Source organism: Ovis canadensis, chromosome 7 (assembly GCF_042477335.2).
Source record: "Ovis canadensis isolate MfBH-ARS-UI-01 breed Bighorn chromosome 7, ARS-UI_OviCan_v2, whole genome shotgun sequence".
NCBI lineage: Eukaryota > Metazoa > Chordata > Mammalia > Artiodactyla > Bovidae > Ovis > Ovis canadensis.
Genome location: NC_091251.1, coordinates 96,907,944 through 96,980,032, shown reverse-complemented (window position 1 = coordinate 96,980,032; position 72,089 = coordinate 96,907,944). Strand labels below are relative to the sequence as shown.

Here is a 72,089-nt window from a genome sequence, read left to right as displayed (position 1 = left end):
GAAATCAACTCTTTAAAAAGATTCAAAATTTTAATAGTAGCTAATATTATTTGAGCAATGAATTAATTAACAATCACTGTGCTAAATGATTTAGAATTTATTAATTCTTTAAATCATCATACACACACACACAAATATGAAGTAGGCATATTATTATCCCCATGTTACAGATGAGGAAACAAAAGCACAGAATGTTCAGCTAATTTGCTATAGATCACAGCTAGTTAGGGGGCAAAGCTACAACTCAAACACAGTCTGGCTCCAAGGCACATGTCCTTAACCATATACATTATGGTGTTTTATTTGTTTCTGCTTTTTAATAGACTTTATTTTCTAGAGCGTTTTTAGGTTTATAGCAAAACTGAGCAGAAAGTATAGAGATTTCCCATATCCTTCCTGTCCCCTGTGCAAGCACAGCCTTCAGCACTATCAACATCCTCACCAGAGTGGTACACTGTAATTGATGAACCCTCATTGACACATCTTTACCCAAAGTCCATCATTTACTTTAGGATTCAGTCTTAACGTTGTACATTCTATGGATCTAGACAAATGTATGATGGCATATATCCATCATTATAGCACCATACAGAGTAATTTCACTACCCTAAAAAGTCTCTGTGCTGCACCTATTCATTCCTTCCTCCCCACTAACCACCAGAAACCACTAATCTGCTAACTGCATCCATAATTTTGCTTCTTCTAGAATGTCATATAGTTGAATTACACTGTCTGTAGCCTTTTCAGACTGGCTTCTTTCCCTTAGAAATATGCATTTAAGTTTCCTTCATGTCATTTCATGACTTGATAGCTCATTTCTTTTGAATGCTGAATAACAGTCCAATGTCTGGATATACCACAGTTTATCCATTCACCTGCTGAGGGACATCTTGGTTGCTTCCTAATTTTGACAATTAGGAATAAAGCTGCTGTAGTAGGCATTTGCTTGCAGGCTTTTAAAACATGTATTGATTTATTTATTTATTTATTGGCTGTGCTGGGTCTTTGTTGCTGCACAGGCATTTCTCTCGTTGGGTCAAGCAAGTGTTACTCTCTAGTTGCAGTGTGTGGGCTTCACGTTGCGGTGCCTTCTCTTACTGTGGAGCACGGGCTCTGGGGCAAGCAGGCTTCAGTAGTTGCAGCACGTGGGCTCAGTATTGTGGCTTCTGGCACGAGTTCAATAGTCGTGGTGCACGGGCTTCGTTGTTCCGTAGCTTGTGGGATCTTCCCAGATTAGGGATCGAACTGTGTCTTCTGCATTGGCAGGCAGATTCTTTGCCACTAAGCCACCAGGGAAGCCCCTCCTTGCAGGATTTTATGCAAACATGTTTTCAACTCATTTGGGTAAATACCAAGGAGCATGTCGCTGCATCATACAGTAAAAGTAGGTTTACCTTTGTAAGAAATCACCAAACTGTACCATTGTGATTTCCACCAGCCATGAATGGGAGTTCCTATTTCTCCATGTCCTCACCAGCATTTGAGTTCATCAGTATTTTGGATTTTGGCCATTCTAATAAGTGTGTCCTGGTGGCTCAGACAGTAATCAATCCACCTGCAATGCAGGAGACCTGTGTTTGATCCCTGGGTCAGGAAGATCCCCCGGAGAAGGGAATGGCTACCCATGCCAAGATTCTTGCCTGGAGATTTCCATGGACCGAGGAGCCTGGTGGACTACGTACAGTTCAGGGGGTCACAAAGAGTCAGACACGACTGAGCGGCTAACACACACACAATAAATGTGTAGTGTTATTTTGTTGATTGTGATATATTTTCTTTGGTGAAGTGTCTGTTCAGAGCTTTTGGCTATTCTATAATCAAGTTTTTTTTTATTGTTGAGTTTTATCGTATAGCATTATTAAGGATGAAAGTGTGGATTCATAGAATGTCAAGGATGGAAAGACCTCAAAAATCAATCAGTCCATCCTCCTCACTTTACAGACATAACAAATGAGTCCCAGAGGCACTCAGATGGGGCAAAGCTGGAGCCAGAGCCCAAGAGTTCAGTGTCTCTTCACCGAAAGTGTGTGTCATCAGACAATTTCCTCTATGAGCAGGTAGCTCCCTAAGGACAGGAGTCATGCCTGGGCTTCTGTCTATCTTTCCCTCATACCTCACCTGACACACAGTCAGTGACTATCTGTAGGAGAGAGAAAGAAATTACTTTCTTCTGACATCACTGCGCCGTTTCCAAAGGGCAGGCCCCTCTGCCCTCTGCTCTAGTCTCTAAAAGGAGTTCAGTTCAGTTCAGTCCCTCAGTCGTGTCTGACTCTTTGCAACCCCATGGACTGCAGCATGCCAGGCCTCCCTGTCCATCACCAACTCCCAGAGTCCACCCAAACCCATGTCCATTGAGTTGGTGATGCCATCCAACCATCTCTTCCTCTATCGTCCCCTTCTCCTCCCGCCTTCAGTCTTTCCCAGCATCAGGGTCTTTTCAAATGAGTCAGCTCTCTGCATCAGGTGGCCAAAGTATTGGAGTTTCAGCTTCAATATCAGTCCTTCCAATGAACACCCAGGATTGATCTCCTTTAGGATGGACAGGCTGGATCTCCTTGCAGTCCAAGGGACTCTCAAGAGTCTCCTCCAACATCACAGTTCAAAAGCATCAATTTTTTGGTGCTCAGTTTTCTTTATAGTCCAACTCTCACATCCGTACATGACCACTGGAAAAACCATAGCTTTGACTAGATGAACCTTTGTGGACAAAGTAATGTCTCTGCTTTTTAATATGCTGTCTAGGTTGGTCATAACTTTCCTTCCAAGGAGTAAGCGTATTTTAATTTCAGGGCTGCAGTCACCATCTGCAGTGATTTTGAAGCCAGTGAAGAGAATTAATGTTTTGGATCTTCCGTGGTGCGACAGGTGAGGGCAGAGGCTGTGTCAGAGTATAATTCTTCACCTTGACTGTGCAGCAACATCACCTGCAGAGTTAAAAAAAAAACAAACTGGATGCCTGAGCCTCATCCCCAGATGTATGGATTCCCTACATGGTGTTAGTTAATTGTACACCAGGCTAAGCCCTTCACGTGCAGCATCCTATTTAATCTTTCCTTATGCAGTCCTTACTCCTTGGAAAGAAAGTTATGACCAACCTAGATAACATATCAGAAAGCAGAGCCATTACTTTGCCAACAAAGGTCCGTCTAGTCAAGGCTATCGTTTTTCCAGTGGTCATGTATGGATGTGAGAGTTGGACCATGAAGAAAGCTGAGCACTGAAGAATTGATGCTTTTGAACTGTGGTATTGGAGAAGACTCTTGAGAGTCCCTTGGACTGCAAGGAGATCCAGCCAGTCCATTCTGAAGGAGATCAGCCCTGGGATTTCTTTGGAAGGAATGATGCTAAAGCTGAAACTCCAATACTTTGGCCACCTCATGCAAAGAGTTGATTCATTGGAAAAGACTCTGATGCTGGGAGGGATTGGGGGCAGGAGGAGAAGGGGACGACAGAGAATGAGATGGCTGGATGGCATCACCTACTCAATGGACATGAGTTTGAGTGAACTCCGGGAGTTGGTGATGGACAGGGAGGCCTGGCGTGCTACGATTTATGGGGTCACAAAGAGTCGGACACAACAGAGTGACTGAACTGAACTGAACTGAACTATGCAGTCCTACAATGTAGACAGTATTCTTCTCCTCCATCTGTAAATGATGAAACTAGGGGCTTCCCTGGTGGTTCAGTAGTAAAGAATCTGCCTGCAATGTAGAAGCAGGAGACACGGGTTTGATCCCTGGGTAGGGAAGATCCCCTAGAGGGGGAAACGGCAACCCACTCCAGTATTCTTGCCTAGAAAATCCCACAGACCGAGGAACCTGGTGGGCTACAGTCCATAGCATTGCAAAGAGTCAGATAACGACTGAACGACTGAGCATGCTCCCACATGGTTCAGAAAGGTTAAGAAACTCACCCAGGGTCACACAGCTAGTATATACTGGAACCACTATGCAAATAAAAACCACCTAACTGCATGCACACAGGCACTGAGGTCTCTACGCTCGACCCTGTGCAAACCCTACGTTTTGAGCCCCCAGAAGCCAAAGGCAGAGACATGGGGACCCCCAGAAAAAGGCTGCTAAGAGAAAGCTCTTCACAGGATGTGACGGTGGCATGGCCCATATAGGGGTCCTGAGAGCTATATATGAGGCCCCAAATTAGAACCCATCAGCTCTACCAAAAACCAGAGCTCACAGACGCCCACACACTTGTTCTAATTTGCACACCATTCAGACAGAGCCCTCACTCTTATTTTTCTGATACGGAAGGGAATTTTTTATTGAACTGTAACACACAGCTCTGGAGCAGGAACTGGCAACCCACTCCAGTATTCTTGCCTGGAGAATTTCATGGACAGAGGAGCCTGGCGGGCTCTCCATGGGGTCACAAAGAGTAGGACACGACTGAGCGACTCACACACATAACACACAAACAATAAAGGCACACAAATATTAAGTACAGCTTGATGAATGGTCACAAAGCAGACACATGGGGTAATCTGCTCCGCTTATTTTAGGTAACATCTGTAGGCATCTCCAGTTATCTTAAGGGTTTCATTGAAGACTCCAAAGCAAACTTTTTAAAACTGAATCTCATATACAGATAAATGCCATTTTGCTGTTGTTGTTCAGTCACTAAGTCTTTTGCCAGCCTGTGGACTATAACCCACCAGGCTCTTCTGTCCATAGGATTTTCCAGGCAAGAATACTGGAATGGGTTACCATTTCCTTCTCCAGGGAATCTTCCCAGACCAGAGATCAAACCCACGTCTACTGCATTGGCAGGCAGATTCTTTACCACTGAGCCACTGGTAAAAATGCCCTTTTACAAAAGGAATATTTACAATAATAAAGTGGACAGCAGCATTGACTGTGGAGGTAGGGGGGCACAGACTTTAGGGACAGAGAGCTGGGTTCTCCAGGGACCTCGGCAGGCACTCTGCAATGAGACAGTAAATGCATCCTCTGGTAAGACTCAAGGCTCACTCAGGTCTTCCTTTTTCTCCAGCCGTATGCACATTGCATGAATTTCTCATGTCTTTTCCTTCCCCTCCACAAAAGGAAACTATGGATAGTTTTTCCCTTCTTTTTCATCTTGTGAGTGATGCCAAAGCAGAAAGAAAGAAAAAAAAAAACTTCAAAGCTCCCAGATTTGATGTTCTAAGAGGGCTTTTGCAAGAAACTAAAAATAAAATTTTTTAAAAATTTAGATAATAAAATAAGTAAACAAAAGCAACAGAGCACTGCAAGTCTAAAAACCTGAAAATCACTGTGTTGCTATTTTAAACAACATGTGAACTTTTAATTCAGGAGTCAGTTTGATATTTCTTCTCGATCATTAAATCCTAGGAGGGATTCTTTTTCCCTTAGACATGATGATTTTCAATGGCAGTGACAGGGAGGGACCCTCTATCCTGGGTCACATTTTTATTTTTTGCGGCTCCCGGGCTTCCCTGGTGGCCCTGATGATAAAGAATTTGAGAGACCTGGATTTGATCCCTGGGTCAGAAAGGTCCCCTAGAGAAAGGAATGGCAACCTACTCCAGTATTCTTTCCTGGAGAATTCCATGGACAGAGGAACCTGGCAGGCTACAGTCCAGGGGGTCACAAAGAATCAGACACGACTGAGCAACTAACACTTTCACTGTGTATACCTCTCACGGTAGACCGTACTTCCCCGCTGTATGCTCTCAGGACTGAGACTGGGAGGCAGCGTGCTAGCGGTTCCAGCACAGGCTTGACAATCAGACAACTTGGGCTCCGATCCAGCCTCTGTTACAGCCTGGCTCCATGACCCCAGGCAAGCCACTTACTCTCCTCCCACATCAGTGCCCTCGAGTGTAAAATGAGTCCTCGTCTGCACCTTCTGTGACCGTCGTGAAGGTAAATGAGGCGTGTAAAGTATGATCTCCATGCCTGGCATGCTGATGAACTATTCCTCAGTCCTTATTAGGATAACCTGCCTCCTATTTTCTGAAAATATGCAGAAAGAGAGAGCAGTGGGTCCAGTATCACAGCAGCAAGGGGAGGGAGACAGTGGAGTCCAGGGGATGTTCCCAGTTCAAGGGACATTTGTCATTTGGCTTCAGGTCCTGACTCAGAATGCAGAGGGGCAGGTTAATTTCTGCAGGTCAGCGAAGAGACTTCCGTGCCAAGCCAGAAATAAAAATATTGATTCTTGAGGCTCAGTCCTGGAAGCCTGAGGTGTCAAAGCCAGAAATGCAATGGTCCTTTCATCTGCAGGGGCTCTCAGCCCAGCCTGGATCAGCGCTGTCAGCCAGGAAGACTTGCCTTCAGAAACACCCAGACCAATGCAAGATTGGTTGCCATGACAACGCAGGGGCCAAGTGAACTGGTAACATTTGATCCCCTCCCCACATGCCTGTTGACACACCACAGGCTCACATCCACCTTGCAGGAACCTTGGCTCTCTGAGCTGCAGAAGTTGGGTCTCATAGTTGGGAGAGAGAGTGTGGCCCTTCAGCTCCGCCTCTCTACGCAGCACTCCAAGCTCAGGCCTCCTGGAAACCATAGAGACTACTAGAAGGCAATGAAAGTGTTCAGCATAACTGGTCTCACTAAGTAGCTCAGTGGAATTGACCACCTTTGGGGCCCCTGGGACTCAGGGGAGAAGGAAGCTAACCTTGGGCTCACCAAGGCCCAGGGGAAAGGGGCCCTGAGCCAATTAGACACTTGGATCCTGCCCCCTCCTCCCCATCCGCAGGCCCTCCTTTTCTTGTCCTCCCATAGGGCCTGTCCATGAAACGCTCCCTACTCCAGTGATGTAAAATAAAGGCTTAGGGAACTATACTTTCCAGGGGCTTTTGCATTTTAATGCAGACTACGGACTCCATTTAATGGAGCCTGGTGGACTACCATCTATAACGTTACAATAACTTGGACATGACTGAAGCAACTTAGCATGCATTCATTGAAAATCAAAATGCTTTCAGGCTTAACAAATAAATCTCTTAATGAGGAATCTTCAAGCTCCCTGAGAGTGGTGGTGGGAAGTAAGAAGGCGATGGTTGAGGGACCAGGTGAGAAACACCCTTACCAAGAAGATTACACTTAGGTTTTAATGTCCAACAGGCTTGAATTTGAGTCCTCCCTGTATGACCCTGGAACTTCCCTGTGGCTCAGCTGTTAAAGAATCCAGTTGCAAAAAGTCTGACTTGATCCCTGGGTTGGGAAGATCCCCTGTAGAAGGGAAAGGCTACCCACTCCAGTATTCTGGCCTGAAGAATTCCATGGACTATATGGAGTCACCAAGAGTCAGACACGACTGAGTGACTTTCACTTTCGCTTATATGACCTTGGGTAGGAGCCTCAGTTCCCAGGTCTGTAAAATGGGGTCATAATCTTAAGTCATATGGCTGTTAGTACAGAGCCTGGCACAGTGTCTCAAACCCTGAAGTAGGACCAGACAAGGAGACTGTTGTGTAGCACAGCCAAAGCCCAGCATCGGCTCTGACAGTCTAAGCCTGGGCTGGGGTGTTTATTTGTAACACTATGTCCAGCTACCAGGGATAGGCAATGGGGGGAAGGGGGACCTGAGAGAAGGAACAAGTTAAATAGACAACATTTTGATGCTGTTATGCTTTTAAGTTTGTTTTTCTCAGGAGGAGTGACTGGGAAAACACGAGCCCTTAGAGTAGGGGAGAAAGAAGAGGTACTTGTGAGGACAGAGAAGGGGGAGCAGTAAGGACCACCTGCCCAGGCACTGAGGACCTCCAAGACCCAAGGCCTGCTGAGGAAAACACTGGAGCTGTACACAAAGGACCTGGTTCTGGCAGTGGCAGTGACTGTTTTAAAATTAGTGAGGTATGACCATCTCTACCATAAATGGACTGACATTCATAAAGCTAGGGATGCTGCTGGACACAGAGGATGTTGAGCTAGAAGAATCCTAGTCAACTGGAGGGGAGGTAGAGATTTGAGACAAACCCCCAGGTCCCCCCAGTCCCTGTAGCAGTTGCCTGACTTTCTTAAGGCCATCACCTTCCTCCCCAGGGCAGCAGCAGGATGAAACAGAGAGATCCTGGCCCCACCCCAGACCTACCACTGTCAACCGAGGGGATTCATGGGTCTTGAGCCTTCACTGCCTTATCTCTGTAATGAGAGGATACTTCTACTTGGATGAACTGTGAGGTTAAATGTCACAGATGTGAAGCAACTAGTATAATAACCAGAGACAGATCACTGGTTATTTGTTGACAGGCACTCAACAAATGTTAACTTCCTTCTTTGACAAATTAAAGAGTACGCTCTTCCCACTGTGGTTTTGTTTTACAAAATCCACACATATTTATTCACTTTTCAGTAAATTTAAATCCTCGAAGGGTACAGCATCACGCAGATTCTGTCTCCAAAGACCTTAACCAGGAAGGTTGCTTCAAAATTTGGCACCAGCCATGCCACTGCTTCTATGAGCTCAAGTATCTTTCCCCAGATTACTCTGGTTTTGCTAGGTTTTCCACCAGGAGTTACTAGTTGTTCTTTGCTTTGTATACATAAGCACATCTCTTGCCTAGAAAGAATTCAGTTTCATCTCAAGCATATACACCCTTCAATTTTCAGGAGAGCCCTGTGCTCCCTCTTGTTCCATGAACCCTGCTTCAGTTCAGTTCAGTCACTCAGTCATGTCCAACTCTTTGAGACCCCATGAGCCGCAGCACGCCAGGCCTCCCTGTTCATCACCAACTCCCGGACTCCACCCAAACCCATGTCCATTGAGTCGGTGATGCCATCCAACCATCTCTTCCTCTGTCATCCCCTTCTCCTCCCACCTTCTATCTTTCCCAGCATCAGGGTCTTTTCCAATGAGTCAACTCTTCGCATCAGGTGGCCAAAGTATTGGAGTTTCAGCTTCAACATCAGTCCTTCCAATGAACACCCAGGACTGATCTCCTTTAGAATGGACTGGTTGGATCTCCTTGCAGTCCAAGGGACTCTCAAGAGTCTTCTCCAACACCACAGTTCAAAAGCATCAATTCTTCAGCGCTCAGCTTTCTTCACAGTCCAACTCTCACATCCATACATGACCACAGGAAAAACCATAGCCTTGACTAGACAGACCTTTGTTGACAAAGGTATGTCTGCTTTTTTAATATGCTGTCTAGGTTGGTCATAACTTTTCTTCCAAGGAGTAAGCGTCTTTTAATTTCATGGCTGCAATCACCACCTGCAGTGATTTTGGAGCCCTGAAAAATAAAGTCAGCCACTGTTTCCACTGTTTCCTCGCCTATTTCCCATGAAGTGATGGGACCAGATGCCATGATCTTAGTTTTCTGAATGTTTATCTTTAAGTCAACTTTTTCACCCTCCTCTTTCACTTTCATCAAGAGGCTCTTTAGTTCTTCTTCACTTTCTGCCATAAGGGTGGTGTCATTTGCATATCTGAGGTTATTGATATTTCTCCTGGCAATCTTGATTGCAGCCTGTGCTCCTTCCAGCCCAGCGTTTCTCATTATATACTCTGCATATAAGGTAAATAAGCAGGGTGACAATATAGAGAATTGACAAACCTGCTTATAGCCAGCAAAAATGGACTTGGACCACACCCTTCCAGACATATTTGTTGATTTAGAAGTCCTGTTCCCAGCAAGCCTCCACAGGGTCCAAGATGGCTGAAAGAGTTCTCCCCACTGGTTTTTTCTTCTCCCTACATCCCTGCTGGCAGCCATCAAGACAACTTTTATCAGGCATGCTATCAGCTATCAGAAAATCCATCTAACAATGGACAAAATAGGCACTCATTTTCCTCAAATAAGGAGAAATCTAGAGACAAGCAGCCACTGTTCTGATACTGTGGCTCAGCAATTTCCAGACTATTGTCTCTTTGAGTATTAGCCTTTGCCTCATAGTTAAAACATGGCTGCTGCAGCTCTAAGCATCACAGCTCAATTCCAGGCAGGAAGAAGGAGCCAGCACCAGCTGGGAGTTCCTTTCACAAACAAGGGAAAAAATTCCCAGAAATCCCCATCAGGTATCTTATTGGCATGACTGTGTCCCGTGGTCATTTCTATGTGCTAGAGAAGATGGGAAAGCAAACCAGTCTCTAGAGTAGAGGCAGGCAAGGGAGAAAGAACTGAAGAAATGACAGTTGAGGAAGCCAACCCACAGGCCACAGCTGTACATCAGATTAAATACAATGTTTCCATTTATTCATTCAACAAGTGAACGCTGAGCACCTACTATGCCCTGAGCTAGGTGCTGGAGAGGATTGATGAGTCATATCAGACTTGATGCTGGGTGTGAGGAGCCGTTGACACACATCTATGTGCAGGGCTTTGTGGGAATAGCACCAGGTTTAGGGGGGAGGGGTGAAGAAGACTTCCTGGGTGGTGCTGACAATAACTGGAAGTAAGCCAGGTATTTGGAGTGGAGGGAGGCAGGGCGGCTGCTCTTGCAGTGTTCCAGGCAGAGGGAACAGCACGTGCAAAGTCCTGGCAGCAAGACAGATCATCGCCGGCATTCAGGGAACTGAAAGAAGTTCCCCGAGGCCACCAAAGATTATTCAAACAAGAAGGATCAAAAGCAGCCCACACAGATGTGAGTGAGTAAATTTGACTAGCAAGACCATTAAAGCGTGGTCCACCAGTCCTTTCCCACGGGGGAGAGAAAGCACTGGCAGGTTCTTTAAACACAGAGGCTGCAGGAGGCTGAAAGCCTGGGGAGCTACTGTGGACGAACTCCACTACCTTGCTGGCAAGATCACTTAGAAGAGGAGAGACTAGCCCTGGCCAGCTGGGTCCTGCTGGCAGGGGAGACTACCTTCCACTGCTTCATTTACAGAAGGCCTTTGGTCCTGCTGTGTCTCAGGCCTGGAATCATCTTCCCTGAGTCTGCATGCTCCTCATTTTCATCCCCTCCTCACCCTTCAGATTTCACTTCCAGCCACACCTCCCCAGAGGGACCTCTTCTGACCACCCCCTCCCTGAAATACATCAACTTATGACAGTGCATGCACCGGGGACCTCAACTGTGTAACGATTACAAGGTGATAATGATTTTCCATCTATTCAAGTGGATTGCTTTTACATTAAAGACCACCTCTCCCAGTGGACTGTAAGCTCTATGAGGGCAGCGACCAAGGCTAGTTTTGCCAGAAGATATTAATATTTCCACCTGATGCAAAGAACTGACTCATTAAAAAAGACCCTGATGCTGGGAAAGATTGAAGGCAGGAGGAGAAGGGGACAACAGAGGATGAGATGGTTGGATGGCATCACCGACTCAATGGACATGAGTTTAAGCAAGCTCCAGGAGTTGATGGACAGGGAAGCCTGGAGTGCTGCTTGGGGTCACAGAGAGTCGGACACGATTGAGCAACTAAACTGATGCTGACTAACTGATTAACGTTTCCCCAGTAACTAGCTTTGTGCCTGGCACAAAATAGAAGCTTAATAAATATTAAGAGCTAGACCGTATCAAACTGACAATAGTCACCCATTTTTGAATAGCAATTTTATATGGCTCATCCTAATATTAATGGAATGAACGAATTCGAATTTTTCTGAACACTATTTACTGCAGCACGAAATTCAGTACAGGGAGGGTCCATGCTGGGACTGTTTAAAGAGCAGACTTTTCTAAAATTATGAAGAGCTGAGTATCTGGTCCCTGGTCACGGTCTTGACCTGAACAGTGCTTCTCATACTTCAACATGCATTTGGAGCCCCTGGGGATCTTGTTCATGTGAAGATTCTGCGTCAGCAGGTCTAGGGTGGGGCCTGAGATTCTGTATTTGTAACAAGCTCCCAGGTGAAGCCATGGGGAGGTGGCCAGAGGGAAGGAGGCCAAAATGCAGCCTTACAGCAGGTTGCTAAAGGGCCTTTGTTCCACTAAAGAGCCCCCACTAAGGCTGTCCTCTCTTTTCTTCCTCAGCCAATAGGAAATCAGAAAGTCATCTGAAAAGAGATGGGACTCCAGGTCATTATTGGAGTACCTCATTGTATGGAAAAGAAGCCGATCAGTAGTCACGCATAAATGAACTTTCCAGATCACTGAAATGTAGCCCTCCAAAGGCCCCGAACTGTTTTCCTTTTAATAGTTATTGGTGGAAATGTTTCTAATCTTAGTAAATGTTATCTTGCCTTCTTCAACAGAACAAATTGGACATAACCTAATTCTTGCTTTTTTTCTTGCTTCTTTTAAAAAAATATTGGTGAAATATATCACATACGTGAATAAAGCACACATGTACAGTTTAAAGAATTTAAATTGAGTGAATACCAATGGACCCATCATGATAAGAAAAAGAATACACTGCTGTTGAGCTTCCTCTTTCCCCATCAGAGCAACCGCTACACCAAGCTATGTGTTGATCATGTTCTTGCTTTTCTTTATTGTTTTATCACATATGAATGTAGCCTCAAACAATATAATCGATTTTGCCTGTGCTTGAACTTCATATTAATTGAACTCTACTTATGTATTATCTCGTGGTTATTTCTTTTGTTGAACACTGTGTTTTTCAGATTCGTCCATATCACCATCTGCAGTTTGTGTTCCCTCCTGTATAATATTCCATTTCAGACAATGCATTTACTCACTCTACTTTTGGGCATGTGAGCGATTTTGAATACTATTACAAACAATGCTGCCTTGAATTTTCTGGCATATGTCTCCCACGACTGTGCCAGGGTTCTGTTTGTACCTACTTGGGAGAACTGCTGAGTCAAGGGTTCTCCCTGCGCTTGGCTTTGCAAGGTGCCGCCAAACCAGTTTCCAAAGTGGTCATTCTCCCACCACCAGTGGGGGAATTCCTGTTGCTCCACATGTTCGCCAACACTGGATACTGGCCCACTTTGTACCTTTCCCTGACTTTTCACAATGTCCAGTGTTTTCATGAATCACGCTGGGTCAGTCCACTCAAGTTGCCTAACAAAATGCCACGGACTGGATGGTTTATAAACAACAGAAAGTTACTTCTCTGTTCTGGAGACTGGAAGTCCAAGATCAGGGTGCCCACATGATTGGGTGAGGGCACTCTTCCTGGTTGCAGACCCGTTCATAGTATCCTCACGTGGTGGAAGTTTCAGGGATCTCCCCGGAGCCTCTCTCATAAGGGCATTAATCTCATCCTTGAGGGCTCTGCCCTCATGACCCAATCACCTCCTAATACCATCGCCTTGGGGGTTAAGATTTAGTATATGAATTTTGAGGGGATACAAACAGTCAATCCATAGCACCCACTACCCCCCACCCCATACTTGGGCTGGACTGTAACACAGAGCTGTTCCTGTTATACTAAATGGGCTCAGGGGGCCATCCTGTGCGCTCCTGTCTACTTTTTCTTACAGGTGTGTCTCTGCCTTAAACACAAGATAACAACCATCTTGTCATTTCTATCAGAGTGTGAAGTCTCCAGCAGCCTTCCCCCTGCTCCCCTTCTAAGGTCTTCTCAAGTCCGCTGTGGACAGGGAAATTCTTCACCCAGATTTTCCCTTGAATTGTCTGCACAAAGAGGAATGGACTCTGGAGAAGGGTCTGCGTGGCTAGGGTGAATAAGTATGTAAACTGTAGGGGAGGAATCCTCTGACATTTCTTTTGACTGTGAGTGGTCTTTTTTGTTTATTTGAGAGTGGTTGGTGGTTTCCTTACCTGTTTTTTGGGTTTTGTTTATTTTTGCCTATTTCCTGGTTCCTGACAGTGTTCCAAATAACTGAGATTGCTGTGTAATCTGCCTCTGGATAAATGAAGTGTTGCTGCTCTTTGAATATAATTTAACTTTGTATTAAATTTAATTAAATTCCTGTTTAATTTTGGTTGCTGGTATCCTCCCAAAATACCAGAGCTTCAACTAGCAGATGGCACGTGTCCCTATAACAAGAGACAGCAAACATTCCAAGGAGCCTGATTCAGCCCCTACCAGAAGCATCTTTAGAAACAAGGGCATTGGAAAATTCTGATTCTTTTTAGATGAGGTTGTGCCTTATGTTGAGTCTGAGTTAAACTTATTTGATGGCAAAAAACAACCATCTTGGTGAATTCTTATTGTTGAAAAGTATTTTGACTATGGGTTACTGACCAACTCTAGCAGATGTGAGCAGAAAGGGCATTGATTGACAGTTCAGTTCAGTTCAGTCGCTCAGTCATGTCCAACTCTTTGCGACCCCATGAATCGCAGCACGCCAGGCCTCCCTGTTCACCACCAACTTCCGGAGTTCACTCAAACCATTCAATATCACAGTTATCCAAGTCTATGCCCCAACCAGTAACACTGAAGAAGCTGAAGTTGAACAGTTTTATGAAGACCTGCAGACCTTTTAGAACTAACACCCCAAAAAGATGTCCTTTTCATTATAGGGGACTGGAATGCAAAAGTAGGAAGTCAAGAAACACCTGGAGTAACAGGCAAATTTGGCCTTGGAATGTGGAATGAAGCAGGGCAAAGACTAATAGAGTTTTGCCAAGAAAATGCACTGGTCATAGCAAACACCCTCTTCCAACAACACAAGAGAAGACTCTACACATGGACATCACTAGATGGTCAACACCGAAATCAGATTGATTATATTCTTTGCAGCCAAAGATGGAGAAGCTCTATACATTCAACAAAAACAAGACCAGGAGCTGACTGTGGCTCAGATCATGAACTCCTTATTACCAAATTCAGATTCAAATTGAAGAAAGTAGGGAAAACTGCTAGACCATTCAGGTATGACCTAAATCAAATCTCTTATGATTATACAGTGGAAGTGAGAAATAGATTTAAGGGCCTAGATCTGATAGATAGAGTGCCTGAGGAACTATGGACTGAGCTTCGTGACATTGTACAGGAGACAGGGATCAAGACCATCCCCATGGAAAAGAAATGCAACAAAGCAAAATGGCTGTCTGGGGAGGCCTTGCAAATTGATTGACAAGGTATTGAAAACCTTATAGAATCATCACATGGGCTGGCAGACTGGGTTTGAGATCATGCAGCCAAGAATGGTGCTGGAAATCATGAGGCAAAACTGCCCTAATGAGGACCTGCTGCCACTACCAAGCACTGGGCCCTTCATCCTACTTTGCCCCCACTCCCAGCACTGGACCTTGGGTGCAAACACTGCTATAGGAATTCAAGCTCCCTGCTGAGACTACCTTGACCAGAGAGGCTGCCTCGGTGGAGTCTGGTCATATGCTGCCCTATGGCTGCAAGAAACACTGGGAAGACAAACACATTATTCACGTTTGGGTTCCACACCACATAATAGAAAGTGCAAAATACTTGCAGTTTTACATAAACTCACAAAACACAATTGAAATTTATTTCTCCCTGTGTAAAAACATTTAAGGCAAAGAGTGAATGCAAGGTGCTCTGAAGCTCCTTCAACTCTGCCTTTGCGTACTGCTTCATGGGCCAATATGGCTGCTTGAGCATCTGCCATCAAGTCCACATCCCAACCACCAGGAAAGACTAAGGGGCAAAAAAGAACAATTTCTTTCTTTACCACTTCCTGAAACACACACATTACTCATAGCTCAATGGTAGAAACTTGATCATTTGGCCAAATCTAACATAACAGCAAATTTGGAAAACTCAGCAGTGGCCATGGGACTGGAAAACGTCCGTTTTCATTCCAATCCCAAAGAAAGGCAATGCCAAAAGAATGCTCAAACTACCACACAATTGCACTCATCTCACATGCTAGTAAAGTAATGCTCAAAATTCTCCAAGCCAGGCTTCAGCAATATGTGAACCTTGAACTCCCTGATGTTCAAGCTGGTTTTAGAAAAGGCAGAGGAACCAGAGATCAAATTGCCAACATCTGCTGGATCATGGAAAAAGCAAGAGAGTTCCAGAAAAACATCTATTTCTGCTTGGTTGACTATGCCAAAGCCTTTGACTGTGTGGATCACAATAAACTGTGGAAAATTCTGAAAGAGATGGGAATACCAGACCACCTGACCTGTCTCTTGAAAAATCTGTATGCAGGTCAGGAAGCAACAGTTAGAACTGGACATGGAACAACAGACTGGTTCCAAATAGGAAAAGGAGTACATCAAGGCTGTATATTGTCACCCTGCTTATTTAACTTCTATGCAGAGTACATCATGAGAAATGCTGGGCTGGAAGAAGCACAAGCTGGAATCAAGATTGCCGGGAGAAATATCAATAACCTCAGATATGCAGATGACACCACCCTTATGACAGAAAGTGAAGAGGAACTCAAAAGCCTCTTGATGAAAGTGAAAGAGGAAAGCAAAAAAGTTGGCTTAAAGCTCAACATTCAGAAAACGAAGATCATGGCATCTGGTCCCATTACTTCATGGCAAATAGGTGGGGAAACAGTGGAAACAGTGTCAGACTTTATTTTGGGGGGCTCCAAAGTCACTGCAGATGGTGACTGCAGCCATGAAATTAAAAGACGCTTACTCCTTGGAAGAAAAGTTATGACCAACCTAGATAGCATATTCAAAAGCAGAGACATTACTTTGCCGACTAAGATCCGTCTAGTCAAGGCTATGGTTTTTCCTGTGGTCATGTATGGATGTGAGAGTTGGACTGTGAAGAAGGCTGAGAGCAGAAGAATTGATGCTTTTGAACTGTGGTGTTGGAGAAGACCCTTGAGAGTCCCTCGGACCACAAGGAGATCCAACTAGTCCATTCTGAAGGAGATCAGCCCTGGGATTTAATTGGAAGGAATGATGCTAAAGCTGAAACTCCAGTACTTTGGCCACCTGATGCAAAGAGTTGACTCATTGGAAAAGACTCTGATGCTGGGAGGGATTGGGGACAGGAGGAGAAGGGGACGACCAAGGATGAGATGGCTGGATGGCATCACTGACTTGATGGACGTGAGTCTGAGTGAACTCCGGGAGATGGTGATGGACAGGGAGGCCTGGCGTGCTGCAATTCATGGGGTCGCGAAGAGTCGGACACGACTAAGTGACTGAACTGAACTGAACATAACAGAGTCTGGGAAATGTAGTCTTTGATCCAGGTAGCCATGTGCCTAGCCAAAAATCGGAGGTTCTCTTACTAAAGCAAGAACTGGTGGTGTCTGCCAAAGCAAGTTCCTACCATTTTTGTCATCTGTGCTAGGATATGAGCTCTGTTTCCTATCAAGACACATCAAAACACATGTATGCAGGATGGGCTATTTCCCAGACTCAGAAAGGGACTTCTGAGCTATAGAACCACAAAAAATTAAGAGAGAACACAAAATTCCATTACTGCTGCCTTCACTATAAGTAAGGCAAACTTGTTAACTGATTCACATCATATGTAGCCTTTGAATGAGGACATTTGCCAGAGGCCTGCAACATGAAGGAAAAAGAGATTTGGAGTCACAAGTGGAAAAAGGCATCCAAACCAGGCAAATCTTTGTTCTTTCATGGGTTCGGGGGACCAGGGCAAAAATTCAAAGACCTACACACCAGCTATCTAAATATTTAAAACCTAATAGTCAAGCTGCTGCTGCTGCTGCTAAGTTGCTTCAGTCGTGACAACTCGTTAAATAAAATATGTCTTCTCCAGGTACTATCAAAAATGTACCTTCCTAACGTTAATTCTTGGAAGGCCAAGCTTGAATTTTAAATTCTCAGGCTTGGAACTTCCTGGTGGTCTAGTGGTTTAAAATCTGCCTTCCAATGCAGGGAACATGGGTTCAGTCCCTGGTCAGGGAATTAAGATCTCCCATGCCATGGGGCAACTAAGCCCGCCAGCCATGACTACTGAGCCTGTGCACCACAGTGAAGAGCCTGAATGAAGCAGCAAGATCCCACATGCTGCAACTAAGATGCGACAGTCTTATAAATAAATATTTACTGTTTAAAATTCCAGTGCTTCTCAGACCAAAAGGTGGTACAAGTCCAGACAGTCTCAGGCCAGGACCTGTTCCCTTTTTGTTCCAAAAGGGACAAAAAGCTAGGGCTCTTGCCCACCTGCATGTTCCTAACACCAGCCTGTACCTCTACATTCTGCCCACCACCCGTGCCCCAAGCAGCTACCCCGTGGCCATGGCTGCACAGGGCACCCCGGACCGGGGAAACAGGCCCCCACGGGCCCTGGAAGTAAACTTGGGCCACTCGGGCAGAGTCAGCGGTCCTGGGTACCAGGAGGGAGATCTAGACGAGGGTATGCATGGGCATGGGTGTAGACCCTGGTTGGGCTTCTCCCTTGGTCCTGACCACTTCTCACCCCAGGGATGCTGGGAGACCAGGGCAGGGATCACGAAAGGTCAGGGCCCGCTTGCCCGGGTCTCAGGGTGTCACTGGATCACACTTCACACTGACCTGGCAGGCCTGTGCATACAGTGAATTGAGAGCAACTGGAAGCTGTTTTGACAGTTTTCCTGACTAGATCCAGGGTCTGGAGATTGCCTCTGGATTACTGGCTACAGGAGAGGATTTCTTTTGCTGGGACTGCATTGGGGGCAGAATTCAGCACTAAATGTTTGTCTCCTCACCTCCAGATACAAACCCAAACCAAAAAAAAAAAAAAAAAACCCAAATAGAAGAAAATGGAACAGGAATCCCTCTTCCCTCCTTGATGGACTCAGCATATTTCTGTTTTGTCCTCCAACACCCTCCCATCAGGCCTCCCTCATCGTCGTCTGGCTTTTCCCTGCTCACTTCGTTCCCTCCACCCTCCTTCCCTGGCATGTCTTAATGCCTGCCATAGCGACAGGGAAAACAACATAACACTGGGGCAGATGAGAGCTGGATTTCAAGAGCCCTTCTGAAACGCACAGGCTAGTGGTGGGGCCAGGAATTTCCATGGTGAAACAAACCGGAGGAAAAGCTTGAAATCTGGGAGAGGTGATGAGGAAAGCTTTGGAGCTGGAAGAACAAGGGGCATCCCCAAAACCCATTGGAGGTTGACATAAAAGGAATAAGAAAGGGTGCTCAGCAATGTTGGTAAAAGATTAATGTACTTCCCCTCAATGCCCCACAGCCTGTGACCATCCCAAAATATATTCAATATCCTATGGGGTGAACTGTTAGCAGAGGGGTAAACAGTGGGGGGCAGACCTTCAGGAATAGCAAGATCTCTCTTCTGAAAGGAGCTACAGGGTTAATATTTTTGTGAAGTGGAATCCAGCGTTTCATGCTTGGAGGGACGGGAAGGGGTTAACACACCCAGGGAGCAAACCTTCCAACCTTCCTGGGGTAGCTTGGAAGGGTGTGGCCCTGAAATTGATTTATTTTAGAAGCAGAGGAAGCCAATGAATGTACTTCTGGCAACAAGACACAACAGGTAAGAAAAAAAAGAGGAAAGAGGCCTTCTGCTTCCTGGAGAGGAGGTGTTGTTCCAGATCTACCAGGTAGCACACACATCTCTCACGAAGAAGAGCGTGTACAAGTCCTGATGGCTCTCTCCTCCCACCGCCCTATCTCTTCCCAGCGGCTAGCTCCCCAGCATGCTGGCACTGGAGCTGCTAACACCTGCCAACAACACGGAAGCTGGGTATCATGGCTGCAGCTCTTGAAGGCTTCTTATGAAAAAGATGACTAAGCCCTGGGGGCAGGAGGAGGGTGCAGCTAACACCTAGCTCAGCAAGTATTGCTACGCTCTCAACTCGGTCCAATTCAAGGTTGATCAAGTGCCAACCGTGTGTCAGGCCGGTCCCTGGGTATATGAAGATTGCTCCAGAGAACTAGGTATGCCCACGAGGAACCGTAATCAGATGCATAGATCCCCCAAAAAAGGAGAATTAAGAGTCTGGTGGTGGAAATGATTTTCCTGGGATACAGTGAGGGAGGCAGAAGGAGGGAGAAAGAGAGCTTTTTTCATTCGTGTCTCCACGCCAAGAGTTTTAGGCACACACATTCTTTTCCAAACACACAGTTGTCCTCAGACTCTCTAATCCAGCCAGTCTGCTGTGGTCATCTGAGCAACCCTCACACTTGCCCCCTTCTCCTATCTTGGCTCAGGTTCTTATTTCTGAACTTGGTCTAGGCTCTTTGCACTCAACTCCCTGAGTCACTGTCCTCCAGTTAGATCCAATCAGCCCATCCCCTGGATGAAAACCTTCCACTGCCCCAAGAATAAAGGCTAAGCACCAAGGTCCCTCACATCATGGCTCAAATGTGCCTAAGTCCTCAGGGTAGAGAGGGCTTCAGGGTAGGTTTGATTTAATGGCTCTATATGTCATCAACACCTGCTTGCTCTTTTCTGGATTTCCTCTCTGCCATCCATGGTGCTGTATTTAACCTTGAGCAGTCTTCTCTCATGGTGAGAAAATGGCTGCAGTAATTCCTGGCCTCACACCCACACGCCATGACCTGTTGAAGGAGAAAGACAGTGTCTTTCCCTGAAGCTGTCAGCAGTCTCCAGTCTCTCTAGTCAGAACTAGATATCTTGCTCATTCTCAGGCAAGAAGGGATTTTGCTGATGAGTCTATATTAGACCTATGTGCCCCACCCCTCTGTTGTAGAGTCAACTTCCTCCAGAGTATGTGAGAAGTGGAGGGAGGGTGGATACCCAAAGGAAAATGGGGTAGTTACCAAAACAGAATGGATGTTGAGGAGGCCACCACAGAGTCCACTTGCATCCTTGTACCACCTGCTCCCCTCAAGCCCCACTCAGCTACTTACTGTTTCCATACCTGTCCTGTGCTCCGATGTCTCTAAACCTTTGCACACACTGTCCCTTCCACCTAGGACACTGTATTCTCTGCCTCCAATTGCAATGTGTGTGCTTGGGAGGGGGGCAAGCAGGGGCAGGGGCGGGTTTCCATACCAGCAGGGTGTCCTACAGTTCAGCTCAATGCTGACATTATCTATCTGGAGACAGCATGAGCTTCCCAGGTTGATGGCTCCATCCTGCAAGATTGTCCTCTGCTTCAGAGGCCAGTCCCAAGACCAGATTGTTACAGGTACTTCAGATTGACTGGCTGTAGGTCAGAGGTTCCCATGACTTCCTCCTCAGGCTCCATTCATTTGCTAGAGTGGCTCACAGAACTCTCGCTAGGTTAGTGATTTGTCATTAAAAAAGAAAAAAAGTACATCTAGGGAACAGCCTGATAGAAGAGATGCAGAGGGCAGGGTGTGTGGGAAGGAGCAGAGAAAGTCCATGCCCTCTCCAGGCGCACCATTCTCTCCACATCTCCACGTGTTCACCAACCTGGAAGCTCTCCAAACCTTTTGGGTGTTTATGGAAGCTTCATTTTATAGGCATGGTCATTTAAATCATTGGCCACTTGTGGTTGATTCAACCTCCAGCCCCTCTCCTTACCTGGGAGCGCAGGGCCTGGGACAGAAAGTTCCAGCCCTCCAGTTACAAGGTTGGTTCTCTTGGCACCCAGCCCGCATCCTAAGGTTCGTCCAAAAGCCACCTCATTAACATAACAAAAACACCTTTGTTGTCCTCATCACTTAGGAAATTCCAAGGGTTTTAGGAGCTCTGTGCCAGAAAAGGACAAAGACCAAATATAGATTCCTTATTATAAACCACAGCATCACAGATGCCTTTTCATGCCTGATACTCAGTGTGCACTCATTCACTTTTCAAACCCTTGCCCAACATCACCTTCCCTATTCTTTAGATATTGTGATCACTGGCAGGACAGAAACGAGGTTCTTATTCACTCTCAGCATAATGCCCTATCTGGCACACAGTTGGTGCTCAATTAAAAACTTGTCTGGTGAATGAATAGTGCTGATGAGACAATAGTATTTCCAAAGCCTACAGCCAGGAGCTAGAGTCTCCTCAAAATCTCCTCCAAAAGTCCAGGATGTAGCTAATGTAAGCAGAGTTGTAAAGTGGAAAATTATGACGAGGCAAGGATGGAGCCCCCAGGAGGTTCAGATGAAGGAACGTTGATGGGCAGGAGTTTGTCCAAGTGTCTCCAAGTGTCCTCCCAGAGAGAGGGCTCCCTCACAGTCTTGCAGGAATGATTTAGTTCACTTGGTAGATCAGTATACCCTTAAATGGAAAGGGGTCTATCAGGCCGTCATGGTGCTGTTGTTTAGTCTTTCAGTCATGCCCGACTCTTTGTGACCCCATGGACTGTGGCCCACCAGGCTCTTCTGTCCATGGGATTTCCAAGGCAAGAATACTGGAGTAGGTTGCCATTTCCTGACCCAGGGATTGAATCACATCTCCTGCTTTAGCAGGTGGATTCTTTACCCCTGAGCCATGTGGGAAGCCCAACAGGCCATCAAATTATCCTCCTGGAGGAGATTGTAACAGCAGACCCAAGCACACCCGCCTACTTTATGAGATTATAGTCTCATAAACCCCTTACAAATTGGCTTTCTGGTTAGCATTCTAATCTATATTTCCTTAGTGTGGATGGGACTAACACTACCAGTTGATTCCCAATATCTTTTTCTCTTTTTCTTCCTTAGTCATAGCACCCCACCCCATCAAATTTTAGATGGCCACATTGTCTGCCTGCAATGCAGGAGACCAGGGTTCGATCCCTGGGTCGGGAAGATCCCCTGGAGAAGGAAATGGCAACCCACTCCAGTATTCTTGCCTGGAGAATCCCATGGGCGGAGGAGCCTGGTGGGCTACAGTTCATGGGGTTGCAAAGAGTCGGACACGACTGAGCAACCACTTCACTTCACTTCACTTCACTTCACATCGTCACCTAAAATACAAATTACATTTCTCAGCCTCCCTTGCAGCTAGGTAGGGTCATGGGACTACATTCTAGCCAATGACATGTAAGTCAAAGTAATATGTGACTTCTCTGAAGTGCTATTATAAGAGGGTGATGTTTCCTTCTCTTTCCTTTTCCCCTTTCTGCTGGCTGGAATGTGGGTGTGTTGGCTAAAGCTGAAACAGTCATACTGGACTGTTGAGAAATTTGGAAAGGAAGTCAGTGCAGAGTAAAGCAACGATATAGAAGACAGTTGCAACTAGATAAAATATGTGTTGCATATTACCACAGTGCTATCTAGGACAGCTCTCAATGTCTACTTGAACATTATATAAGAGCAAATGTACTTCTCTCTTATTTAAATCACTTTTGACATTAGCACCCAAACCTAATTCTAGCCTAACAGCTGTACTGTTCCGTACACGTGACTATTGAGCACTTGAAATGTGGCTGGTACAAACTTGAGAAATCCACACTGAATTTTGATTTAGTACCCAAAAAAGGAATGTAAAGTATCTCATGAATAATTTTTATGTTGCATACATATTGGAATGGTAACATTTTAGATATATTGCATTAACCTATTATTCTTTTCATTTTTAAAAAAATTACCACTAGAAATTTTTAAATTGTACTGTGGCTCACACCATATTTTTACTGGACAGTGCTTGTCAGTCTTGTCATCTTTGAACTGATAATATCAAACTATTTAACCATGTAAAGCTGAGAGATGATCAGATACTGGATCCAGGCTTACTCCCCAAGGTCTGAACTTTGCCTCTGACTCCGTCGTCTGTCTTCTGCTCACTGCAGCCCCTCACTCTATTTGCTGAATTATCTTATCTGCAGCCAGAATAGTTGTAAAGCTTGGCACAGAGTATAGTTAAACTTAAAATGAAAAGAGAAAACAGGAGGTGATTAGAAAGTTTAAAAGACATCTTCATCAAGTTGAGGAAGTTGCCCTCTATTCCTGGTTTGCTAAAAGTTTTTATCATGAGCAGATGTTGGATTTTGTCAAATGCTTTGTCTGCATTAGCAGATATAATGGTATATATAGTTTTTCTTCTTTAGCCTATTGATGTGATGGATTACATGGATTGAATTTGGAATGTTGAATCAGCCTTACAAACCTGAACTGAATCCCACTTGCTCATGCTGTGTAATTCTTTTTACGCATTGCTGAATTTGATTTACTAATACTTTGTTGAGGATGTTTACATTTATATACACGAAAGATGATAGACTTGCGTTGTCCTTTCTTGTAACGAGTTTTCTTGTTTTGGCATTGGGGTAACGCTGGCCTCATAGAATGAGTTAGGAAATGTTCTCTCTGCCTGTATTTTCTGGAAGAGGTTGTAGACAGCAGTATCGTTTCTTCCTTGAATGTTTGGTAGAGTCCACCAGTGAAATCATCTAAGCCTAGTGCTTCCATCTATAATAGATATATCTACTTAACTATCTATTTTTCCTTGTGTGGGTTTTGGTAGTTTGTGTCTTTCAAGGAATTGATCCATTTCATCAAGGTTACCAGATTTGTGAGCTTGGAGTTGTTCATAGTGTCCCTTTAATGTCCCTTCAATGTCCCTTCATTATCCCTTTATGTCCACAGGCACACCTCTTTGATTCCTAATCACTTCCGTCTTCTCTATTTTTTTTCTTGTTTAACCTGGCTAGAGGTTTATCCACTTTATGATCTCAAGGAACTAGTTTTTGGTTTCACTGATTGTTCTCTATTGTTGTTCTATTTTTCAGTTTCCTTTAATTCTTCAATCGTTTTTATTGTTTTTCTGCTACTTGTGTTAGGTTTAATTTGCTCTTCTTACGCTGTTGATTTTAGATATTTCTTCTTTTCTGATATATGTATTTAATGCTATAAATTGCCTTCAAAGCTCTACTTTCACTGCATACATTTTTAATAAGTAGTGTTTCCATTTTCAAATGTTTTCAAATTTCTCTTGAGTCTTCTTTGACCTATGTGCTGCTTAGAAGTGTGTCATGTAATTTCCAAATGTGGATTTTCCAGCTCTCATTCTGTTATTTCTACTTTAATTCTGCTGTGAGCTGAGAACATACTTTGCATGATTTCACATTCTGTTCAATGTATTAAGGTGTGTTTTATGGCTCAGAATGTGAGTGTCTTGGTGAATGTTCCATGTCAGCTTGAGAAGAATGCGTATTCTGTTGTTTCTGGATTGAGTATTTTAAACATCAATGAAATCAATTGGGTTGGTTATGCTATTCAGGTAAACTATATCCTTGTTGATGTTCTCCCTGCTTGATCTATCAGTTACTGAAATAAAAGTTCTAAAATCTCCAGCTATAACAGTGGATTCAATTATTTCTTCCTGTAGGCCTGTCAGTTTTGGAACACATATTTTGATACTGTTTTTAGGTGCACACACATTAAAAACTATTTGGTCTTCTAGAACAATTGGCTCCTTAATTGGTGTGTCTCTATATCCATGATATATTATTTTGTTCTGATGTCAGTTTTGCCTGAAAGTAATGTAGCTATTCCAACTTTCTCTGATGAATGTTAGTACGATGTATCTTTCTCCATCCCCTTGCTTTTAACTTATCTGAGTCATGATATTCAAGGTCAGTTGTTGATAAACATAGAGTGTCTTATTTTATTTTTGTGTTTTTTTTTAATTCACTCTCACAACCTCTGCCTTTCCCTTATATATTTATAGCATTTACGTTTGACGTGATTATTGATATAGTTGGATTAAATCTACCATGCTTGTAACTTGTTACACTCGATCTTTTCTTCCTCCCCACCTTTTTCTCTGCCTTCACTTAGTGTTTAGCTGAACGCTTTATGTGATTCCATCTTATCTCTTCCCTTAGTATATCAATCACACCTCTTTAAAAAACTTTTAGTGGTTGCCCTAGAGTTATACAGTTACAACTATTTAAGCCCATCCTCAAATAATACTATGGTACTTAACATATAGTACAGGATCCTTACAACACAGTATTTCCAGTTTCCCTTCCCAGTCCTTATAACACTGTTGCCATCCATTTCACTTACTCATAGGCTGTGGCCACCCAGTTACATTTTGTATCAATAGATAGTAAGAAAAATAAAGTTTTATTTCACACTCATTCATTCATTCCGTCTCTGGTGCTCTTCCTTTCTTTTTGTACTTCTGATCATGTATCATTTCCTTTCTCCCTGGAGAACTTCTAATACCTCTTGCAAGACTGATCTGCAGGAATAATTTTGCCTCGGCTTTTGTTTGTTCAAAAGAGTCTTTTTTTTTTTTTCACTTTTGAAAGATAATTTCGCTCGACATAAAATTCTAAGTTGGCATGTGTGGGGTGGTGGTTTCTGATACTTTAAATATTTCACCTCACTCTCTTCTTGCTTGCATCGGTTCTGTCAAGAAATCCTCCGTAATTATTACCTTTGTTCCTCTGTAGATAAAGTGTGTATTTCCTCCAGCTTCCTTCAAGATATTCTCCCCGTGGCTAATTTTCTCCAGTGTGAATACAGATTTGGTTAAGTGCAGATATGTTTAGCATTTATTCTGCTTGGTGTTCTCTGAGTCCCTTGGATCTGCTCTTTGAAGTTGAAGACTGTCATTAATTTTGGAAAAGTCTTGGCCACTATCACTTAAATATTTCTTTTGCCCTGTTCTTTCTTGTCCCTCTGGCATTCTAATTATGTGTATGTTATACCTTTGGAAATTGTTCCACAACTGTTGGATGTTCTGGGCTTTTTTTTTCCATTCTTTTTTTTTTAACTCTGCATTTGAGTTTGGGAAATGTATTTTGTTTGGCCTTGTTTATTTAAGAGCACAACGTGAGATCCACTTCCTAACAAAATTTTGTGTACAATGTATTGTTGTTGACCAGAAGTCCAGTGTTATACAGCAGATTTCCAGGCTGAAACTTTGTGCTCTCTCATCAGTAACTCCTCATTTTTCTCTCCTCCCAGCTAGTAGCAACTGCTAATCATTCCATTCTTGTCTCTATGGATTTTACTAGAGATTTGACTATTTCAGTTTGGGAAATTTCTATTGACATATCTTCAAGTTCATTGGTTCTTTCCTCAGCCAATCCAGTCTGCTAATGAGCTCATTAGAAACATTCTTCATTTCTGTTGCAAACATTTTTTTCCCAGAATTTCTATTTGATTCTTTCATAGAGTTTTCAAATCTCTGCTTATGTTACTGTTTGTTGTCTAATTTTTCCATTAGAGCCCTTAACATGTAAGTTATTTTAAATTCTCTAATTCCAGGATCTGTTATATCTGATTCCGGTTCTGATGCTTGTGTTGATTTTGAGTCTGTTTTATATTGCCTTATAATTTTTTGTTGAAAACTACATGTGAAGTGCACAGTAATAGGAGCTGAATTAAAAGCCTCTAGTGTGGAGCCTTACATAGTCTGGCTGGGAGGTGAGCTGTGTTTAATGTTGGGCTCTAGCTGCAGGTCCCAGAGGCTCCAGATCTCATTAGTGTCCTTGCTTTGTCTTCCTTGCTTTGTCTCTTCCGCTGCCTTTGTACCTCTGTAAGACTGCCTCCTTAAATAGTCTTCACCTTACAGTTCTTCCAGCTCTAATTCACTGTCATCACACAGGAGCCCAGTTGATGTGATGATAACATGGGAAGGGAGGAAGTGTTACACAACCTTATGATTTAAACCCCGTCTTTTTTAAAAATTCTGCTTCTTTCTTTCTTTTTGGCTGTGCTGGGTCTTTCTGTAGCACACAGGCGCTTAGTAGCTGCACATGGGTTTTTCTCTGGTTGCAGCGAACAGGGGCGACACTCTAGTTGTGGTGCGCAGGTCAGTGGCTTCTCTCGTTCTGAAGCACGTGCTCTAGGGCACACAGGCTTCAGTAGTTGTGACTCACAGGCTTAGCTGCCCCAGAGCATGTGGGACTGAACCCGCGTCCGCTGCACTGGCAGGCAGATTCTTTAAAGACAAGACGAACAGGGAAGTCCCTAAGCTCAGTCTTTCAGTGGACCTGTGTTTCTGGCTGTGACTTTCACAAATGTCTCTTCGCTTCCCCCTCCCCTTTAGGTGAGATAGGAAGGCTAAATGGGGCTAGAGTTGGGTAAACGGACTTCCCCCAAGTGGCCTAAGGCTCTAGCAAAGTATTTTCCCCAGGAAAGTATCCTTTGTTATAGAAAATGCTCTGAATGTATCTCAAAATGATTACTTTGCCCCTCTCGCTCCCAGGGCCCCAAGGGGATCTTTCTTGGCTCCTCACTGTGAGAAGCTGGCAGAGTTCCTGGAGGGAAAACCCACAAGAGTGTGGGGGTCCCTACGTCTGTTTCCCCCAAGAGTGTTTTGCTCTCATGAGAGTCCACATTCAATCTGCAGCAGTTCATCTAATTATCACTCAAGTGTTCCCACAAGTTTATGACTCAAGAAACACCTGTTCCAGGTAAGCCGATCCCAACTGTGTTCCTCTGCATTCACATCTCTTTACAAATTTCAGGGTGGTGGTTTGCCCTGAAACCCCAATTCTGATCAATTCAAGGAAAGTCATTGATTTTCAATTTGTATAGCCTCTTCTTCTTGTTAAGACAGGAATGACAGCTTCTAAGCTTTTTACATGCCAGAGCTGATTCTAAAAGTCTGTTGGGTCTTTTTTTTTTTTTAATAAAATTATATAAAGTTCGAAATATATAGTAATCTGGGCCAGTTAGTGTGGATCAAATTGTCCAATACACAAGATCATAAGGGCAACAGAGTACTCTGGTAGGCATACTAAGCCATCAAGAAAAGGCTAAATCATGTTCCAAATACTCTACTAACCAAAGAAAAGAAGCATGCATACATTTTTTAAGCCCATCAAAATGATTTAAGTTTGGGCACCCAAATTTTAACCCTTTAGAATAACTTATCTCTTTTGGAGTTCCAAATAGCTGAAGTTATAAGGCTCAAAGTAACCAAGTAAAGAGATTCTAAATCAGGTTGAAGTCCTTCTTTCCTTTCCTTAGTTATTATTTAAGAAAAAAAACATACTATCTATATTTATACATAAATCAGGCTCCATGTGAGTGGCCCCTGGACAGTTTTCCTCCTAGGTCAGGAGGTTGGATCCCCCGTCCACTCCCTTAGGGAGCAGTGTCCAACTCTGCTCTGACCTGGAAACCTCTTCTTGGCTCCCTTTTTCTCTAACGGATCCAGCTAACCTCTCAAAAAACAAAAAACAAAAAAACCCACGTATCCTGGGAGCTGGGATGGCTGAAACAACAGTGCCATAGCCAACGTGCTAATGAATTCTTGAAGCTGCCTAGTGGAATGAGATTACAAGGAGGTGTTGGAAATGTTCCTTTCTCTCTTTTCTTAAAAAAAAAAAATGGCCTTTCTTTTTGTGAGTGAGTGTATACACACACATACACCAAGCCTCTAACCCAAAAAAAGCTTTCAATTTCCAACTGCCCCAAATTACTTAAGGTAATTTTCCCATCTCTGAGATCTCAGAATGTTCAGGTTCTGGACTGATTTCTGTTCTTCCCCTTCTGAAATCCCGTCCCCTTCCTTAACACTCAGTTGTTACTAGTGATCTCACTTGCATGGCATTCCTTCAGTCTGACATGTTAGTGTCTTTCTTGTTGACTGAGAGAACCTCCAGAGCTGAGCCTACATCTTATTCTTCTAATAAACCCTCGTATCTCCCAAAGCTCCTGGCATCCACAATACCTCACCCAAACATTCAACAGATGGTTATGATTTTTACTCACTCCTCCATTAATAGTAATGGCGAACACATATGGAGCACTTCTTAGGTATCAGACGCTGTTTCTGGTACTTCACACGGATGAATTCACATAACCCTCCTAAACACCCCTAATATTATCCCCATTTGACATATGAGGAAATTAGTGTACAAGTTTGTTAAGTAACTGTACACGGGTCACAGAGGCAGCAAGTCATGGCAGAGCTGAGATGTGAACCCAGGTCTATATCTGGCTCCACTATCTTCTAAATGACTTGTCCATATCGCCTCCCCCAATGTGCATAAATCCCTGAAATGATTTATCAATTTAGTCGTTTGCTGTCATAGCAACAGAACAACTCCCTGGGGTTTAACTTTTCAGAAGTCTGTAATTGCATCATAAATGAGCTCTATGGTTTTGCTCCCAGTCAAACAGTCTTTGCATCACTGGGAAGCCCTAGGCATTTATGGAAGGTACAAAGGAGGCGGGGACAAGGAGCTGTAGTTGACTCCTTTTCAAATTTGAGAGCCAGGTTTCTTTGAAAAGAAAGAAAGAAGGAAACGCAAGCTTATGACATGGGTGAAAAGCAAGAACACTGTGATGGTTAATTCTATGTATCAACTTGGCAGGGCCAGGAGGTGCCCAGGGAGCTGGTTAACCATGATCTCTGGGTGTGTCTGTGAAGGTGTGTCCACGTGAGATTAGCATTTGAATCAGTGAACTCTGATAAAGTAGATTGCTCTCCCCACTATGGGTGGGCCTCACTCAGTCACTGAAGGCTTGACTAGAGCAGGTGGAGGAAAGAGGAATTTGCCCCTTTTCCTTCCCACCTGCCTGTTTGAGCAGGTACATACCTCTTGATGCGGTCTCTTCCTGCCCTTGAACTGGGATTAACAACATCGGCTTCCCTGGTTCTCAGGCCTTTGGACTCCTGCTGGAGTTATAATAGACCATAGTTCCCACCTACTTCTGCTTTATTGACTATGCTAAAGCCTTTGACGTGTGGATCACAATAAACCGTGGAAAATTCTGAAAGAGATGGGAATACCAGACCACCTGACCTGCCTCCTGAGAAATCTGTATGCAGCTCAAGAAGCAATAGTTAGAACCAAACTTGAAACAGCGGACTGGTTCCAAGTTGGAAAAAGAGTACGTCAAGGTTGTATATTGTCACCCTGCTTATTTAATTTATATGCAGAGTACATCATGAGAAATGCCAGACTGGACGAAGCACAAACTGGAATCAAGATTGCCAGGAGATATACCAATAACCTCAAATACGCAGATGATGCCACACTTATGGCAGAAAATTAAGAGGAACTAAAGAACCTCTTGATGAAAGTGAAAGAGGAGAGTGGAAGAGCTGGCTTAAAACTCAACTTACAAAAAACTAAGATCATGGCATCTGGTCCCATCACTTCATGGGAAATAGATGGAGAAACAATGGAAACAGTGACAGACTATCTTCTTGGGCTCCAAAATCACTGCAGATGGTGACTGCAGCCATGAAATTAAAAGACGCTTGCTCCTTGGAAGAAAAGCTATGACAAACCTAGACAGCATATTAAAAAGCAGAAACATTACTTGGTCGGCAAAGATCCATCTAGTCAAGGCTATGGTTTTTCCAGTAGTCATGTATGGATCTGAGAGTTGGACTATAAAGAAAGGAGAGTGCCAAAAAATTGATGCTTTTGAACTGTGGTGCTGGAGAAGACTCTTGAGAGTTCCTTGGACTGCAAGGAGATCCAACCAGTCCATCCTAGAGGATATCAGTCCTGAATATGCATTGGAAGGACTGATGCTAAAGTTGAAGCTCCAATACTTTGGCCACCTGATACACAGAACTAACTCATTAGAAAAGACCCTGATGCTGGGAAAGATTGAAGGCAAGAGGAGAAGGAGACGACAGAGGATGAGATGGTTGGATGGCATCACTGACTCGATGGACATGAGTTGGAGTAAACTCCAGGAGTTGGTAATGGACAGGGAAGCCTGGTGTGCTGCAGTCCATGGGGTCACAAAGAGTCAGAAACAGCTGAGCGATTGAACCAACTGGACAGTTCCCTTGGGTCTCCAGTGTGTGATCCATAGCATGATTTGGGGAGGACCAGGACAGCCCTGCCCCAAAGACCAATCACTTTGTGTTAGCTCCCACCATCATCAGTTGGTTCTTTAAAGTTCATTGCCCTGTTCCTCTTGTCCTTTTGTTGAAGCATGTGCTTTTCCAGAAGAAAAGTCTTGTATGGTGTAAGCAAAAAGATCTCAATATGGGGTAGGGAGACCTGGAGTCTGGCACCAGCCCACTCACTGTCTCTAGACAACAGAGATCCAGTATCCACACAGCTCATCCCCTGTGAAACAAAAGGGTTAGACTTGCCATCTCTGAGGATATTTCCTGCAACAAGAAACTGTGGTCAGTGATTCAAGTGTGGATGGGCTCCCTGGACAGCCCTCCTCCAAGACTCGGTTGCCTAACCGATCCCAAGACTCGGTTGCCTAAGCCCTAGTTTGCCCCAGAGCTGGATCTGACCAAGGGCAAGGAGAACCTGGGGCTGCGGGCATTGCCAGGCTTCAGCCAGCTCCTGCAGCCCTGCAATTCTACATTAGCAAAGCTCTGTCTTAGAAAGGTCCAAGGAGAAATTTATTGGTATAAGCTGGAAGTTGGTTGGCCACATTAAGTCCCCCTTCCCTTGGTCCCACTGGCTACAAAAGGAGCTTTGTCTGCCATGGGGAAGCCAGTCCAGGATGTGACCACCAGACGGAATTCAGACTTTAATAGGCTGCAATGTCTGCTCAGAAACATACGACTCCAAGATTCTGCACCTCCAGGGCTGGATGCCCTCCACATAAATCCCGATCACAAGGCGAGGTCTGGCCTGGCTCTGAAGAGAAGGGCCTGGGCGTCACACCAGCTTGGGCCACCCTCCTTTTCTCATGCTTTCCATGTCCATTCTGAAATGGACAAAAATGGCTGGGGGTTGCACTCAGCAGAAATGGCAAGGTGAGTTCAAGGATTTCCTTTTCTCTGTGGTTCCCTCAAAGGTAATATTGCAAGGAGCTGTCCCAGGTCTCACCTGGGTCAGGAGAGTATGGTGCATAAATGGGATAGGTAGAACCCTAAATCAGAGCCTGTGTCACCTTCCTTTCCACCGTCTCCTCAGCCTCCTGCTTCACCCGGTGACCAGCTGGGCTCCATCACTGTTGCTGAGTCGCTAAGTCGTGTCTGACTTTTTCACGAGCCCATGGACTGTAGCCCTCCAGGCTCCTCTGTCCATGGCATTTCCCAGGCAAGAATACCGGAGTCCATTGCCATTTCCTTCTCCAGGGAATCTTCCCAACCCAGGGATCAAACCAGGGTCTCCTGCATTGCAGGAGAATCCTTTATTGCTGAGCCACCAGGGAAGCCCCATCATACCTAAGAGCTAAGCTGTGAAATAGAGAAAAATCTGTCTCAAGTACCCACCCCTACTCTGTGGATCCTCTTGTACTCAAGCCTTTTACTTTAGGGAAACCACCTAGTCGGTGGAGTTAAATCCCAAGGGCAGAGTACCTTTCCAGTGGCTGTAAGATGTCACCAAATAGGTGGTCTCCCTAATGGAAAGTTGGCCCTTCCATGGGGTGAAGGTAGGGAGAGGCTGTTTATGGGGGAGGAAAGCTGCACTGGCAGGAGAGAGGAAGGAAGCAGTAGTTTTTTGGCTTTCCAAAAATGTTGCCTAGAGGCATCCTGGATTCTGCCCAGCCTGCAAAAAGAGGGTCATTCACCACTGTGGCAGCCCCAGCTGCAGAGAAGTATTGAAAGGGTTTGGTCTGCCCATGGGTAGCCAGCCAAGTGTGTGGCCATACAGCTCTAATATCCAGTAGAGAGGGATAAAAGCCAGGGGAGAGTGTTGGATTGCTTGTAGCTGGAGATCAGGGAAAGACGTATGGTGGCAGGGGTGGTTGAAAAGAGAAATAGGCTTGGACACACAGACCTTATGGGAAAGGCTTTCTGGACACAGGGAACACAGAGGGTCAAGGTTCCATGGCTGGAAGACACAGGTGCTAGAAGAGTTTGGCAGGGTGGAAGGTACATGAAGGGAGTAATAAGAAATAAATTTGAAAAGGTCAATTGGGATCCAATTATGGAGGGTGGGCCTTGGGCCATGCTAAAAAATTTGGATGGTATTCCACAGGCAATGGGAGCCTTTTAAGATCTTAGCCAAAAAGTGGCTTAATTAGGGAAATAAACCAAAATTTGCTCAGCACCAAGGATCAGGCACTTTACCAATGTTATCGCATATAATCCCACAGTGATCCCATGAGGTAGGTGACATAATCCCCATGTTGCAGTTGAGGAAATTGAAGTACAAAGAGGTTAGAAACTTGTCCAAGTCACACAGTCAAATCCTTACATGGGTACCATTGACCCTTGAACAACACGGGCTTGAACTGTGCAGGTCCACTAAAATGCAGATTTCTTTCACCAAATACGTTCTATAGTACTACACAATTGCTGGGTGAATCTGTGGATGCAGGGGGCTGACGGTAAAATTATACGTGGATTTTCAACCACAGGGAAGGTTGGGGCCCCTATTCCCCACATTGTTCAAGGGTCAGTCATACCTGATATTTATTTCCTTCTTGTGCACCTTGCAGATGAGCTAAACGAGAATGTTCTCCAGGAAAAGTGAAGTGAACATCAAGACAATAAAAGGATAATCTGAGAATACAGAACTGGTGGAATGAGACCAGAAGTCAGCTGTTTAGCAACACTCAAAAGAAATCGGTGTTCAATAAAATGTCAGGGAGCCCCAAGGAGAAAACTTTCTAGAAGAATATAATGGATCCAAGAAACACATAAAATTAGTAAAACTTGATGATAAAATTGGAACGAGATGGCAAAAACCTAGCTTTCTTTACCCAAAGAGAAAAAAGGGAAGCAATCAAAAGTTCGGTGGAAAACAAACCACTAGAAAAGAAAGTCATGGTCCAAAAATGAAGCCACGTAAGAGGTAAGATGCATCTGAGCAAATGGCACATAACATAGGAAAGTCTATTTGATCTCGGGGCTAAGAATACTGCTCTCGGAGCGGCACAGGGGTCTGCCCTTGGATATACAGGAAAAGAAATGTGATCGTTTGCCATCACCAGGCCCCGAGCCCATTTACCCACACAAAATATGCCATTCCAGTTGCTATTTATTGGTCTTCAATGGACCATGAACAAAAAACAGGGAAAGGGTCACTATGGTTTGGGGACAGGACATAATGTTACCACACTTGACAAATGTAGAAGTTTAAAACTCGCTGATGGAAGAGGTGAGAGGGAAGACTAGGATGGTAATGCCAATATCCTACCTTGTAGGGTAATGTGTCCAATACAACTGAGAGCTAATGAAACAAAGTTTTCAACGGGAACTAGAATTAATGACTGCATGAGTTAAAATTCAAGGAAAAAAAAAAAAAGGAACTGTTATGGGGATAACACAGTCATGGGACCTGACTAAGTAGTCTGTGTAAACCTGTTGCCTCTGTGTCCAGTGCTGGACCTGAGGTCAGCAGGACTAGCAGTAGAGAGTAAAAGATGGGTGCAAAGAAGGAGAAGGACAACCTGGAGCCTGTGTCTGTCTCCACCTCCCATCGCCATGATATGGGTCACTTTCTGGATAAGCGGATGCCCCCGCTATGGAGCTGCACTTGCATCCAGCCCAGGTCATAGAAGAGCTGAAGGAGACCTGGAAGGAGTGGGAGTAACCTCAGGCAGCAGGCCGACAAGGTAAGCCGCTTGTCAGTGACAGGCAGGAGCTGCAACGGCACCTGGCCCTGTGCCAGCCTTCAGAGAGGAAAAATGGCTGTTGCCTCACTTCCACCTTCCAAAATTTTGCGCAAACGTCCTGCATGACTAATCCTAATTTGGAACCGTGATGGGGAGGGAATTGGGAGAAACACATTAAGAGTTCCTACTAAGTTGACATTCTCTGAAAATCCGAGAGAGGGACAAGAACAATTGTCATAGGATGAGGTCCCTGGAAATAGACACTGAGATAATTAGAGACACATCATGATGGTGTGATCACTAGTCTAGAGCCAGACATCCTGGAATGTGAAGTCAGGTGGGCCTTAGAAAGCATTACTACAAACAAAGCTAGTGGAGGTGATGGAATTCCAGTTGAGCTGTTTCAAATCCTGAAAGATGATACTGTAAAAGTGCTGCACTCAATATGCCAGCAAATTTGGAAAACTCAGCAGTGGCCACAGGACTGGAAAAGGTCAGTTTTCATTCCAATTCCAAAGAAAGGCAATGCCAAAGAATGCTCAAACTACCACACAATTGCACTCATCTCACATGCTAGTAAAGTAATGCTCAAAATTCTCCAAGCCAGGCTTCAGCAATACGTGAACCGTGAACTTCCTGATGTTCAAGCTGGTTTTAGAAAAGGCAGAGGAACCAGAGATCAAATTGCCAACATCCTCTGTATCATGGAAAAAGCAAGAGAGTTCCAGAAAAATATCTATTTCTGCTTGATTGACTATGCCAAAGCCTTTGACTGTGTGGATCACAATAAACTGTGGAAAATTCTGAAAGAGATGGGAATACCAGACCACCTGACCTGTCTCTTGAGAAATCTGTATGCAGGTCAGGAAGCAACAGTTAGAACTGGACATGGAACAACAGACTGGTTCCAAATAGGAAAAGGAGTACGTCAAGGCTGTATATTGTCACCCTGCTTATTTAACTTCTATGGAGAGTACATCATGAGAAACGCTGGACTGGAAGAAACACAAGCTGGAATCAAGATTGCCGGGAGAAATATCAATAACCTCAGATATGCAGATGACACCACCCTTATGGCAGAAAGTGAAGAGGAACTCAAAAGCCTCTTGATGAAAGTGAAAGAGGAGAGTGAAAAAGTTGGCTTAAAGCTCAACATTCAGAAAACGGAGATCATGGCATCTGGTCCCATCACTTCATGGCAAATAGATGGGGAAACAGTGGAAACAGTGTCAGACTTTATTTTGGGGGGCTCCAAAGTCACTGCAGATGGTGATTGCAGCCATGAAATTAAAAGACATTTACTCATTGGAAGAAAAGTTATGACCAACCTAGATAACATATTCAAAAGCCGAGACATTACTTTGCCAACTAAGGTCCGTCTAGTCAAGGCTATGGTTTTTCCTGTGGTCATGTATGGATGTGAGAGTTGGACTGTGAAGAAGGCAGAGCGCCGAAGAATTGATGCTTTTGAACTATGGTGTTGGAGAAGACTCTTGAGAGTCCCTTGGACTGCAAGGAGATCCAACCTGTCCATTCTAAAGGAGATCAGCCCTAGGATTTCTCTGGAAGGAATGATGCTAAAGCTGAAACTCCAGTACTTTGGCCACCTCATGCAAAGAGTTGACTCATTGGAAAAGACTCTGATGCTGGGAGGGATTGGGGGCAGGAGGAGAAGGGGATGACAGGGGATGAGATGGCTGGATGGCATCACTGACTCAATGGACATGAGGCTGAGTGAACTCTGGGAGTTGGTGATGGACAGGGAGGCCTGGTGTGCTGCGATTCATGGGGTTGCAAAGAGTCAGACATGACTGAGCAACTGAACTGAACTGAACTGATGCCTATTACAATGGACACCTGTGAAAAGAGTGGGATCGTGTAGGACATTTGGCCTCTAGAACGTCCATAGGACATTTGATCCACAGACATTTGGTCCGTGCCAAAAGGTCCTTGGAATTTGCTCCTAGCCAAACCATCCATGAACATATTTGGTCCATGTCATGCGGTTTTTGATAGGATCAAATATCAAGGACTTTTGGGCATGGACCAAATGTCAGCTAACCAGGTGGGAAGGAAGCAGGTTGGGCATAGGGACAAGTCAAACTGCAATGCAGATTCTACAAAGCCTCCTCCTACCAACCCAGAGCACTGAAGTGGGCATTCACCGTTTGAGTCCATTGACCAGAAATGGCCTGGCCTTATTCTCTCATGTGATGCACTGGATACAGGCTGCTGCAGAAAGGTGTGGCCTGGACAAGGAAGTTGTGTGCCTCTGAAGCTGATCCTAAAGGAGCTGCCAGCTGGCAGACCACTATTTCATGTGGCTTGGCTACAAGTGGGTCGAGTGTGTGTGTGTGTGTGTGTGTGTGTGTGTGTGATTTTTTATGTATTTATTTATTGGCCATGTGGCATGTGGGATCTTAGTTCCCCCATCAGGATTCAAACTCATGCCCCCTGCATTGGGAGCACAGAGTCTTAACCACTGGACCACCAAGGAAGTCGGTTTTTGTAGGGATCATACAGCATCTGGATGACCTGTCTCCGCATCCACCCAAGCATACAGATGAGCTAAATCCTGCTTAATCCGAGCAGGGAGACAAGAGGTGAAGTCCCCTCCAGAACCACGAGGACACAGCAGGGTTGGCATATTCTATTACTTAGAGATAGAAGGCAACTGACAGAACTAAGAACCACAACAGTTAAAAGCCATTGCCTCTGAGGGACGAGACTGACTCCAAGGCACAGTGGAATAGAGATCTACTGTTAACTAGAAGCCTTCTGTGCCATTTCATTTTTCTAACCATGTGCATATAGTTCATGGATTAAATATTTGTAAATTTTCTTTTAAATTTGGGGTTGTCTGACTCCACACTGCATCCCAGAGTCATGACCCAGGCAGGTCTATTTGGAGTGGAAACAGGGAACCTTCACTTTCTCCGGGGGGGTAGGCACAGCTGTGAGTGCCTGGCTGTGACTTGGCAGGCGGTGTCTGGCCCATCACTCCCAAGGCGGGAAGCTGGCCAAGTCCTTCATCTTGTGCCTTGAGTGGACAGGTGCCCAGGACCAGCCCCTGTGTGGTGCTGGATTGGGGGCCTCTCTGTTTCCACTGGAGAGCTGCTGAAATTGCCATCACTGAGAAGAGGGGTGTCCTTTCGCATATCCAGACTCTTCCTAAACTTTCACGTCTATGATTCAGACTCCGTGGAGCAGTGTCTGACACCTGGAGAAGGTCAGCAGTCAGTAGGTCTGGTGGGAAGTATTCCTTAAGGCTGGCTGGACCTGTGGTTACTGCGGGAGGATCACTCAGTCTGAAGATGTCCCTTCTTATTAAAAAAAAAAAAAAAAACTTTTTAAAATTTATGAATGGAATACGACTACTGTATAGGAAGTTAGGAAAATAAAGACAGGTTGGCCATAACTCCACCACCCCGCCCAGTGCAATCATTACTTCCTTGCCATATTTCCTCTCACTTCATTCTTTTCTACAGCTACCTTAAAAAAAAAAAAAAATCCAGTGGTCATCCCGTTGTACATAAATTTGGATGCTTGCACTTTTTGCTAAATTTACATCATAAGAATTCTCCCTGTTGTTACCTAAGCTTCATAGCTATAATTTTATTCTTTAATATTTATTTACGTATCTTTATTTCTTTTGGCTGCATGGGTCTTAGTCACGACACATGGGCTCTTCATTGTGACACGCAGGCTTCTCTCCAGTTGTGGGGTGCGGGCTTAGTGGCCCCACAACATGTGAGAATCTTAGTTCCGCAACCAGAGATGGAAACTACATCCCCTGAATTACAAGGCAGATTCTCTCTCTCTCTCTCTCTTTTTTTTTTTTTCTGTTTTCATTACAAGGCAGATTCTTAACCACTGGACCACCAGAGAAGTCCCCATAGCTCTCATTTTAAATAGCTGCCTAAGATAAGGCCAGGGACTTTATCCCAGAATGTAACGACATAGGATCCCGATGCACAGTGGACAATTCATACTCTTTTTTCAGGAACAGAATGCACGATCAGGCCATAATCTGTTTTACGACCCCAAAAGAACTTTTTGGCCAACCTAATTCTATTCTCGTACTGTGAGGAATTGATAATGAAGGAATTCCAGTTTTTCAAACACACTGTCTTACTTCTCTCCTGGACAGCCTTCCTTTTTCAATCAATTTCCCCAACCAACCTCTACACTCTGCTCTTTGCCTGCCAATCCCAAATCACACAGGCTCTGTCTTTCGTTTGTCATAAATCAGCCGGCCTCTGCAGAGCAGGCAGCAGTGCCCAGCAGAGGGCTACACGAGAAAAAGCCAGTCGTGCTAATAGCTGTGTCAGCGGAGTGGGGAGCGTGGTCCCCTCTGAGCGGGACCTCCGTGTCTTCAGGGGCAGTGGGTTCTGTCAACACTCCTGTCACCACCGAGTACCCCTCGTCCTGAAATAGTGGCCCAGGCCCTGCCAGTCATTTCATCGCGGTGCTTACATTTTTCATGTGAGTTTAAACGTTCAAACATCGTGAGCATGAAACATAAACACTCCACCCGCCATGGCATTTTAATGAGGTTCAACTGGGTTCAGCATGTCCTATTACTTACAATTGTGTAAAAGCTTTTCGACCCAGATCACTTCCTTAGGTCTGGCCCATTTCAGCCAAGACAAACTTTGTATTTTCTGAGCACTTTAAAGTTTGGGGAGAATTATTCTGGGCAGATGATGAACACCCACAAGGCCTTCCTCAGCTCTGTGTAGTTGGATCAGCAGTTTAACTGAGCTTCTCGAAAACTCCTGAAGAGGAAATAACTGAGTAATAAACCGTGATCGCTCACTTGCCCTGAGGATGCTCCCCACCCACCTTTGCCTTGCTCCTTCACTTTTCAAATCACAGCCACATCTGTGGCTCCTAGACGCCTGCCATGGAGCAAAGAAAGGGCTTTTAATAGTCCCATCTGACAAGTGCTGCAACTGAGGCCTAGAAAGATAAGGTGACTTGTGCATGACCGCAAAACAAAGAAAACTAGTTGTCCAAGGTTCCTTCCACTGTAAGTATTTAGGTATGGACTAAGCTGCTATCCTAAAGGAAATCAATCCTGAATATTCATTGGAAGGACTGATGCTAAAGCTGAAGCTCCAATACTTTGGCCACCTGATGCGAAGAGCTGACTCATTGGAAAAGACCCTGATGCTGGGAAAGACTAAGGGCAAGAGGAGAAGGGGATGACAGTGGATGAGATAGTTGGATGGCATCACTGACTCAGTGGACATGAGTTTGAGCAAGCTCCAGGAGATAGTGAAGGATAGGGAAGCCTGGTGCAGTTCATGCGGTCGCAAAGAGTTGGACACGACTTAGCAACTGAGCAATAAACAACAACAAGCTGCTGTAAAGATGCATCAAACTGTCCCAGCACACAGACAGGTGGTCCAGGCCATTCAGTGATCCTGCCATCCTCAACACGCAGCTTCCATTGCTGTGTCCAAGTCCAAGATGGCTTCTCCAGTATCCTCACCCACTGGTGAGGGAAGATAGAAAGGGCAGGGGAGTGGTCATGCATTCCTTTTACGGCCACAAGTTTAAGAGACACACCAAGCAGCAAGGGTAGCATGTGCCCAGTTCACACTCTAGTAATGAACAAAGGGGGTCAGATATCAGTTGACAACCAGTTCACTCCAGTGCGTATGTTATGGGCAACCCTAAAGGTGGCAGATGAGGGAAGCTCAGAAAGGGCTAAGTTTCAGCAGCTCTAATTATCCTGGAGCTACGGGCTCAGCACACACACACACAACAAATGCATGGAACCTGGCTTTGCCCACTAGGAGCTCACATTTTAAGGGGCAACAAATATAAACAGGACACGCTGACCAGAGGACAAAGCACGAAACCAGTAGATGACTGGATGGCAAAACAGACGCACCAGGCGAGGATTTCCCTGCCAGGGGACCAGGGCATCCAAGGATAAAGTGGAGATCCCTGGACTGGTCTGCAAGCTTTGCCTCCTTCCCACCTTCCATTACAGCGTTTGTATTGTGATCAGTTGGGCATAAATATGTCACTCCACCCTGTCTAGAATAAAAATTTCACCAAATCTTGTATACCCAGTACTTAACGTAGTACCTGGGAAATAATGCATGCTAAACAAATGAGTGGCCCGTAAAATAGCCCTTGAGACTCCCCTGGTGATCCAGCGATTGACTCTGTTTTCCAATGTAGGGGGCACGGATTCAAATCCTGGTTGGGGAACTAAGATCCCACATGCTGCATGGCACAGCCTATAAATGAAAAATTGATTACTTAATTAAAATGACTTTTTAAACTGTGTCATTTTCCACCATACACCTGGTGCACAATATATGCACAATGCCTGACATCTAGTTGGTGCTCACTGCACGGAGTTGACTGACTTAACTAGAACTTAATTAAACAGAAATGCTATCAGGTGCAGCAAAGACACCCCCCAGAAGGCACAACACGTGGTTGCCAATTCAGCCCAGCCACATCAACAGGATCTGCAGAGTCTGGAAGTCCCATATGTCCAGCTTGGTCTGCCCAGCAGATGGAGGCTTGTGATGCATTTGGCGAAGGTTGTCTGGAACTGGGGCCAAACATGCTACACTTTAGGCCCCCACTCCTTTTTTCTCCCCTCATTGACTCCCCAAGTCTCAGTCCTTAACCAGCAGCTCTGGTCCCCATCCTCCATTCTCAGGGAGACTCAGATTATCAACAGGGCCGCTACTGGATCATTTTGTCTTCAATGCATCTTGAGTACCAAGCACAGTGCTTGGCACTAAGGTAGAGCAGTGAATTAGATAAGGTCCCTGCCCGCATGACACACAACACCTAGCAGGGGATCAGCTAAGCTAAATGATCCCAAAGTGACACAGTCAGGTGTACCTGTCACCTTGAGAGTAGCATTTGTCTTCAGGACACCAAGCACTTCTCACTCAGCCTGTCTCCCATCCTGAGCTGAGATTCAGATAACATGAGCACGAGTCCACCATTGGACCCAGACCTGCCTCCTGCCAGCCTTGAGCACATCCTTTATCCTCTCCATACCTGTCCCCTCATCTGTGAAATGAGGTCAAGAACAACAGCTGTTCTGCCTTCATTTCAGGGTTCAGTTCAGTTCAGTTGCTCAGTAGTGTCCAACTCTTTGCGACCCCATGAATCGCAGCACCCCAGGCCTCCCTGTCCATCACCAACTCCCAGAGTTCACTCAAACTCACGTCCATCGAGTCGGTGATGCCATCCAGCCATCTCATCCTCTGTTGTCCCCTTCTCCTCCTGCCCCCAATCCCTCCCAGCATCAGAGTCTTTCCCAATGAGGCAACTCTTTGCATGAGGTGGCCAAAGTACTGGAGTTTCAGCTTTAGCATCATTCCTTCTGAAGAAATCCCAGGGCTGATCTCCTTCAGAATGGTCTGGTTGAATCTCCTTGCAGTCCAGGGGACTCTCAGGAGTCTTCTCCAACACCGCAGTTCAAAAGCATCAATTCTTTGGTGCTCAGCTTTCTTCATGGTCCAACTCTCACATCCATACATGACCACTGGAAAAACCATAGCCTTGACTAGACAGACCTTTGTTGGCAAAGTAATGTCTCGGCTTTTGAATATGCTATCTAGGTTGGTCATAACTTTTCTTCCAAGGAGTAAGCGTCTTTTAATTTCATGGCTGCAATCACCATCTGCAGTGATTTTGGAGCCCCCCAAAATAAAGTCCGACACTGTTTCCACTGTTTCCCCATCTATTTCCCATGAAGTGATGGAACCAGATGCCATGATCTTCGTTTTCTGAATGTTGAGCTTTAAGCCAACTTTTTCACTCTCCTCTTTCACTTTCATCAAGAGGCTGTTTAGCTCCTCTTCACTTTTTGCCATAAGGGTGGTGTCATCTGCATATCTGAGGTTATTGATATTTCTCCCGGCAATCTTGATTCCAGCTTGTGTTTCTTCCAGCCCAGCATTCTCATGATGTACTCTGCATATAAGTTGAGAGGAGGACTAAATGAGGTATGTGAAAGGGCTCTGTGAGCTATAATGTGGGCATGCATGTGTGCTAAGTCACTTAGTCATGTCCAACTCTTTGCAACCCTGTGGACTGTAGCCTGCCAGGCTCCTCTGTCCATGGGGATTCTCCAGGCAAGAATACTGGAGTGGGTTACTATGCCCTCTTCCAGGGGATCTTCCTGACCAGGGATCCAACTTGTGTCTCCTGTAGCTCCTGCACTGCAGGCGAATTCTTTACCACTGAGCCACCAGGGAAGCCTTAAGCTATAATAAATGTTGCTTATTACTGTTGTTGCGATTAGTATTGTTACTCCTAAGTAATCCTTCCTCCTGATTTTTCCCGCTGACTGTAAGTGGTGTCAACATTCTCCCCGTCCCCTGGCCTAAGGTTACCTGTTGTTTCTGTCTCTCCAAACCTTTTCTCCCCTTTGTCAGACACCAAAGCTCAGCTGGTTTTCCTATAAAGAGCACATTCTTTCTCCATCTCTCTGGCTACAGTGATTGGCTCAGAGAATGGGCACGTGACCCAAGCCAGCCAGTAGGAATCCTTCTGGGATTTTCTTCCCAAAGCTATGAAAGAAATGGTCCCTATCTGCTGAGATTACCTGATTCTGGAGCTCCAGCAACCACTGATACCATCATGTGGAGAAAGCTCATCTGAAGAATAAGCCAAGCAGAGAAAGACTATGCTGAAGCAAGCTGTTCTTAAAGCCAGAAGTAACCCTAGACTTGCTAGGCACACAAATGAAGGTAAGCTCTCTTTTATATAAGCTGATTAAGTTGAGTTTCTATCACTCAAAAGGGGAAGACTTCTGACAAACTCAAGACTCAAAACTTAGGTGATATGTTCTATTTGTCCTTTTTTTTTTTTCAATTGCAACATTTGATCTACCGGAGCTTGTAAACAGAGTCCTTTCTGCTATGTGGGTTTGCCACTGTCCAGGCCAGACTCTCTTTGTCTCACACCTGGAGACAGTCTGGTGGGGAAAGCTGAAGGATTAGAGTCAGAAAGAGCTAGGGTGAATCCTGGCTGCATTATTTACTCATCATTCATGTGATCTTGGGTTTATCTGGACCTCAGCATTTTCCTCTGTAAAGTGGGACAAATAATCCATACCAAGAATAGCTGTTGTATGAAATATTGTTGTTCATTTGCTAAAAGTCATGTCTGACTCTTTGCAACTCCATGAACTACAGCACACCAGGCTTCCCTGTCCTTCACCATTTGCTGGAGTCTGCTCAAGTTTATGTCCATAGAGTCGGTGATGCTATCTAGTTATCTCATCATCTGTTGCCCTCTTCTCCTCCTGCCCTCAATCTTTCCCAGCATCAGGGTCTTTTCCAAAGAGTCATCTCTTTGCATCTAGTGACTAAAGTATTGGAGCTTCAGCTTTAGCATCAGTCCTTCCAATGAATATTCAGGGTTGATTGCTTTTAGGATTGACTAACTTGATCTCCTTTCAGTCCAAGGGACTCTCAAGAGTCATATCAGGGCCTGGCTAAATAACAGACAGCTATTAAAGCCATAACAATAAAATGACCATAGCCCAGCCTGAGAAAATGGGACCCAGGCAGCTATGGATGCTTGGGAGCCACTGAGGCAGAACAAGAGACGATGGAGCTGCTGGAGGAATGACACTTGGGCAGGGATGGTCTCTCAGCATCAAGGAGAGGGTCCTCAGTGATGAAGTCCCCAAGCAGCCCGTCAGAGGTGAGTGCCTGAAGAGGCCAGCCCAGGTGAGGTCAGGGTTGGAATAAAGGGCTGGTCCTCAGGAACAAGAAGAGTCCTCTCCCAGGAGATATTGAGGGTGAGGGTCAGTGCTTAGAAACTTCGTACATTTATGACTTGCTGTGCATGTATGTATTAGTTTGTAGGCTCTCTGCAAGATATCGAATTTAGAGTCTACCCTTTCCTTTTCTTGACCTTATTGTTCTGCCTTATTTTCCTGAAGGAAAAGAATAAGGACTCAGAGCCTGGGATTTGGGGCTCCCACCTCATTTGCAGCTGATGAGCTCTGTGACCTTGAGGAAGCAGTCTCTCCTCTCTGGGCCTTGGTTCCTTCACCTGTTGAGGGGGGTGGGATCGGGGAATGGCAGATGTTCTCTGAGATCCCTTCCGAAGTTAACTTTGGAGTCCAGGCCATCCTCAAGCCCTAAGTGGTTAATCAGGGTGGGCCCTGCCTCCACGACCACACCAAGGGCTTTTGTTTTCAGAGAATCTGAGGTAGGGCTTGGGGAGGGAGCAGTGTTTCCAATTTCCAAAGCTGATTAATCCAAGAGAAATGACGAGGTGGGCACCGAAGCTCGGCAGCCCTGGGGACAATCTCCCCACTGGACAGGGCCGCCTCTGTGACAGCTCCGCACGGAGAATGGTGAACCAAAAGCTAGGGGGTGACCATCCCTGTTTAACAGCTCTCCATTTGTTTACCGAAAAAATATTGTTCCATCATAAAAATTCCCAAAATAGTTCCTTCCCTGGCCAGACTGACTGGCGGGCGCCCAGCTTGGGAGCCCAGCCTTGCTGGAGACACACTCTCAGGGAGGCAAAATTAGCCAGGGAAATCAGGGGCTTCAGTCTGAGGACCACCATCCCCGCACATCCTGTGTGGGGCACGGCCCAGAGGGTTTGAGCCACAGAGTCGTGTCTCAGGGTGTGGGGGGCGGGGGGCGGTGGCGGGGGGCCTCTGGGCAGTGACAGGATTTTCCGAGGCTCAGCAAGTTTATTTTTAGCTCAGAAGGGTTTCCTCTGCTCTAAGGGGACTGCGGGGGTGGGGGAGTGGGGCGGGTTTCATCTGCTGGAGGCGGACAGATGCTTTGCTCTCTGCTGGAATGCTCTCTCCCACACTGATTCTGACACCTTCTCCTCCCACAGTTCTTGACTTAAAACAGCTCCACAAAGATCACTTTTCTGAGATCTCTCCCCTGAAAATGACCCTGATGAGGATCTTAGCTATCCAGTTCAAAAGACTCTTCCTTTCCCTTTGGAGAACTTATCACAGTCTATCCTTACAAATATACAAATGTTTAGTCTTTCCCATAGACTGTAAGTTTCTTGGGCAGAGAACCCAGTACCCTGCACATAGTAGGTGCTCAATAAGTATACTTCCCATTTATTGTTGTTCTTGTTCAGTCCCTCAGTCATGTCCAACTCTTTGCAACCTCATGGACTATAGCACTCCAGGCTTCCCTGTCTTTCACCATCTCCCAGAGCTTGCTCAAACTCATGTCCATTGAGTCGGTGATGCCATCCAACCATCTCATCCTCTGTCGTCCCCTTCTCCTCCAGCCTTCAATCTTTCCCAGCATCAAGGTCTTTTCTAATGAGTCAGCTCTTCACTTCAGGTGGCCAAATTATTAGAGCTTCAGCTTCAGCATCAGTCGTTCCAATGAATATTCAGGGTTGATTTCCTTTAGGATTGACTGGTTGGCTCTCCTTGCTGTCCAAAGCACTCTCAAGTGTCTTTTCCAACACCACAGTTCAAAAGCATCAACTCTTCTGTGCTCAGCCTCTTTATGGTCCAACCCTCGCATCCATATATGACTACTGGAAAAAACATAGCTTTGACTGTAGAGACTTTTGTTGGCATTTACAGAATGACTTAACTTGCTTGAGACTTAGAATAGCCAAATAAATTGCCCAAGGTCATGTAGCTCACAAGTTCCAGAAGTAGGATTTGAACCCAGGTCTGTCTGATTCCCAAACCCAGGTCTTAACTCCATTGTCCTGCTCCACGTGATCTGCAGGGCTGGATAAGTCACTGAATGAGAGGGCAGGAAACCACCGTGATTTTGTCTCCTCTGTCACTTTCTTCTGCCCCCATGACGGGGAGGAAAGAGGGCATATAGGCGGCCCCCAAGAAGACTCAATCCCGGTGCCTCACGTATAACAGGAGATCAGTAAATAGGTGCTGGGTGAATGTTCCTTCTGCCAGGGACCCCAGACATCTCCCAGAAGCACACAGGTCTTGCAGGGATCTGTCTGTATTTGCGGATGAGAGAGTGAGGGAGAGGGACCTATAAAAATGAATCCCTCCAACTGGTCTCTCCCCCTGCCCACCACCCCACCCTAACCAGAGCAGGACCCCAAACAGGAACATGACCCTTCATAGTTAAGAGCCATCCTTACTAACAAGATGCTGTGGCTGCCAAGAGTTTCCAGGCTGAGTTTCCAAGCAAAGGTGAGCAAGCCCCTCTTGGCTCCCTCAAAGACCCTGCTTTTAGACCCACCCACCCCTTTACAAACACCCCATACCATACATAAAGCTTCCTTAATTTCATGTGAAGTGGAAACAAATTCACCTTAGAATTTAATAAATTCAGTTAAACTAATTAATTAATTCACCTTAGAATAAAACACCAATTTTATTGAGCTAGAATAAATATAATGCATATACAGTGAATGTATTTATAATGAATATAAAGAATATAATGGCTTGCTTTGCAAACCGAGCTCTAACACAAGCACTCCCTCCCCCCTCAAAAAAAAGACAAGCCCCACACCACCTCCTGGGAGGAGAGAGAAAGATGTAGTGAGAGAGACAGAGAGAGAGCAATCGGAAGAGTGAAGATGTTACCTCAGGCCGTTCCACTCAGTGAGTAGAGGCTCCACAGAATGAAGAACAAGATGGCAGATACTCCCTCTGCAGCTGGTTTTGGCTCCCACAATGCTTAGCACCTTTTCAGCACCTTGAGTGGATTCTGATATATGAAAATGTATACTGCTAAGCTAAGTCACTTCAGTCGTGTCCGACTCTGTGCGACCCCATAGACGGCAGCCCACCAGGCTCCCCCGTCCCTGGGATTCTCCAAGCAAGAACACCGGAGTGGGCTGCCATTTCCTTCTCCAATGAAATGTATATCTTTTCATATATCTTGAGCCCTAAATTCAAGGTAACTACTTCATGATGCGCAAAGTCACACATATCCCATTTTAGCAGGGAAGTTATCTTTAAGGGGTAATTTTATGGGACACGATCTTTTTCTTTACATACTGACTTTAGAACCTGATTTTTACTTAGCATCCCACAATACTGTCATTAACATTCATTGTGAGGAAATCGGACCATAGATCCAAACAAGAAAAAAACAATCCCCTGGAATCTTACCACTCCGAGGTAACCACTATGTGTTTCTGAGGGGCTTTTTCTCAAGGCAAGTGTGTACAAATGCGTATTTATCATATCCATATTTTCTAAAGGGAAAACTGGAAAGAAGCTGGCCTTTTGAAATCTACAGGTTGGATTTTTTTCAAAGTCTTTTCTTTGAGAATACAATGGGCTCGATTCTTTCCTTTTCAAACTCCTCTTTATACTCTGGGCCAATTTTCTGCACTGTTACTATTTGTACCAGAAAACTCCTTGGCATCCTCACTTCTAAGCAGGTGAGAGTCAGAATCACTCCCAGTGGAAAAGAGGCCAAAGGAACCAGGATGAATCTTTTCCTTCTTCCCGATTTGGCCTCCGGATAGTCCTGCAGGGAAGCTGGCCCAGGAAGACTGAATCACATCCATAAACCACACCTGTACTCTGTCTCTCCTGCCCCTGAGGCTGAGCCATTATCACCTGGTACAGAGGATGCCACGTACCGTTGGGTCCAGATGGTACCCAGTACTTGTGCCATCTGGAAGCAGGTAGGCTCGTCATCATTTCCTCCCAAGACCAGATGACACAGGGAGAAACGGAAGGAACACTTAGACTGAGAGATTTAGGAAATAAACACCCTCCCTTTGCCCCATTCAAACCATTTCTAGCCTCAGTTTGTTTCTTTGCCCAGTCAAGAAGGAAGGGATGGTTTTGGCAGAGCTGAGGTTGGGAGAAGAGCAGTGTGTGTGCAGCACCCCCCGTCTCCCGGCCTACCCCCTGCACTCCCTTCTCCCTGCCTGCCTGCCCTGCCACCCAGGACACCTCCCACCACGGCCGCCTCAGTGAGCTTCCACTGAAACAAAGGCATCCGTCAGGTGGGTATGTCCCCGCCTCGGGGTGAGAAAGCCCGAGCTATGCATATCTGGATCGACAGCGCCAGATGAGTTGCCCGAGTGGCATTTTGATGGCTCTATCACTTTTCAGTCTGAAGCTCCAACAGGGACATGTATCTCATCCCTGTTGCCATGTTTCAGGACCTGTTATGCAAGGACTACCACCTGGGGTTCTGTGAAGTCTTCAAGTACAACCGATAGGCTGCAGAGACCCATGGAAGGCATCCCTATAAACGGAATACAGACGTGGGGAGCAACCAGCACCCCCGTTTGGACCAAAGCAGGAATATATTCTCATGGGCACAGGTGAGCACCCCTTGGGTTGGCCTTCCAGCTGCTTCCTTGGACCCCAAGGTCCATACGACTGTGGTGAGGGAGCAAAGATTATGGTGGGGATTATCGCATGGGCTCACCACCAGGCGTCAAGATTTTGAGGACAGAGTGCCAAGGTCGTGGCTGCCCCATGGGAATTTCAGATAAGACCCTGTGAAGGAATGGACGTCAGACATTATCTCTGGGTGGACCATTTCATCTCACATGATGTATATGAAGACTTTGGAATGACAGCAACCTTTGATCCTAAAGCCCATTCCTGGGACCTGGAATGATGCCAGGTGCCACCCCAACTTCAGCACCAAGGCCATGAGAGAGAATGGTCTGAAGCACCTTGAGGAGGCCATTGAGGAACTGAGCAAATGGTACATGCAGCTGAGCCTATGATCCCAAGGGGGACCTGAACAATGCCTGGCACCTAACTGGACTCCATGAAACCTCCACCATCAATGACTTTTCAGCCAGCATGACCAACCGTGGCTTTAGCACCCACATTCCCAGGACTGTAGACAGAAGAAGGTTTACTGTAAAGACCTCTGCCAACCGTGACCCTTTCTCGATAACAAAAGCCCTCATCTGCACATCTTCACTTTTTTTTTTTAAACCTGGATGAATATTTTTTAATATACTTATTTATTTATTTGTCTGTGCCTTAATTGTGGCTTGCAGGATCTTTACCTGTGGCATGTGAGACCTACTTCCCTGATCAGTTATTGAACCAGGGCCCCCTGCACTAGGAGCATGGCGTCTTAGCCACTGGACCACCAGAGAAGTCCCTGCACGTATCTTCTCAATGAAACTGGCAATGAGCTCACCCAGTACAAAAACTAAGTGGACTGACTTGCAGCCATCAAGCCCCTCCTAATTCTACACCCACTTCAACTCTCACCCCTCTCTCCATTATCCTAATAGCTGTAGCTTAAAGGATGGGGTACCAAGGTCTTTCTTAATTCCTCCCCCCAAAAAAGGGGAGAGAGAATTTGAAGAGCAACAGAGTTGAATGTCAAATGCTAACTAGGGGCGGAGGGGGGAAGGTTCGATACACTGCGTATTTTGTAACGGCCTGGTTTCATTTTGCTTTGCTTTCTTCAGTATTTGGTGGTTGCAAATCTAGTCCAAGATTGGCTGTGGATTTGAAAAATCAGTGGTTTTGATTAAGTATTTGGACTTTGATCTTTGAATGGAATTAACCTTAGAAAGAAAACAGTGCTGCTTAGATGAAAGAAATCACCAGCCTCCTGCTCTCCTGAGCGGAGCGTCAAGTTACTTCTATACCATGGCCAAGTGACTACTAAGGAATTTGATAATTACCTTTCCAGTTAGAATAGCACATATTCACCGCTCAGATTCAAGAATTTGTTTAAAAATGCAACTATAAATAGTGCAGGTACTTCCAGTTTCTAACATCAGTCTTGCAAATTTCCTGTCCTTATGAATAGCCTGTTGTTCAAGCCACCCAACCACAGTCAGCAAATGGACTCACACGAGCTAGCACCCCTTCACCACCTTTGTGTTTATTTAACCACCTTGCTCTCAGGATAATTTAAGATGACTTTTAAAAATTACATGCAATATAATGAAAGCAAAACAGTAGGTATATAAGAAAAAATTTAAGGAAAAAAAACAGAAGATGAAGATGCTAAGGGTGAAATTTCAGTTTTGCGGGTTGTGAAGGTCTGTACACTGGCTCAAGACTGCTTCATATTTGAGTATAAACAGAAAGCAGGGAGACATGGTCAGTTATATGATCTAGAGCATCCATAGAATAAAAGCAGGTGTTTAGGAAAAAACAGCTATTTCTGGAACAAATACCATAAAGATCCTCGTAAAGAAAATAGCATTCTTACCATAGATATGACAAGGAACTCCATAAATTTTTTTCTTAAAACATTTCTGTGTAGGCTGATGACTTCTTCAGAAATCTGAGTTTATTAAATATCATTTTTGGAGATCAAAAGCACATGGTTCAGATCCACAGCCTGTGTGGTTCAAGGAGAGATTTTAAGAGCTGGGAGACTGTAAAACTTCAGACCATCCTCATCAAGTTTTATTTCTCTAAACCAAGCATTTGTAAGCATCATAAGCACAATGAGTTTACGGATCCTTTCCTTCTAACCAGTACTTGTGATGATATTTAAACATCACTCTATTTGCTCTAACTTGAGCCACGTCAGGAGTAGGGTCAATGTCCGTGGTGGAAAATGCAGGGAAGCGACCACACCTCATCCTTGTCATCCTTTGTCTTCTCTTACAGGAAAGACTTACAATGTCAAATTCTCTCCTTTGCCCCCTTTACCATCCATTCATGGGGTGTTCTCCAGTCCCTCTTGGGGCTTCCCTGGGGGCTCAGATGGTAAAGAATCCACCTGCAATGGGGACACCCAGGTTCAATCCCTGAGTTGGGAGGATCCCCTGGCAGAAGGCATGGCAACCCACTCCAGTATTCTTGCCTGGAGAATCCCCATGGACAGAGGAGATTGGTGGGCTACAGTCCATGGCATCACAAAGAGTCAGATACAACTAAGCAACTAAGCACAAGGTCAGTCCCTACCACGCTATCTTCTTCTCATGCCCCAAACATATAGGTTGATCAGATATCCTGAGGGGCTCCAGAATTCACGTCTCTGGAGCTGTCCTGGAGTTCTGGCCGGGTCCAGGTTGGGGAGGACATCAGTGAACGTAGATTGCCTCTGCTGACTAGCAGGGTATGTTTTTCATGGGACTGGGCTTCCGGAACGGTGCTCTCATGCTGATTCAGAGTGACTCACTCACATGGGACACAGGGAGAGCTCAGGGCCTGGGCTGTCAGGCATCACCACTGAACATTACTTTGGAGCCGCATCGGTAGGCTGTGCATCACCTTTCTCCTGCTCCTTCCACCTCACCCCACCTACCTCACCAAAAAAAAGTGCCAGGGGACCCACACACAGTGGGATGTCACTGCTCACATGCAAGGCAGCTTATTTGTCCAGTTTCTTCCAATTCCTACCTAGTGATCTCAAGAGGACCAATGTTTCCCCTCTTTTTCTCTTCACTTTATTCCATTTGTCAGCAAAAGCCCAAAACCCATGTCTGATCATCTTAAACAGCATAGCTAATAATGCTCTGGGGCTTCCTTGGTGGCTCAGTGGTAAAGAATCTGCCTGCCAATGCAGGAGACTCAGTTAGATTCCTGGGTCAGGAAAATGCCCTGGAGAAGGAAATGGCAACCCACTCCAGTGTTCTTACCTGGGAAATCCCATGAACAGAGGAGCCTAGCAGACTACAGTTCATGGGACTGCAGAGAGTCAAACACTACTCAGCAACTAAACAGCAACAACAATACTGCTTTACAGAAAGAAGAGAAAGCCATAGGTATAAAAGTCAGATTAACCATACTCAAAAACCAGGACCATCATCAACACCCCAACACCTCAAACCCTCAGGATATCTAAGCATCCCACCTATAATTCTCACAAAGTCTACCTACACTTCTAATAAAATTGTTCACCCTTACCACCAACATTCATGATAATTAAAAATGAATTCTTATTTGGTTTTATAGTTCTTCTATTTAAAAGCACGGATGGTGGAAAAAGTAGTGTTTCATACTTGCATTAATTCCATATGGGCAGAATTTCAAATATATATGAAGTTAAACAAGTTTCAAGGATTAACTAAACCACATAGCCATATATAATATTGTTTTTATAAGAAAATGTACTCCCAGTTCCCATAACCACTTTATAATTGAACTGCTGGTATAGAAAGTAGGGTACTTCCTATTCGGCGTCACCTTCATGTACAAAAAGCATGAATCAGGATCACTGACCACCACTAGCAATGAATCATGCCTGAGCATATGAAGAAGGACAGATTATTCCAGAAATGGTCACTTCTGGAAGTGAAGAATTGTCCCAGAAATTTATTCGAGATATCAGCACAACAAAAACCATTGCAACAAAAATCCCTTGATAGTGTGCACACACGTCCACACATCCACACACGTATACACGTACAACCCCACAAAGACTTCCGAGGGCTGGGTCAGGCATGAAAACACTGACAGTGACCTCAGGTTCAGGTTTGTTACATTAAGACTTGTACTTGGGCTTGCACTGGCTCTCTTGGCAAGTGACCCAGACATTGAGAAGAGTTGTATTCTTTTCTTTGCAGGCTCCTGGGAATATTTAAACCTCTTAACAAAAAAATGTTGCTCATACTTTTGCTCATGAAAATGTAGACTGTATGAAGTCAAATTACTATTGATGGATTTAGGATAAAATGGAGGGTGAAAGAGCAGTGAATTAAAATGGCAGGCATCCTTAATTCCAGACCAACTCTTCTACTGACCAGATGACCTTGGGGAAGTTATCTCGCGTGTCTGAACCTCAGGCTGCTACGCTGTGACAGGGCAGGGTCAGACCAGAGTCACATCAGAGTCCTTCCATGCTGAATGTCCGTGACTTCCCCTCTTTGACCAGCCCCAGGTCACTTCAGACTGTCATCCCGCCCACACAGGCCCTGGAACACCAGTGCTGAAGCTGGGGACCTCTGAGAGGTCCTAGGTAAGAACTGAATCCCACTGTTACTCAGACGAACGTCGGCACACTCTCGCCTCCCCCCTCTCTCTCCAGACATTTGGTGGCCTCCTGTGTACAAAAACTCACAGAACTTCGTGCTGCTGAGTATAAACAGAGTGCTGTGCATACCCTGAAACTATGAGGGAACAGCTGATGATATCATAACAAAAGGCAGAAAACTCGGCAAGCGGGTCCAAACCACACAGCAAATTCACGGCGTGATGCTCACCCACCGCAGGAGGAGCTGGGGGTGTTCTCACCTGTCAGCACTGACCTCTGCAGGCCCAGAGACAGCAAGTGTGGGGCCAGGGTGAGGAGGAATCCTTCCTCTGGCTTCCTCCAGCCTCCTGGAGCCACGGGCACTGGGCAGACCCTGGGAATGTTCGCCGGCTGCAGTCTTGGCTGCACAACAGTCAAAAAAGCCCCTCCTAAATCCTGATGTTTCTAGCCCAGAAATGCAGCCTCCGGGATTAAAGGGGAAGAGCGGAGAGCTGGGTGAGGTGCCGTGCATGGCAGCGATCCTCTGGAGGGTTGAGTTACATTGTTATCATGCTAACAAGTTATGGACGTTTCTGACGAACGCATCTAGAGGCTAAACCAGGGTAGCTAAGAACCCAGAACTAGGCCTGCGTTGTGGGCTGAATGAATGGTTCTGCCACTGGATTGGGAGATCTGAGGAGGCTGGGGTTTTGTCTGTTTTGCCCACTGTTGTGGGTCTGACTTCGCATCTAGGAAGTCTTGAATAAGCATTTGTTGTGCGCTTGTCAATGAACCAAAAGGCAGGTAGCCTTTGAATGAGAGGGAACTTATTGTAAACGAACAGTGCATGGGGGATCAGGCCAGAGGAAAGGCGACCACAGCCAAAATGTGGAAAGGGGGGCACTCTGCAGGACAGGGCAGTGCTGTAGCCTTTCCAGAACCATGAACTTGTACCCCAGAAATCTCATGAGCCACCCTAGGCTGCTGTTTGCCTCCCAAGCTTTTGGTGTTGTTGTTGTTTTAATTATTTATTTGGCTGTGCCATGTCTTGGTTGCAGCATGTAGTATCTTTCCAGCTTCGTTATAGCATGAGAGATCTTTAGTTGGGGCATGTGAGTCTGCTTCCCTGACCCCGGGATCAAACCCAGGCCCCCTGCATTGGGAGCTCGGAATCTTACCCACTGGACCACCAGGGAAGTCCTGACTCCCAAGCTTTAAGTACATTACATATGGAGGGGAGGCTATTAGCTCTGGGGGTATGACATGGAGAAATGTGCTATTTGTCTCAAAAGGCATGCTGGGCTATCCATGGGGTAATGCTGACCAGGCCAAAGTCCTCATTCCTGCTGATCCGCGGTGGTGGGGGTTAGCAATAAGAGCAGAAGAGAGAGGAGGCCAAGATAGCCTCTTTCTTCCCCCACTCCAAGCCCACTCCTCACCCCTACTGTCTTGAGATGGTCCTCCCCAGGGCAACAGGCAGCAAAGTCCCTCCAGCTCTGACTTGGATAGCTAGCTCTTTCCTCTTTGTTTTGTTTCTAATTTCTGAAAAGAAGGTTCTGGGAGCTGTGATTGCCCTGTACCCCCAAAGACTTTCACACTAAGGGAGGCGTGAAGGTGCTGGCATCAGGTGCTGGCATCAGGTGCTGCCATTAACAGCAACCAGGGTGGAAGCCCCAGACACCCGGCCTTGTGAATTTCACAGCCTGTGAAGTCTGGTTGACCTGTCCTGAGGGCTCCTGACACCCAGGTCCCGGTAGAAGAACACAGGTTGGGATGGTATAGGGGGCACGGAGCTACTTCTTTATCTGCTGACATTGGTTCTAGGGCCCAGTGTGGGCAAACCCATAGGTTTTTGAGGATTCTATGAGATAATGCATGGGCAGAACTAGGCACAGTGCCGGGGAAACAGGCATGCATTCAACAAATATTTACTAATAGCTTCTCTGTGCCAAGTACTGTTCTAGGCACTAGGGAGACAGCTCTGAACAAATCCTGTTCCTCTGGGGCTTCCATTCCAATGATTGTTAGTCGCTCAGTCCTGTCCGACTCTCTGTGACCCCATGGACTGCACCCCACCAGGCTCCTCTATCCATAGAATTCTCCAGGCAAGAATACTGGAGTGGGTAGCCATTCCTTTCTCCAAGGGATCTTCCTGACCCAGGGATCAAACCCAGGTCTCCTGCATTGCAGGCAGATTCTTTATCGTCTGAGCCACTAGGGAAGCTCTTCCCATAGGGGGAGATAGCTAATACGTTAACAGTATAACATGCGCCATGAAAAAAGCAAAGTAGGGTGAGCGGGTGGGAGGCGTCCATCCAGACTGGAGTGCCCCCCGCCACAGAATAGGAGCTTCCAGCACTCCCAGAGGTGAGGGGACTGAATCTAGAAGAGGATGTTCACTGGCACGGGGCTGAGCCTGAATGCAGAGTGGGGGTGGTGGGGAGGGGGCAGGAGGGAGGCTACCATTAACCATCCTTTTACCTTAAAGAGAGTTTGATATTGTCTGAGTGATCTTTCCAGAAGCCCTTCCCTCACCTTCTCCAAAGGAGTCATTGTCCTGAAGCGCTGCCTGGTAAAGACTGTCTCCAGCACTTAAAACCAGCATCAAGTCCCCTTCAGGTTGGAGGAGGACACAGCTGGTGTTTCTGCCCCAACAGCCAGGATCACCCAGATGCTGCCTCAGTTTCCCCAGGATGATAAGCCTTTGGAAGTCTTAAAAACCAAACCATTCAGATCAAGTTCTTGGTCTGGCACTTACTGCCATGCGTCCCTGAGTGGGAAAGTTTCGTAGCCTCTGTGAGCCTGTTTCCTCCTCTGCCATGGGGAGATTAGTCATGGCACCTACCTTGCAGAAGCCATGAGGCTGATAAAATGTGACAGTCTGGGAAAGCACTTAGCACAGAGCCTGGTACACACAATCGCCTCAAAAATGTTTGCTACAGAAGCCAGGCTGCATCCCTTATCTCAGTGTGTAGCAGACTCTGGACCTTTTCACCTCTCTGGTGCCGAGGTGACTGCTCTCCTACTCAAGGATCTGAGAACCGAAGGCAACTGATGGTACATTCCTGTACGAGAGCAACAGGAATTGGGGAGCCTAACAGACACCGTCAGACTTCTGGAAGAGCACTGACTCTGGGGAAACACCTGCTGTGTTTCCCACCTAGCTTCTATTCATGAACGGTACCTTGATTTCCCCTGGAGAACCTGCTCCCCAACTCTCAGTGCCAACATCTCAGAGGGAGGCCTCGCCTGGCTCCAGAGTGGAGCACAGGATCTGGGTTCTCAACCCATCCTCACGCTCCATTCTCTTCACCATGGCCATTGGACCAAGAGCGCATGGGGCCCCATATAAACCAATGAGCATCAGACCTGGACTTGTGGAGGGGGCAGTGGTTCTCTCTTTCCTGCTGAACTGAACCTCAGAAGATGTGAATTAGAGCCCCTACAGGTTTCTTCCTCCTTAAAATTAGCATGCCTCTACTACTATGTACATTTTAAATATAATTTAAATATAAATGTGGCATTTATGCACCAATTCCATCAGTGATTGGTTGAGGACTGCTCTGAGGGGATATTAATTCCCTGGTGCTCTGGCCTGTCTTGAAAGTGTACAAGTGGTTTCTGGTGGCCAGAGAAAAGCTTCAGGTAAAGAGATGCAGGTGTTAACAATTGGAAATTGAGCCAGCATCCACTGAAATGGGAAAGGACCAAGGAAATAAGGATGAGGAACCCACAGCCATCTGCTGTAGGTGACTATCCTTCCATGTGGTTGGGGTGGAGGGGAATTTGCCCTCTCGTGCCATTGCCTAGATCTGGTCAGCGAGAGACCCCAGCTTCCCTTAGTCAAGTTTATAGTTCTAGTAGGGATGGGGAGGGATTGCTCATGACCTGGGCTGAGCCAGCCAACAAACCTCAGCCCTGAGAATTCTGCTAGAAACATTGGGCAAGAGATTCCTAAATTGAGATGATGTAAGCCTGGGGTTGCCAGGGACCACCAAAAGGAGAAAGCCTGCTGGGAAATGAAAGCAATACAGATGAACCCAGAGCTGAGAAAGAGTCCTGATGAGATCGTCTAAATATTTGGATCTGCTGCCGCTGCTGCTGCTAAGTCGCTTCAGTCGTGTCCGACTCTGTGCCGCCCCATAGACGGCAGCCCACCAGGCTCCCCCGTCCCTGAGATTCGCCAGGCAAGAACACTGGAGTGGGTGCCATTTCCTTCTCCAATGCGTGAAAGTGAAAAGTGAAAGTGAAGTCGCTCAGTCGTGTCCGACTCTTTGCGACCCCATGGACTGCAGCCCACCAGGCTTCTCCGTCCATGGGGTTTTCCAGGCAAGAGCACTGGAGTGGGTGCCATCGCCTTCTCTTTTGGATCTAGCATGTCTCAAACTCGTGCCGTTGGACTTTTTAATTAGATGGAACAATACATTCCCTTTTATCTTAAGTTAACTCGAGTTGTATTTCTATCACTTAAAACTAAGACAGTCCTGACTAATGCATGGGGTAATCAAGATTCCCTAAAACATGGCCCAGTTCAAGTATCCATTGATAACTTCCTGCTGTTCTTCTGCTCACGTCCTGCACTGCCTCCAGACTTGTAACTGACTGGATCTTTTTTATTTTTTAACTTTTTGGCTACACCATGAGGCATGCAGGATCTTAGTTCCCTGGCCAGGGATCAAACCCAAGCCCCCTGTAGCGGAAGCTCAGAATCCTAACCACTGGACAGTCAAAGAAATCCCTAGATTTCCTTCATATACATACACCCCATCCCCTCTGAGCATCACTCACCTCACTCCCATCCTCCAGGATTGCCTATTTAAACCCTACCCATTGTTCCAGCACCAGCTCCACTCCCATCTCCTCCAAAAAGCTGTACTGACCAGCCCAAACTACATTTCTGCCTCCTTCAGGTAGTGGTTTTCATAACGTGGTTATTTCCATAATGATGGTGCAAGTACGTTTTCCTGGCTCCCCATCAAGACCAGAAGCCTTGTGTCTAACTGTGTCTTTCACAAGGCCCAGAATGGACTAGTATTGCAGTATGCAAAACAACACCCAGGTTGACTCAAATCTCTTTCTGAAAGTGTCTTAAAACTAAATAAACGGTGATGACAGTTTGGGTTGGTCGTATGAAGAGCCCTGAAGGCAAGTACTTCTTACTGCCCTGTTTTGCCTGAGACCAACAGACCAGAATGCTGCCGAAGGAAGGCCCACCAGGGAATCTGTCCCTTCACCCACACAGCAGGGCATGACCATTTCCTGAGCACCCCAAGCGACAGCTCACAGACCCCAGTTAGCAGATATCTGCCTTTCCTGACTTCTCAAAAGGCTTTGCATGATATAGCAACGCTTAAGGATATTCATGTTGAGTGTGTGTGTGTGTGTGTGTGTGTGTGCAGACCTTTCTCACCTTCCTGGGTATAGATATGTGGTTTAGATTTTGTCACTTGGATGCACCTGCAAGAGACTTTGGTTTGGAAGTCAGCTGAGGACACAGGAGGAGTGCAGGCGTATATTTTGGGGGCCCACATGGTGGCAGGCTTCTGGGAGTGGAGGCACATGGCCGCGCCCTGCCTGCAACAGAGACAAGCCTGGTTCCGTGGCTGGCCATGGCAGCTTCTCTCTGCCAACACAACCCTGCAAGCTGCAATCCAGGAGCTGTTCCCAGAGGCTCAGCTGAGAACCTGCTCCTCCAGCCCTTCTGACGATTCCACTGGCTTCCCGATGTCCCCAGATAAACTCCTTCCTGCTTAGACCAGCTCGAGTGAACTCTGTGTTCCTCAACTGTGGGCTGTGATGGGCGTGGCCCAGTGACTTTCCCACTTTTCAGGCAATCGAAGTTATGTGACCTCTCCTGGTTGATGGCCAGCCCCAGTTCTTCCAGAAGTCAAAAAGCCCTGGAGCGGTTGGAATTGTCTACTATTCCGCTGTTGGAGGGAGGAGGCAGGTTGACCGGCAAGACCAGGTGGCCTTGGGGAAAATCGGGTTGGGTTCTATATATTTATCCTGGCCTGATTGGAGATTCTCTCATTCACCCCAAAGGTGACTTTTAGTTGATTGGAAGCTTTCACTAAATAAAGGTAAAATCACTTTTGCCTCTCTCACAGATTTTTATGGCCCCAGAAATTCAAGATATAAAAAAATAAAAGCAAAAACCCAAAGCCTTCCCTCAGAGTGAGGCTGCCTCTGAATCTACAGACCAAGTTCCTCCAGCTCGGGTTCCTCTTGTTGGCTTCTGACTCAGCTCATTTTCCCCTTCTGGGGCCTCTGGAAGACCTTTTTCAGCTCCCTCACCCTTGCTCTTACACAGCTGCCTAAATCATAGTTTCCCCTGGGGTGCCTGGTGACTTCCCAATTAACTTGACCATGTGTCTGCGAGGTTTGGGGGTCTGGAGTTGAGGTTAGGGTTGGAGGCCAACCTTCATAAATGCCTTTTCTCTTCTGCCTGATCCTGAATTTTAAGACAACGCTTTCCTCACTCTGCTCCCCACTCTCCACTCCAGCCGGCTCCAGACCAGACCAAGAACTCCCCAGTGAGGAAGTTTAGCCTCCTGTCCAAACTTTATGGTCTCCTTGAAGGGTACCGCAGGGAACAAGAATGCTGGTTTATGGGGAGTCCCCAATTCTTCTACTTCAGAGACACAAGCACACTGGCTTTATTTCCATGTGGTCACCACAGATCCTCCTCAGGAATTCTCCCCTGTTATCCTTCTAGTGTTCATTCCTCAAACACTTACTTTATTCCCTAGAGAAATACTCAGGACTGAAGCCCTATAAGAGGATAGGTTCTGAATGGCTTGCCAGGGTCTGTCACAGAGAGGCTTTTGTGGACAAGTTGTGGCCAACAGCTTAAAGAGAAACGAGGTCCCGAGAGGCCCCTGACTGTCTGATCATGTGACCCTCTTGGCTCAGTGACAAGGACATCCTGTTCCTCTTGGAGTGATGGCTCTATTGGGGAAGTGACTGTGTCATATCTGGGACAGGAAAAAAGCTATTTCAAGTCTTGAAGTAATCACTCACTCAGTTTATGCAGCCTTTTCAGGAACTGCCTGGACAGTGGAGAAAGACCAAACTTGAGGGAAGGGAACTAGAAGTTGATGTTGCCACAGCCCCTGAGGACCACCCTAGGGGGAGAAGAGGGGCAGGAGACTGGTGTGGTAGTCCTCCACTGTGACACATTTCTTCACAGCCATGAAATGACAAGAGGTGGGGATCAGTACACACGACCCCCAAACCAAGATACGGAGGCCTCTCTACACTTCCAGGTAGACAAGGAAGAATGGGAACATCCTTATCTTCACAGCATCCTTGTGTTCCAAAAGCACAGTGAGGGACTTCCCTGGTGGTCCAGTGGTATAGAACCTGCCTGCCAATGCAGGGGACATGGGTCCGATCCCTGGTCCGGGGAGATCCCACATGCCACGGGGTAACTAAGCCAGTGCCCTTCGACTACTGAGCCAACACCCTAGAGCCTGCGCTCTGCAGTAAGAGAAGCCTCCACAGTGAGAAGCCCGCACACCACAACTAGAGAGCGGCCTTTGTTCAGCAACAAAAACTCAGGGCAGCCAAAAATAAATCAGTTTATTTTTTTAAAGCACATTGAACAACAGGATAGTACCTGAGGACTGTGAAGGTTCTTCCGTGGCTGGCAGGGTCTCCTATGTGCAATGAGAGAGTTAAGGAGCCTTATTTGTATATTTCCTTCAGGAATTCTGGGAGTCAGACCCAAAACTTATTTCCTTATCAGTACGGTAGTAAGAATTACACTCAGAAAACTCAAGGACACACACATAGCAACAAATCAGTGATTTGGCCACCACTCTTAAGGAAATAAGAGAAGGGGAAAAGTCCATCTTCCTGAAGAGATCATCTCTATTTTCAGCATAATGCATTACCTGGGCCTTCTTGGCACATTATAAGTGTTCGTATACTTATTGAATGGATGGTTTTATGTTCATGTGTAGAATTTTTATGTCATTTGACATTCTCTTCAGAGCAGACTCTATGCATACTCTATGTCTGAGTATCAGAATGGTAAACACTGAGTCTGGCTTTTTCTTTCTTAACAATGAATTAGTCAATCACGTTAATTTTCTTTGTTTGCCTAATAAATAACAAGAAAAGGCAATGAAAGGCAGAAAGGTGATTTACTACAAGTCTGTAGAGCTCTGGGTATATCTCCAGGAAGCCCTGGCCTTACCCAAGTGGTCTCTCCATTATCATGCAAAAATCAAAGAAAAATAACATTGCTCCCAGAAATTTCAGGGCAGCTGCTGTTTTGAACTTTAAATTGGAGAGAGCAGATATTTGGCATGCTTGCTACTGCTTTGTATTCTGTGCCCATGACAGACATCACTAATCAATTATTATAATGCTACATCATGGACCTTCAGAGTCTTTCTGTCATTGCATTCCAGGCAGCCGCTACCAATTCATACAGAAAAAGAAATCAACTTGTCAGCTTTGCTCTTGCCCATGACAGGATGTGATACTCTATCATCCCAAAGCAATCTGGAAACCTCACAAGGCTCTTTATAATAACAGCAAACACAGAAATTACAGAAGTACAGATATGAAAGGGACCATAGAGATCAGCTGGCTTAATTCAAATACAAGATGAGCCTGGAGCATCTTTTTTATTTATGTATTGTTTTGTTTTTTGCTGCACTGGGTCTTTGTTGCTGCACACAGTCTCTCTCTAGTTGCTGTGCATGGCGCTTCTCAATGCTGTGGCTACTCTTGTTGTGAAGCCTGGGGTCTAGATCACACAGGCTTCAGCAGTTGCTGCCTGTGGGCTCTAGAAAGCAGGCTCAGTAGCGATGGCACACAGGCTTAGTCGCGCCCAAACATGTGAGATCTTCCCGGACTAGGAATGGAGCCTGTGTCCCCTGCGGTGGCAGGTGGATTCTTAACCACTGCACCACCAGGGAAGCCCCAGCCTGGAGCTTCTTATATTGCAAGTGAAGTCCCTGATGTCCAGAGAGGTTGAGCCACTTGCCCAAGGTCAGAGCATTAGTGAATGCCATTAACATTTCCTCATGTCTATACAGTGTGTTAGAGATAAAGTACTTTTACCTGAAGCATCTCATATGATCCTTCATTCATGCAATAAATACTTATTGAATTCTTATTGTGCTCCGTGCACTGTGCTGGAGAATAGGAAAACAGCAATCAGTAAAGATAAAGGTCTGATTCCTTCCTTCCAGTTAGCTAGGGAGCCTTAAAATAACCCCGTGACCTGGGCAGGACAGACGCTATGCTCCTCAGCATTTTAGTTAGAAGAGGGATGACAATTAAGAGAGGAGATGACACTAATAAAAAATGGTAGCTCTGGAATGTACAAGATCCCTCAAGTGGCCACTTTTGGATGCAGTCACTACTGTGTGACAGGTAGGAACCAAATTTCCAGACCCTCTAGTCATTTGTTACTTAACTCTCCCCCCATTTCAAGAAGCATAACGTATGAAGGAATCTTCCTGGCTCTACCTCTCTATTCAGGAAACAGTGGTGAATTCTCCCAACCCTGTTTAACTAATTTCACGGGGCTTCTCTCTGCAGACCTCTTCTCACAGAGTGGTGAGAAAAGCACAGACATGGGAGTGCAGAGCCCTGATTCCTATCCCCATTACGTCTCTCACCAGTGAGTTCATCTTGAACAAGTCACATCATCCCTCTAGGCCTCAGTTTCCCCATCTGGCAGGGATTTAGTTAGAGCCATGAAATCTCTAAGCTTCCTTTCCCCTGATACCCAATAGCTCTGCTAGACCAACGAAGAGACAAGCTGTTCGGTCACACTCCTCCTTCTACTGCACATGCCATGTTACAGCTGTCTTTGCAGCCCAGGCCCCTTCTGCAAAAGCAGCTCCACAGAAAGTATAGCAAAGCCTGAAGTACCAAGTTCTAATCAGGAATCCGACTGCTCACATGAGCAGGAGAAACCAATGCAAACTCCACACGTCATGGCTTCTTCTTCCCTTATACATCAGTAATGATGTAATCAAAGGCAAAGCCAGATGTGGAAACACTTTGAAAATGTTAAGATGGGATCAAGAAGGGGAAAAAAAGAGCTGACCTCAATAACTTTGGGAAATGATGTTTTGACTGGAGTCCATAAGGCTAAAGACAAAAGAAAAAAACAGTACAAAATACAATAGGGATATGGATTAGCAATTCTGAAACTACATGTCTAATAGGGTTGATCAAGTAAGTATATAATTTACAGACAATGGGAGCCAGGTTTCTTACTGTCAGAGAAAGAAGTGATGATGAAGAGAGAAGGGATGCCAGAATGAATCTTGCAGTGCTGAATCAGAGCTGGAGATATCAGTATGAACTCATTTTTACTGAAGTATACATGCAGATAGATACAGAAATAAATTCAGATATGCACACATGCATGGGTAAATGTATATGCGTGTATACACATATATATAGGTATGCATATAGACACAAAAATAAATGAAGATACGTGCACGTGCATGGGTAAGTGTATATATATATTTCCTAACTCTGTTCACCAAGAAGGTATAGAAGCAAATGAAACCCCTGTAGCAAAAAGCACACCAGGAGTTCAGAACTTGGTTTCTAAATACCTTTCTAAATAAAAGTAACTATGGTGCTTCAGAGGAAGAACTGATTCTTGGGCTGAAGCAGGAAAAATACGTAGTAAGCCCGAAGCATCATATAGTATCAGAAAGTAAAGAAATGGGGAAAAAATGGGGAACATATGAAAGGACACAAGAGTCAAACTGGAAGTTCTCAATGACCAAAACTGCAATGATTTGAGAAAGTATTGGGTTATCATTCAAAGAATAAAATAAATATCCATGAGTCCATGGCATGAATAAATAAGTTATGGAAAAGAGACAGATCTTCTTTATCGAAGAATTCCAAAACAGACACATGGATTCTCCCTCCTCAAGGGAATGGAGCTTCATTTCCTTCCCTTTGAATGTGAGCTGGACATGGTGATTCACTTCCATTAAGTAGATTCTAGAAAGGAAAAAAACAGTAACTTTACAGTGGAGAAAACTGGTAAAGTCACCTTATCCATATGATCAAGGTTAGCCTCACCACTGATTAATCACACTGGTGTCATGTACCTCCTGACATGGTGTGAAAGCGAGGACACTTCACCTCTGCGGTGTTCTAGAAAATCCACAATCCGGGTCTAATCATGAGAAAACCTCAGACAAACCCAAATTGAGGCACATTCAGTAAAACACCTGAAAGTGTCAAGGTCATGAAAAATAAAAGAACAACTGAGATATGTTCACAAACCAGAAGAGACTTGACAACTAAATGTAATGTTGTATCTCGGAACAGAAGAAAAAAAAAAAGACATTAGTAGGAAAACTGGGGAAATCCAAAGATAATCTGTAGTTTAGTTAATGGCATTATACTAATGTTAATTTCTTAGTAAAGCAACACAGGGAAACGCTATCTGTAAGGAAGGATCATTGCATCTGCCTTTAGAGGTGAGGCTGGAATTCTAGACCACTAACCAACCACAGGGTGCACATCACAGAGACCAGGGACCAGATTATGCCACAATTTGAAAAAAGGTTTCAAGGTTAAGAGAGAGCAGCTTGGGTGAGAGCTGAGAGCAATCAGGATGGAAGGTAGAAAGTTGTATGGGGCCTTCCCAGCCTTCACTCATGTCTCAGTGAGATGAACAGGCTTCCATAGGAAGTCACTTCTGTTCTACCACTTAGTTCTTACCTCTAGGCAAAGCCATTCTCTGGAAGCTCTTTCTCTGAAAGGGACCTGGTTTGTGATCAGAATCTATTGTCAGGGAGAAAAAGTTCCTTCTCCCACGCAAATGCCAGGCAGGGGACGGTGCCAAATGGTCACAGGACCCTCATTTTCTGCAACAGTGATTGCTTTGTGTACAGGGGGCAAGATGCCAGGGCAACTGCTGGGGAAACTACCGGCTGCATTGCAGGGCCCCAAGCTTTGGGGGAATTTCAGACTAAGATGGGTAGAAGAAAGAGAACTTCACCACGTGCTCCCCGCCATCTTCCGGGAGTCACTGATGAGGAAATAGCGAAGAGACACTGTTTATTCCTATTCCACAAATGCAACAGCAACACTGCTAACAGCAGAGCAGAGACCTGCCAGAGGGGACAACATTTAAAATGAAGTATCCTCTATAATGAATTGCCAGACTAGCCAAGCTTTTCAAAGAGGGGGGTTAATTCCTTTAATTGTTTCTTTGGTCATTTGGGTTTGATGGAAACCTTTTCAAAGCTTGTTACTTGCTCCCCCACCTTATTAAACAGAGTTGGAGAACATAACCTTTCCTGGGTGGTTGCAGGTCATTATGGGGAACAGCAGTTACGCCAAGTGCTTTGACACAGAAGAGCATTCAGCATTCGGGACATTTGCTGAATGGGTGGTGATCTCAGCAATGGCCCTGAAATTTCGCTTTCTTGAAAGAATCCCTGACATCAGCTTGTTTTTCCTTCAGAGAAGTGCAAGGCATGTTCCCTGTTCTTCACAAAGGCAAAACAGAGAGCTGGCCCCAGAAGCTCTGTGACCTTGGCCAAGTGATGTCATCTCTTAGTGGCTCAGATTTCTTATCTGTAAAATCAGGAATAATGTTATGAAATGAGATAATGAGTGTTCAGAACATACAAGAGATACACTAGAAAAATGCTTAGCAGAACAGTGTCCAGCACCCAAGAAGAACTCAGTGTGTTAATTATTACTATTGGCAGAGGAAGGCAAGTCCCTGGATTGGATTGATTCAGTCCACTGCCTTTTGCTACATGTTCACCAGCATCACCATCCTGGAAGCCACACTGTTGTTGATTTCATCTCCTGGACCTCATGTGGCCACCAGCTGAGTTGTGCAGATTCTGATCCATGCAGCTCTCCTCCAGCCTGTACCTTATCCAGTGAGAAAGGGCAGAAAGAGATTTTCCAGCGTCAGCCCCTTCAAGTACCAAGGGCTCTGGAAGTTCATCCTGGATGTACCAGAAGGAGGCACTCTGCAAGAGTGCGCTCTGGGTGGTGTCTATCGCCAACTGGCCATTGAGGAATCCCCGTCTCTGTGCTCCTGGGGGGACTTCCACCGGGTTTGCAAGATGAGCACCTGGCTGAGACAGAATTGTAAAGCATCACCCTTTCCCCCAGGAAGCTCCAGGAAGGCACACTCTGGCCTCGAAATTTCTCTCTCTCCCAGTGGCATCACCAGCAGCGTCTCCAGCTGGGAGGAGGTCAGAGGAGACCGCACCCTGGGCAGCCGCGCCCAGGGCCAGCCCCTGTCCCCACGCCCTCACGGGCGGTGGGGATTTAGCCGGGGAGATTCAGGATACTCTAATGCGGACTCACCCAAACCCGAGGCTCTCTTGTTTACCCAGGTCACCCTCCCCACACCCCGAACAGCTCCTGCCCTCCTAGAAGGGGCACTCAAGGTCAAGACCAAGGAGGCCGCTCTCCATCTTCTGCCCCGCGCAGGAGCGGGCTTTCAACCGCATCTCCCTCCCCTTGAACCCCGGGCCCAACAAGACTGGGGAGACTGCTGCCTTGCAGCCCCCCTCCAAGGGGAGGATCAGCCCCTTTGTTTGTGCAGCCTTCTTTCTCCCTGCTTTGGCGGATGCCATCTTGCAGACAGCACCTCCTCGGCTCTGCCAAGGCGCTGGTGCCAGGCCTCCAGCCCCACCCCCACGCCCACCCACCCCGCGCTGGTGGAGCCCTGCTGCCAAACACACTGAGCCTGCTTCCCTTACAGAAACATTCATACCTGCCCCGAACCTCCCTCCATTGACAGAGTAACTCACTAAATGGGTGAGCAAGAGACCAAAGAGGTCTGGGGGAGCCCCTCTAGGAAGCCTGGAGGGGCAGAGGCAGCACCCCCACACCTGGCATGCTTGGGTTCAGCCACTGCTTAGTTTTGCGCCCCTCTTCCTCTTTTTCTTGCTCAATAACAGACCCTCTCTCTCCTCCCACCCCCTTCTCTTGGTTTCCTCTCCATCCCTTCTTCTCCCAGTTTCTCTCCTTTGCAATGATGCCTCCTGCCTGCCAAGGACACCAGTAGGACTGAGGGGGCTCCCCTCCCCACCAGAGCTTCTCCTGGCCCCACAGGCTGCTAACCTCTGAACCCGCCTCCTACCGGTAACCCTGACATTTCCCTAAATTCACTCTGACTCCTTCTCCCCAACGCACACCCACAGCTCCAAGCCCGGATTGTCTAGTGTGCTCTGTCTGGTTGAAGGGATCAGATTTATCCCAACCTGAACATCCCAAATTGCTGCCTGAAGCACATTTGTGCATAGTCATAGGATTTTCCAGCTTTACCGAAACTTCTCCAAAGCTTGTTAAATGCTACCTTATAAAGTTTTAATTTTGTTTTGTTTATAAGGTTTCATTTTATGATAATGATATTGCAGTTACATTTTTAAGTCCTTATCCGAGATATATTCGTTTAAGTATTTACAGGTGAAATGATGTGACTGTAGGGGAGTAATCAGATCAGAGGATAACCTTGGGCTGATGTTTCCTGGGATTAGGTAATGGGTATGTGAGGGTTCATTACACTCTCCACAGTCTTTCTCCATAGTAGAAAATTTACAACAATACTCTAGTAATCAGAAAAGAGGGCTTCCCTGGTGGCTCAGTAAAGAATCTCTCTGCCAGTGTAGGAGACATGGATTTGATCACTGGGTCAGAAAGATCCCCTGGAGAAGGAAATAGCAACCCACTTCAGTATTCTTGCCTGGAGAATCCCATGGACAGAGGAGTCTGGCGGGCTACAGTCCATGGGGTTGCAATGAGTCAGACATGGCTTAGTGACTAAACAACAATAACAATCAAAAAAGAGAAATGAGTGAATGAACAAAGATTGGCAGAATGTTAATAATTACTGAAATTGGATGATAAATACATGTGAGTTCACTGTATTATTTTCTCTTTTTTATATGTTTGAAAACTTCCATGATTAAAAAAAGTTTCACATATTTTAAAGATGTCATCTTATCCTGAAAAACCTAGACAGCGTATTAGAAAGCAGACACATCACATTCAAAAGCTGACAAAGGTCCATATAGTCAAAGCCATGGTTTTTCCAGTTGTCACATACAGATATGGGAGTTGGACCATAAAGAAGGCTGAGCACCGAAGAACTGATGCATTCGAACTGTGGTGCTGGAGAAGATCCTTGAGAGTGCCCTGGACAGCAAGAAGATCAAATCAGTCAATCCTAAAGGAAATCAACCCTGAATAGTCATTGGAAAGAGTGATGCTGAAGCTGAAGCTCTAATACTTCGACCACCTGATGTGAAGAGCTGACCCATTGGAAAAAAACCCTGATGCTGGGAAAGACTGAAGGTAGGAGAAGGGGACAGCAGAAGATGAGATGGTTGGATGGCATCATTGACTCCATGGACATGAGTTTGTGCAAACTACAGGAGATAGTAAAAGACAGGGAAGCCTGGGGTGCTGCAGAGTCAAACATGACTGAGCAACTGAACAACAACCATCTTATCCTGAACCCTTCAACCACATAAAGCCACTCTCCTACTTAGAGCGCACAGCTGAGATGCTGAGGACAGGTGTTTCCTCAAGGCCTCCAGTGCAGCTGCCGCCCCTCCTCTCAGAAGGGCACACTGGAGTGTTCCAGAACCGAGATTTGCTGGGCAAGGCTTCATTTACATCTCCATGCCTTTGCACCTTCTCTTCCTTCCACGTGGACTGCCCTTCCCTGACTCTCCTACCTCTCACTCAGTCTTGCCCTCTGCTGTCAAGCTTTTGCAGATTCAGGGAGAAAGAAGGCTGCACAAACGAATGCAGATTTCCAGGCTTTGTGCCATCACAGAACCTTATACATTCTTCAGTGTTATACCATTCACTTGGAATTCTAATATTACTTTTTCTGTCTAGCCCCCACCCCCGACTAGACTTTTAGCTACTCAAGAGCATGGATTTTTTTTTTAAATTCAACTTTCCATAGTCGTGACTTCTAATACCGTTTCTGTCTTCATGACTCTCCTGTTAACACCACCAACCAGACTCTCCTAAGCACTGGAGCCATGATCCAGACTGAATGTCCTCTAAACTTCTCCCCTTTGATGTTCTGCAGACCCCTCAAATCCAGGGGCTCCCAAACTGAACGCATTCTTTCCCTAAATGTACTCCCTTGCCCTTCCAAGCAGGTAAGCAGGATCACTCTCCATCCAGTTGCTCAACCCACACACCTGAGCTTCACCCTTTGCCCTCCCCCTCTCCTGCCTCCCACCTGTTGATTCCACACCCTACATCATTCTTGAGAATGCACCCACCTGTCTCATCCTCACAGCCCCCTTCTTGTTGAAGCACCATCATCTCTTACCTGATCAACTGCAAAACCTTCTTAACTGTTCCCCAATCTTGCCCCCTCCTTCTCAGTCTCTATAAGAAAGCCTGATCTTTCTAAGATGATCTTTGTGGAAGGCCAATATGATCCTTAATGAAATTCTTCCATGTCTCCATAAAGTCCAAATTCCTCAATATTAAAATGGACTACAAGGCCCTTTGTGGCTGGCCTCAGCTTATTTCACTGTTTACAATTTCTTTCCACAACCCTGCCCACCAATCCCCAAGACACACACACACACACACGCACACACGCATGCACTCACACACACACAAGTTCCAGCTATTTGGAAGGACTAGCTGTTTCCCAATGTGCTATCTTCACTGTCTGTATGGTACAGTGTCACTCCCCAAATATTACATATGCTTGCCTTTATTTCTTGTCCTGTAGAAGTTAGATGAAGCAATGTGACTAGTTCTGGCCAATGAGGTATGAGCAGAAGTCAAGTGGATACTCCTAGGCTAAAGCACTTGAATCCCCAACGTACTCCCTCCCTCTACCTTCCTTTTCTTCTCCTTCTTCCTGCCCCTTCCCCTCCTTTTCTCTCTCTTTCTTCTTCCTCAGCCATATGTTGAAATGGTGGAGTCTTGAGATGGAAGCACCCTGGATCCCTCAGTCATCCCATGAAAGCAGTTGCCCTGATCTCACATCAGGCTTCTCTTGAGTGAAAAGTCTTCTTGTGTTAAGCTACTTAGAGGCTGAAGGGTTTTGTTTTGTTTATTGAAGCATAACCTAGATTATCTTCTCCAGTTCTTTTGTCCTAGGTCGCTCCTGTGCCTGCAATGATTTTCCCTCCTGCCTCTCTACACCCGCCTCCACACCTGGCTGGCTCCTATTTTTCTATCAGGCTTAGCTTGCCTGTCACTTTCTTTGGAATCCCTAAGTCCAGGTCTGGGATTCTTACTGAGAACTTCCTGAGCACCCTGTGAAATCCCTCTTAGCATTTTGTACTGTATATTAGACTGGCCATTCATCTGCCTCTTATTCCCCACTAGGTCTACAAAGCTAGAGTGCATGTCTGTCTTGTTCATAGCTTTGTCCTCAGCACCTAACAGAGGGCCTGCATGTAGGGTTTTAGTAAATATTTGCCCAATGAATAAACCTTGTATTCATGAAATCTAGGGCTTCCCTGGTGGCTCAGATGGTAAAGAATCTGCCTGCAATGAGGGAGACCTGGGTTCAATCCCTGAGTTGGGAAGATCCCCTGGAGGAGGGAATGGCAACCCACTCCAGTCTTCTTGCCTGAAGAATCTCAATGGACAGAGGAACCTGGCAGGCTACAGTCCATGGGGTTTCACAGAGTCAGACACAACTGAGTAACTAAGTACACAGCATAGCCTCTCAATCAATACATATTTGTTCAATGAATGAACGACTTTACAATCCCTAAAATCAGACAAGCAAAAAAAAAAAAAGGTTTGGGTTTTACGAAGTAGCCCAATATTCATAAACAGCCTTGAATTATGGAACTACATTCACAAGCAGTTTTAGATACACAAATTAGCATCTCGGCCCCCTCAGCTCTGCCCTGACTCCAAATGTCAATTATTTTGCTTTAGTTAGTCTTTAGTCCCTCTTCTGGGGCTTCCCAGGTGGCTCAGTGGTAAAGAATTCACTTGTCAATGCAGGAGATGTGGGTTCAATCGCTGGGTCGAGAAGATCCCCTAGAGAAGGAAAGAGCAACCCACTCCAGTAATCTTGCCAGGAAAATCCCACGGACAGAGGAGCCTGGTGGCCTACATACAGTCCATAGGGTTGCAAAGAGTCGGACATGACTGAGCATGCCAGCACAAGGCACTACTCCCTCTTCCAGTGGTAAACTATCAGAAATAATTCAGGGTTTGGGAGGGTGGGAAGTTCCCCATTTTAATGACTTACACTCAGTTGGAGAAACAAAATACAAATCTACAGTCAAGT

The 72,089-nt window shown here is 45.7% G+C and overlaps 1 pseudogene; it reads left to right on the top strand.

Annotated features, from left to right (window-relative positions):
* Positions 1 to 34,888: 34,888 nt before the first annotated feature.
* On the top strand, positions 34,889 to 50,108 carry LOC138444248 (glutamine synthetase pseudogene; annotated as a pseudogene).
* Positions 50,109 to 72,089: the final 21,981 nt, after the last annotated feature.